Source organism: Equus quagga, chromosome 11 (assembly GCF_021613505.1).
Source record: "Equus quagga isolate Etosha38 chromosome 11, UCLA_HA_Equagga_1.0, whole genome shotgun sequence".
Classification (NCBI taxonomy): domain Eukaryota; kingdom Metazoa; phylum Chordata; class Mammalia; order Perissodactyla; family Equidae; genus Equus; species Equus quagga.
In genome coordinates this window covers 104,834,550-104,902,263 of record NC_060277.1, presented here as the reverse complement: position 1 = coordinate 104,902,263, position 67,714 = coordinate 104,834,550, and the positions used below count along the sequence as shown (strand labels likewise).

General features: G+C 35.9%; 1 protein-coding gene across 1 annotated transcript; it reads left to right on the top strand.

The window, feature by feature from the left end:
• The first annotated feature begins 6,980 nt into the window (after nucleotides 1-6,980).
• On the top strand, nucleotides 6,981-64,323 carry LOC124247260 (ATP-binding cassette sub-family A member 10-like). The gene is given in 37 exon segments (XM_046676335.1): nucleotides 6,981-7,076; nucleotides 8,867-9,071; nucleotides 10,902-11,066; nucleotides 11,409-11,512; nucleotides 13,531-13,757; nucleotides 18,500-18,641; nucleotides 18,866-19,051; nucleotides 19,996-20,143; nucleotides 25,086-25,254; nucleotides 29,392-29,450; nucleotides 30,522-30,632; nucleotides 30,993-31,168; nucleotides 31,374-31,493; nucleotides 31,737-31,875; nucleotides 33,184-33,274; nucleotides 34,160-34,299; nucleotides 35,021-35,140; nucleotides 36,381-36,579; nucleotides 40,022-40,116; nucleotides 40,992-41,080; nucleotides 44,095-44,199; nucleotides 44,988-45,158; nucleotides 45,354-45,467; nucleotides 50,431-50,550; nucleotides 51,412-51,498; nucleotides 55,146-55,237; nucleotides 56,181-56,301; nucleotides 57,234-57,351; nucleotides 57,962-58,053; nucleotides 58,312-58,490; nucleotides 58,777-58,852; nucleotides 58,925-59,019; nucleotides 59,564-59,683; nucleotides 59,875-60,015; nucleotides 62,246-62,325; nucleotides 63,211-63,266; nucleotides 63,387-64,323. Coding segments are annotated over 37 exon segments (4,647 nt in total). The 3' UTR covers nucleotides 63,486-64,323.
• The last annotated feature ends 3,391 nt before the right edge of the window (nucleotides 64,324-67,714 follow it).

Below are 67,714 nucleotides of genomic sequence, written 5' to 3'. Positions count from 1 at the left end.
GTGGTTGTGGAGATCTGCTCCTCTGGCAGACACCCGAGACAAACCTTGTAAGTAAGTTCCCTTGCTTCTTAAACCTGCCATCTACCAATGTCTCTCTTTCCGTGGCCTCTCCTTGGTCTCCATGTATGGGGCTAGTTTCTGATTTCACCTGGGGAACTCTGAAATTTGCAAACCAACAATTATTTCATCCAAAATTTTTAAAATTTTACTAATTCTTATAGTGGAAAGTGTTTGCAAGGAGTTAGAGAAATGGGAACTTTCATACAGTGTTGGTTAAAAAATCTACATTTAAAAAGTTTTGGACAACAGGTTGACAACATTAATAAAGCTTAAACTGTGCATACCTCATGGCAAAGAAGTCTCACTTCCAGAGCAGTGTCACTACGTTTAAAAATTTTACACTCTGTTAGTAAAATAATTTTGATCATGAACTCCTGATATATATGTGTAAATTTAATTTTTTGAACTATCTACATTATGTACATATATTACTGAGTTAATATAAGGCATTCACAACACCAAACTGGAAAGGATAAGCTAAAGACGAAAGACTTCTTGTCAATTATGAATATTTTTTCATAATTTTTACCTTGTAATATGGTTTAAAAGAAGCTCTTACTTGGACTGCCATTTTCTTGTTTTTTACTTGCATGTGCATTATTACAGTGATTTTCGATACACAGTCCCTTTCCAGAAATCCTATTATGTCATGTTGAGGGTAAACTGAGATAGTATAATGTGTAAATCTGTATAACCACCCAGCTGTATATGGTTAAATGCTGCAAAATGAATAGATAAGTGTGCCGTCATCAATGCCTCAGCATTGTAGGGTTCCCACTCATATTTCAAATATTTTGTGTAGTCTCCATGAGGCATTCCCAATTTATAGGTGTTCTGACCATTGAAAAGCACCATTTTCAATTCATGTACTAAATATTAATATTTTTGGTGAAAAATAAATGTACACAGAAGTTCTAATGTTTTCTTACTTCACGTAAAAGCGCTTTCCGGGGTGTGCTGTCTGCACTGTGCTAAGCATCACCCTAAAGAAATTCTTACATATATGCAGAAGGAGGTAGGTGCCAGGATGTCAGGACAGCCTGTTTGTACGAATTAAAGACTGTCCAAAGCCTCAATGACTAGCAATAGGCAAGTTCTACATAAATTGTATTTTATTCACTTTTTAAAAACTTAAAACAAATTAACTGGATCTACAAGTATCAACATGGATATATAAAATATAAATAAAACAGTAAGTGAAAAAGGCAGGTTGCAGGATGATATATACAGTATTATACCACTTTTGCAATTTAAAAACACCTAAGATAATGGTATAGTTTATTTAAGAATTCATATATAACTAATAAAGCAAAAATGAGTGGGAAGAGATGCCCTGGGCTGGAGGAACAGGTGTAAGGTTGGGGAGGGGTTACAAAGGACACTTTAAATATACATGTAATTTTTTTCCTTAAAGTAACTAAAGAAAATGTAGCAAAATGTCAACCTTTTTTGAAGTTTGAGGAGCTATACGTGATATTTTGTTACACTCCCATGTGTTTTTCTGTGTTTGAGATATTTCATAATATAAAGGACAGTAGAGGAGATAATAATGATCAAAGTAAAAATCATGGTGTAGAAAGTAAAATAATAGATTCAATCATTACAACTAAAGTGCTGTTTTTTGAAAAGATGAATAATAACACAAATCATATAATCTATATTAGGGAATAAGAGAGAAAGAAAATGAATTTTTAAAAATATAATTACTTTTCTTTTCTAAAGAAATCTGAATTATTTTTCTTTGTGCAAAAAATAAACCTGGGGTGCAAAATGGTTTATTAAAGACCTTAAAATTGATCGACCTATAACAGAAGAAGATTCAAGAAGCTAGCTTTTTAGTGTAACCATAAAAGATGAATTTCAGAAGAGAACTAGTTCATTTATCCAGCCCTACAGTTCAGGAAAAGGACTAATCTAACAAGATAAATAAAAATAATGTCCTTTGAGATATACATGAACCTGTAAGTGCCAGTAGATTTGGTAATTAAGTCGATACTGATTGTGAAGGAGAGAGATAAAAAGATAATAATAACAAACAGTAAAATTTTGAACCAGGTATCTATTGAGAGAAAAGAAAAGATCAAGCGAACTAAGTATATTAGGAAGATAAGTTATAAACTTGAGTTTAGATCTGTTGAAATTGAATAGGTGGATTCAATAGAAAGATGTAATAAGGTCATGGATAGAAATACAAATCTTGAATGAAATGAGACTGCAGATATATTTATTAAAGGGAAGGCTAAAACTTAAAAAGTGCCCAGGGACATAAACCAATTGAGGCTTTTTAGAAGCAGAGAAGTCAGGGGAGAAAACAGCAAATTATATCACAGAGTTCCTAGCAATGGGTCTCAACAGTGCCAAATGCTGGAGAGGTTAAAAAAATGAGAGAAAGGTACTGAAGATGTTGATGTCAAGATGTCAGAACTCATCAACAAGCTTTGAGAGCATTGTTTCATTGCAATGGATACAAGGATAAGGAAAACTGTAGGACACCCTTTGGAGTAAAACTTGAGGTGTAGACTATGAACTATACAGTTGTTATGGGTTAAATTGTACCCCTCAAAAAGATATGTTGACGTCCCAACTCCTGGTACTTGTGAATGTGACTTTATTTGGAAATAAGGTCTTTACAGATATAATGACTATGTAAGTGAAGACGAGGTCCTATTGGAGTAGGGTGGGCCCTTAATTCAACATGACTGGAATCCCGTAACAAGAAGGGAAGAAACACACGCACAGGGAAAGCACCACGTGAAGACACACGCAGAGGGAAGAGGACCCTGTGATGATGGAGGCAGGGAAGGAGTTATAAAGCAAGCCAAGGAATGCGAAGTTTTGCTGGTAACCACCAGAAGCTAGGAGAGAGCACAGCCCTGCTGACACCTTGATTTTAGACTTCTAGAATCTGGAGCTGTGAGAGAATAAATTTCTGTTGTTTTAATGCACCCAGTTTGTGGTACCTTGTTACGGCAACCCTGAGAAACTATGTCGTGGGGATTCAGGCAGTGACTGTGAGAAGATGAGCTCGTTTCTTAGGCAGTTTATATGATTAGGTAGTGTAAGAAAGGTGGCAGCACTCAGTGACAAATATTTCTCCGTATTTAATTACTAGGCATGTCTGAAAAAAGGGGGAGGAGAGAAAACCTTATATTAGAAGTGAACAATAAAATAAAGAGGGAGCCAGATTTTAGAGTGGATCATGAGACTGGATCGAGAGACTGTACAGAGGAATTGAGTTAGGAAAGAATTGTCCTAGTGTCCTCTGAGAGGCGAGCAGAAAGTAGGGACATTTGGAGGGAAGGTGCCCACCAGGTGGTCTCTGACTTTTTGGTAAAACAGTAAACTTATCTACTGAAAGCAAAAGTGAAGAAATAGGTTTAAGGAGCCAAGGAGAATACGGAAGATTTAAAAGAGATCTGTGAAAAGTGTGACGTGGAGGGCTGGGTTGACATTGTGCAGCTTGGGCACCCATAAATCCAAGTTTGGAGAGTTTCAGCCTTGTTACTCTGTCCCAGGCACACAGCCAATGAGTGACAGCTTTGGAATGTAGAGCTCACACTCCGAACCCTGTGACCACTTCACTGCACCGTATTGGAGATTAAAATCCCCAAAATGAGGCAAATAAACAAATATTCCTTTAAATTCAGTTACTGACAAAGTGTATGTGTGTGTTATAATATGATGGTAGTTGTTTTTTCCACCCACTAAAATAAATATTATCATTAAAGTCTGGGATTGCAACTGGATTAAATATTTGGTGTTTTTCAGTTCATGGACTTTTACTTCTAGTAATGACTGAGAAAACAAGAAGAGAAATATGACTAATGACAAGGGAGGGAATGCAATTAAAGTCGAAGAAAATGTTTATTTCTGTATTCTTAATGAAACTGGCAATCGTTTGAATAGTCTCAGTGCTTGACCCTTTCTCTGTCCTTTTCTTTCACGAATGGTTATTGAGTATACATCCCAAGAAATGTGTTGATTACATTAAAAAGTGTGTAATGAGATTTTCAGGGTTGATAAATGGTTATTTACAATTATGAGAATGTCGAATTTATTTGTAACTGAACAAACAGCAACACAATCATTGCGGTTCTGCCTATCTAGTCTAAACTATTAAAGTGGGTATTAGATATCATTGTTTTGATTGGCGTAATTTTCAGAGTGATACTTAAGAGTGATAGGGCTTAGAGGCCAGCATAGTGGTTAATTTCAGTGCACTCTGCTTCGGCGGCCTGGGTTGGTGGGTTCAGATTCCAGGCATGGACCTACCCCACTCATCAAGCCATTGTGGCGGTGACCGACAAGCAAAATAGAGGAAGATTGGCAGAGATATTGGCTCAGGGCCGCTCTTCCTCAAGCAAAAAGAGGAAGAATGGCAACATAGTTCGCTCAGGGCCAATATTCCTCACCGAACAAAAAAAGTGAGGAGGCTTGAGGTGCAAATATTGTTCTGGACTCGTGTGTTGGTTCTGCCTTTATTTTAGCATCTGCAAAAATTTCACCTTTAAGTCTCAATTTTCAAATCTGTAAAATGGTTGTAAATATAGTATGACCTTCATAAGTTTGCTTTAGTATTAAATGAGATCTTCATTTTAATTCCTTAGCATACATTCTAGCTCATGGGAAGCAGCCAGTACAAGGAGCCATTTAACTGAAGTGCGGTGCAGTGAAGTCTCAGGTGAAGCTTTCTCGTATGAATTGTTCTGATTTCTAAGATGGTTGAGCCTCATTTTCCCTCTCTGTTCAACTTCTTTTCTTTTTAATCTGCTCTTTCTTGTCTTGGCTCTCAAATTTTTAGTCATTAAAAACTAGTATAGACTTATTCAAAACCATGGGTTTTTTCTTCCTTTTTGAATCTGATCCCCTCTTGCGTATGCCAGAAAAATGGAGCAATAAACAAACACCTCGTGATGTGCTGGGCCAACCATCCATGACTGCACACTCCCTGCAGAATAATCGGACGTGAAGAGAAACCTGGAAAAAATCTCAATTTATCAAGTAAAGAATGTTTGGCAGGCTTTTTACACGTAGACCATGGCCTGTTTTCAGAAGCCAAACTAAATAAAAATAGTTGTTTTTTTTTTAAGATTGGCCCTGAGCTAACAGCTGTTGCCAATCTTCCTCTTTTTTTTATTATTCCTCCCAAAGCCTCAGTACATAGTCGTATATCCTGGTTGTAGGTCATTCTAGTTCCTCTATGTGGGATACCACCACAACATGGCTTGAAGAGAAGTGTGTAGGTCCGTGCCCAGGATCTGAATCACTGAACCCCGGGCTACCGAAGTGGAGCCTGTGAACCTAACCACTACACCACTGGGCTGGCCCCTAACAATATTAAAGGACGCAAACGTTTGTGGAAGAGTCCTTGAAGGGTTCTTCACTGTTCTCCTGGACAAAAAGAGACCTGCAAATCAAAGCTGCTTCTAAATTCCTCGCTCTTATTTTGCTGACAGTGAGTCAAATTTGTTTCTACCTCTTGCTTTGCAGAAGGTAATTAAGGCAAGAAGTATGCAACCAATGCCGGGCATCTTGATTGACGTTAAAATAGTTATATTGTTCTATTTCTAAATTATTGTATGTTTTATATTGTAGACCTAATGAGTGATTTAATTTTCTAAACTGTTGTATAATATTTTCATGTGATTGTTAAGCAGATTACGTCCACCAGTATTGAGCCAGGAGTCGAGGTAGAAGTCACCATTGCAGATGCTTAAATCAGCCTTTCTAATAAATTGATTACCAGTTGTTAAAAAATACAATAATATTTTCATACGGTGGTAAAATGAAAGACTCAGAAGTGTATATAAACATTATTAATTTTTTTTCTCAGCCTGACACTTCTCTGGATAGTCTTTCGAGAATTTGCAGGGTTTTACTTCTTGGGGACGTGGAGGCACTAGGACAGGTTGCTTTTCCCTGTGGTTTCTTGTTTCTTGTAAGATGTCTCTGTGGGTTGCTTACTGATCTGCTCAAACAGACCTCTACATCCATGAAGTGAAGACTGGTGTTTTAACTCAGAGACTTTCCCCAGTTAGAATTTAGACATTATTTTGGTATTTGGCAGCTTTTATCACAAACGGACCTATAGCAAGTTGTCTGAACGTTGTAATTTGTAAACGACATGACAGGTATTTGAATGAACTTAAGTAAGCAGGGCTGTGACACCAAGTGATCGTCTCTGGAGTTTCAAACTGAAAACACAGAAGGATCCCTGTTACATATGCTGACCTAAAATCAATTACTCCAGTCATATTAGCTGGCTAATGTTTTTGGTTTTCATCTGTATGTATCTTACATACTGACTTCATAAGAGGGCCCCATGAATTTAGAGAGGAGGAATTAGCTCTTTGGGTTCTGAGAATGACTGTAATGTGATTCAACTTTCCTTTACTCAGAAGTTACCTAGATATTAAGTAAGTGTGCAAAAGCGTGCCGTTCAAATTCAGACTGCTTGTGGGCAAATCTCTGAAAAGAAACTGGAGATAATTTTATTCTTGTTATACTTTTTTTTTAAACTATGTAAAGGGCAAAGCGTTTTTGGATTCTAAACATTACTAGCATCTTATTCACTGATTTACTTTAGATTGCTGTAATGTTAAGACTTGGCAGAAAAAAGTGAATTTTGAGACAAGAGGGGAGAGACTTCCCACACCATCGTCCTCACCTCTCTCCTAGCCATAGGAGCCTGGAGAGAAATACCAGCTGACAGGTACTTTACATTCATTAATACTTCCTGCTGCTAAAAAACTCCTATGGAATGTGTTACTGCAATGTCAAAGAAGGAATTAAATTAGTGTATCTGAACCTGTGTTTTCAAAGTGTTCACAAGCTTTTTTGTAATTGGACTTGTTTTGGTCTTTTTTTCTTCTAGTTATTGCTGTACAATATTTACCTTCTCTCTCAATGAACAGGACAAAATGATTAAAAAGGAGATAAGCGTGTGTCAACAAACGCAGGCCCTTCTGTACAAGAATTTTCTTAAAAAATGGAGAATGAAAAAAGAGAGCTTATTGGTATGGTTTACAATATATATTTTTCCATATTTAGTTAATGCAAATCCATCATGTAGTATTATCTTATCTTTATTATTTGTTTTGTGTTCACAAATTCTTGATGCTAGTTGATTTGGAATTCTAAATACAATATTTTGCAAATATTGCAGAATAAGATATAGTGCAGAATAGGATAATATTCATAACCAAAGGACTCATATGACAGCTCCTGAAAAATAAAGTAATAGTTTATTGAATAGCACTAGCCATTCTCCAAATAATTAATCCCCTTGAATTTTGCGGAGATGTTCTAATTTACTCTGAGCCAACTTTGGTGGTAGGGGGAAAAAAAGGAAATAAGCTAGACAAAATGAGATAGATTTTTAAATGAGCAGCCCACAGCGCTATACTGGGGGCATTTTGATTAAGACTTTGTTAATTTGTAGGTCTGGGGGAAAAACATCTATGAGCAAAAATTAGGAAACTTTTTTTGGATCTCTTTTCAACACTGTGCTTTTTGTAAACATAGAGTGGTTTCAGGGGGCCAGATCACTGACTGTCAGTGTTTTTGCATTCTGTTGAGTTTCTAGAATAAGGATGTGGACACTAGGGTGAAGAGATTTGCTATATGTTCCCATGAGATATATCTGGGACTGCCTTGGCCACATAGAGGCTGCATTCGGTTTTTAAAATAGCAAGTAGCATTTCGGTGTATGCTAGCAGAGTTCACATAATTCTTTTCATTCTCTGCAATAGCTTTTGAAGCAATTAAATTCTAATATTTCAGTTGTTATATTGACAAAGAGTAAATTTATAATGATCCCCTGCTAGAGTTTTTTTAAAAAACTTATTAAAAATGTTTAAAATCTCAAAATATAGAAATATTTGTCCAATGAACTCACTTCCTATCCTATTCACCCACAACAGATGACAACTATTAACATCTTGCTGTCTTTGCTTCATTTCTCTCTACCCTCCCCCTCTTTCAAGATATATGACACTTCACTGCTAAATACTTCAGCTAGCATCTACAAAAATCAAGGACATACTCTTCTACATAACCCCTAATACACTTCACAAAGGTAGTAATAATGTTATATAATCATTTAATTGCATGTACAAATTCAATTTTCTAAATTTTCTGCAAAATGCCTTTAATTTATTTTACTTAATTTTTTTATTTTGATTTTTTTGAGGTAACATTGGTTTATAATATGATATAAACTTCAGGTGTACATCATTATATTTCGACTTTTGTATAGACTACATCGTGTTTACTACCAAAGTCTAGTTGCCCAAAAACATCTTTTAAAGTTGGTTTGTTTAAATCAGGAACCAATGAGACTAAAGCAGTTATCTTGTTGAATATCTGTGTTCTGTCTTATCTGATTGCTTCTTCATGCTTTCATTTAACTCATTTCTTTACCATCCATATGTCCTGTAAACAGGAAGTTAGATCTAAAAATATGATTAACTTCAGGTTAAATAATTTGGCAAGAACATCTCATATGTGATGCTATATACTTATATTACATCACATATGAGGGCATATAATCAATAGTGGTCTTACTATTAGGGTGCCCTGTTACTAGGTTAAGATCAATGGACATATTTGATAGTATCTCAAAGTCATATGTTTTTGAAATGATGTTTTCTTTAAAGGCTAGATAGTATTCCAGAAAGGAAAAAATTGGAGAGTGAAACGAAGCCGTGCTCAATGACAATACTTTCTGTCCTAAAATATGTTTGAATGTTTCTCACTGTTCTGGACCACATTATAAGTTGGTTCATTTTTCTTTCATTCACTGAAGGAATGGACAATATCGTTGCTTCTTGGGCTATATTTGTGCCTCTCTTCGGAATTCTTCAGAGCTACCCATTTTCCTGAACAGCCTCCTCATGTTCTGGGACGTATGGATCAATTTAATGACTCCGATCTAGTGGTGGCATATACCGCAGTAACCAACATGACGCGGAAGATAATGGATAAGATGGCTTTGGCTTCTTTTGTGAAAGGTGTGTTGTCCAGTGGCCAATGTTTCATTATTAGGCAACCTACACATGTTTAATTTGAAATTTGTTTTGCAAACTGAGTTTTTCAACCCCACCTATGGGTCAGTGGTTCTCAACCAGGGCAAAGATCCTGATTCCACATGTAGCACAGGGGTTAGTGTGGGGCTAAGGGTAGGTGGGTGAGAAGTGAAATAGTTTTAATTGGGGGCTTTTGAATTAGCACATATACCCTTCATCTCTCTCATCTTTGAAATCCATGATGTTGTGAGTCGTTGTGAGTATGATGTATACTCCATAAAGTAAGGCTGGAGTAAGAAACGAAGGTTGGACCCTATCCTAGATAATTTCGCTTTTCATCTCTGGCCACTTTCCCCTGTTTTGTGATTCTTCATTGAAGCTTCTGGAGCTCTGACTTCTGCCTGCCTCCCTTACCCACGTTGCTCATGTACTCTGCCTGACTAGTGTTGATTCAACCCTGATCTCACTCTCTATGCTTCCTCCATTTGATCATTTACCTCATCTCTTTTTAACTCAGGAAGCGTTTACAAAAACCTCAGAGACTAGCCTTCCTGTGGGCCCAGTGCAAGCTGTGTGCTGCTTTCAGCCTTACAGTCTCATGGCTCATTGGAGTCTACACCCGTAAACACCCAATTCCAGCTACCACGCCAGCCTGTCCCAATTACAGCCCTCTCACTCTGTCTCATTCTACGTTTACCTAACTCTTGCTCTTGGGCACAAGTATTCATGTCTGACCTTGACAGTATTTGTATACCTTTAGAGAAAATCAGTGAAATTAGCATTGTCCTCATAAAAGTTTCACAGCCTTATTCTATGTTTGGAAGGATGAGCAGTTTTGAAAGATATAGCCAGTGTACAAATGAATAGCTTTTCTTTTCCATGTAGACATCACCCTGAGTGAGATTTAAACACTGTTAAAATTAATACAAATTTTAGAACATAATACATGAAAGTATAAGAAAGTATTAAAAAAGGAAAGCATAAATTGGATTTCAGAGGTTTCAAAAGCCTGCATTAGTAACAGATTTATTAACCATCTGTTGGGTGGATTTCTTCTGCAGATTGTAAATTCATCCATTACGAATGTTATAAGCTTAATTCTTAGAGAGTGTTCTTGACTCCAAAGAATCTATAGGCGGATTGTAACTGTACTTGTGATTTTTGTACTCTGATTCTTTGCATGCAATTTATTTCTACTGGCATACTATTTTCATGGGGTAGAAATCAGTTTATAATCTTGGCAGGGAAAAACCCCACCAAATTCTCAAGTATTTCTGTTGATTATTTAAAATATTTTTTCTTTTTAATTTTTAATTATTTTAATCACCAAAGTAATAGATAACCTAAAAGCAAGCCAAGCAATATAAACTTGCGTGAAGCAAAAAAATGAGAAGTTTTGCTTTCATTCTAGCCTAGCCACCACTTCCTCCCCTTCTATACCTCTCATTTAGATTTGTGTGTGTCTTTTTAGGATAATATGTATGCACACATACACATGGTCATATATATATATATATGTTTCTATATGCATATAGGCACACAAATTCAGTTTTTCCTTACCAAAATGGAAGCGCACTAAAAAAATATGCTGCAAATTGGTTTTTAAAAAAACAATACATCATTCACATTTCTTTTCACATATCTACACTGAACTTAGATCAATAGAAAAGACTTTCAGCCCTTAACTTAGAGGCACCTATTTAGGGATAGTGTTTAACACCCATAATTTTATGGAAAACCTAAACAATTGCAACTTGGTTTTGTGTCTTCTAGTAATAAGTTTGTATGATTATTTATGTTTTTCATACATGTCAGGAAGAACAGTCATTGGGACTCCTGATGAAGAAACCATCGATATAGTACTCGCAAAAAAACACCCCGAAATGGTGGGAGTTGTGTTTAATGATTCTTTTTCATATCGGCTGAAGTTTCCTTGGGGGTACGGAATCCCAATTATAAAAGAACACTTGGAATACTCAGGTAACTATGTGAGAATTGATTCCAATCTTTTTTGCTACTTCGTCAGATCCCCAGTTGGGCATGACTGATAGAAACGTTAGTAAAATGAAGAAAAGTAGCAATATACTTTTTATTTCTGAACTTGATCGGTCTTCACTACAGGAAGAATCTCATTATTTTGGCAACCACCCAGTAATATTCTCCTTTCTTCCAGTTTTGCAGAGTGCTTTAAAAATGCTCTAGATTGTGTAATCATAGGCTCTGAGCAGACATTTATTTTACTTTAGAGCCTAAGTTAAAATATTAACTCCAATAATTGACTCCAGCTCCTAATGATGGGAATATTTTTCTTTTTCCTTGAAGAACACTGTTGGGCTGATCGAGATGAACCTTTTTGTTCCTTGACAACATTCTGGCAAAGAGGGTTTGTGGCTTTTCAAACTGCAATTAATGCTGCAATTATAGAAGTAAGTGCCTACCTTCAAAGACCTATTTTAAATCTTCTGTGTTTTTTCCCTCCCTTCCAATTTCTGTCTCATGCTCTACCTTGCCCCTACACTCTTGGTAGATGATACTTTGCCTTTCACTCTTAGAGAAAATAGAAGCTGTCAGATGAGAGTACCTCTCAACTTCCCAACACAAACTCTGTAAAACTGTAGAACTACTACTCACTACACCCATCCTGTTCATCTGCCCATCCCTAGTGTCCGTCCTCAATTCTTGGGATTTCATCCCTTCCAACATTATTGGGAAAGCCGTGCAATGGGTTTTCCCTTCTGTCTGCTCTTTCTTCAACTTCCCCTTTTAAACTAGATTCTTCTCTTTGAGGTTTAAAACTATTGATTTCTTCACTTATTATCAAGGCCTTCCCTCATTTTCTCCTCAAGCAAGTATTCTAGCTCCTTTCCCTTAACGGCTAAGCTTCATGAAAGGATTGTCTTCACTTAGGCTCAACTCAACTCACTGTGGTTTCTATGCCCACCACACCACCAAATGGCTTTTTCTAAGGTCAGCAACAACTCCCACGTCAATTAACAACTGCCATTTTTCATTCCTTTCCTTAATTGATCGTTTAACTAAATAACATAAGCATTTGCCTTGTTTTCCTTCACTTTTCTCTCCCTTCTTTCTCAGTCTTCTTGCCAGCTTATCCAATTGACACTCCCACTTTGAATCTGTAGCTCTACAGGGTTCTATCCTAGACATTGTTTTCCATCCTATATACTTTCTCTAGACAAAGTCATTCATTTCCATAACTTCGGTTACAATTTATATGCTGATAACTCCAAGAGCCCTATGTCAACTTATACATAAACTTTTTCTGTAAAGGGCCAGATAGCAAATATTTTAGGCTTTGGGGGCCAAACTGTCTCTACCGCAGCTATTCACCTCTGCTGTTGTAACATGAAAGCAGCCACAGACAATACATAAACAAATGAGTGTGACTGTGTTCCAATAAAACTTTACTTACAAAAACAGGTGGTGGGCCAGATTTGGTCTGTGGACCGTAGTTTGTTGAGCTCTGCTCCAGCTCCACATATCTAACTGTTTACTGGAGATACCTACTTTGATGCCTCATAAACAATTCAAACTAATATGTTCAAAACTGAATGTGGGTGTTTTTCTCTAAATGTGACTGAGTCTTTTAAAATTTTCCCTATCTCAGTGAACGCCAAAACCACCCATGTAGTCGACCAAATAGACCTCACCCATTACATCCAATCTCTTGTCTAGCCCTGTTAATTCTAAGCTCAAATCTACGTACTTCTCTTCAACTTTGCCACCAGCACCAGTCCAAGCCATTATCATCTCCTGCTTGAACTATGGGAGTAGTTTATTTCTCCCTCCTCATCCGCACTCTCCATCCCTCTCTCTCTCTCTCTTTCTGTCTCTCTCTCTCTATCTCTTTATCTGTCTATTTTTACTGCAGGGACCTCTTTTCTGTGCCTGTAATGTACTGTGCTCCTTCTTTCCTTTGCGCATGCCATTTCCCCTGCCCAGAATTTTCTTCTCCGTCTTCAACTCTCCCACACAATCTTTGTTCGGGTAAGATCACAGCCTTCAGCTCTTGGTCTAAATGTCATTTCTTGGGGAAGCCTTCCCTGTTTTTGCTCTCCCAGCACTCTCTGGTTCTCTTTAAATGCAGCTGCTCGATTGTAACTAACAAGTAATTGTGAAACGAGTTGTTTAATGTAAAGCTCCATGAGAGTGAGGAGTATTTCTGTCTGGATTGCTGCTAACTCTCCATCACCTATCACAGTATATTGTGCATGATAGAACCCCCAGGAATTTCTCAAATGACTTTTATAATTACTATCAATTAATACCAAAAGTCAAGATCATTTTGATGATATTAATAGTTCACCATATCTTAAAACGATGGAAATACGCAAATACTGAAAATGAAAAGAAACAAAGGTGTATGGTTTTCTAATATATTTTCTATAATTTACATAATAAATTTGTTTCTTAAATCCCAGTTTAGGTCACAACAAATCATTCTGTGATGGAGGAGCTGACATCAGTTATTGCGATAAATATGAGGACTTTACCTTTCATTTTTAACAGAGGATCTATAAGTGAATGGTTTATCTTTATTTGTGTAGTTTATTTCTCCCCTTTTGTATACTTTGCATCATTAAATGTTACAAGAGAAAGAAAAAAATTTAAGAAACTGATGACAGTAATGGGTCTCAGAGAGTCAGCATTCTGGTAAGTTAAGATGCTTCCTTACCTGTGTATCACACATTAATAAATAGAGAACCTCTTTAGGTTATAAAAGAAATTAGATGCAGTCACAAGTTTGTCTTGCATGCATTCAATTTAATTAGCTTACCTGGATTAGATTTTAAGACGCTGGCAGTAGATAATAAGTAAGCTTTGTGCTTATGCTTCCCTGAGATGAAGAAAAAAATATGTTTGTATTAGTTAACTCTTGCCAGAAAAATGCTGCATAAAAAATCACCCCAAAACCCAGTGACCTCAGACGACAATCACTTATTCTTCTTGTTTGTCTGTGGTGTAGCTGGATTTTGGTGGATCTAGTCAGGGCTTGGCTGGGCTTGGATCCAAGGTGCAGGTTGCATCCAGATCTGTTCCGTGTGTCTCTCCTTCTCTTCGGGTCAGTAGGCTGGCTGAACGGGTTCTTCTCATTCAATCACAGAAGTGCAAGAGGGCAAGTCTCACTATGCAAGCACGTTTCAAGCTCCTGCTCATGTCATATCCGATACAATCCCTTTGTTTAATGCAAGTCATGCAGACAAACCCAAACTCAAAGAAGTATATTCTGCCCACCACGAAGCCAAAGCAAGTCAAATAGCCAAGCCCAAGATCAGTCATATGGGGAATTATGCTCTCTTCATGGAAGTGAAGAGGGGGAGAAGGAAGTGAAAAATTTGAAAAGTAAACTAATTTGCCACAATATTATTGAAGCCAATTCATGTAGCTACTCAATAAAGATATTCTTTGGGTGGCATTGAGAACTAAATGAGGCAATGTGTTTAAGCTACCTGGCACAGACTGTGCCTGGTGCTTGTAAGGTGCATAGTAAAATGAATCTGTCTGTCTGTCTCTTTCCCTGAAATATCTCTATCCATTTATCTATTGCCCTTTTCCTGTAGACTTTGACATAACGTATAATAATAATGGTAATAATAGTGAACATTGAGCTTATTGTATGCCAGGGATCACTCACAGCTCATGGTGCTGTTATCTCCAATTTATAGGTAAGAAAACCAAGGCACAGAAAAGTTAAGATATTGCCTAAGAACCCCATTCTTTTACCTACTCTGCTGCATAACTCGAAAATATTAATAAAATAAAATAAGTGACTAGGGGATATTTTTCCCTCAGTAGAAACAGCTGTTGGTGGAATGAGCCAACAGAAATGCAAACCCTATTGTCTTTAGTGTTTTTGAGATAAGTATTACATTTGGATCCAATTTTCTAAGTGCCCCAAATTGAAGTAAAACACAGAAGACGGTTTTCAAGAGATAGAACTGTGCAAGGTAGCAGGGTTTGCACTGGCTAGAGATTTTTAAAAATTAGTTAGTGTTGCATCAGTTATTGGGGAGAGTGTTTGTGTAAATATGCTCGTTACCCCTCTTTCTCTTCAAAGACAAGGAAAAGAGATTTTAAAAATGAAACAATATGCATAAAAAAGTATGGTTTTGGCAATTTAACCACCAAGACAGCCCCAGTAGCAGATGCAGGCATCCCAGGTATTGAGGTAAACTGCTATATTTCTTATAAAGCCCCCACTCCTCTTGTTTATTTTGCTGTCTTCCACTTTCTCCTTGATCGGGTATAAATTTTGCTATAATCTCCTTAACTCGAAAAAAACTCAAGAATGCAGAATTCCCAAAGAATCTTAAGGGTAATTTCTCATATAAAACATTGTGAACAGATCATGAAAATTATTCATAGTAATCCATTTCCAACTGTAGATTTCTCTCATATGAAATTCTAGTAATTTCAGTTCTGTGAACCATAATTATCTTAAAAATTAAGAGAATTTGGTTTAAATACACATGAATTAAGATTAGCTCTTATTGGGGCTAATTTTTTTAAATGGTGGAATAGAAGAAAAAGAGATAAAACATGATTAAAACCAGAATTTTTTGCTTAACTTTTTCCTTTATTAGTTTTCAACATAATTAACTGTTTCCCTAACAACCTCCAAAGATGACTAGTTTTTTAAATACCGTTATAAATTGATGTACGTAAGTCTAGTATGTTTCAATCCATTGTAATTTCTATTCTTATTGAAACTCAAATTGTCCTATCTTTGATCAAATGGAGCCACATCAGGCTGATTTCTTATTCTTTTTGAGAAAATTCTAAGTAAGATTTTTTATAGGTTCCTTTCTATTTTGCATGATGCGATACTCCTGTTTCTTTTAGTTGGAAAAAGTGTTTCAAGAACATTGTATGCTAGAAATATTCTTTACTATTGGATTGATTATTTTTTCTAGGCTTCTCCAGCAGACAGAGATAGAAGAATTATGTATATTCTACATTTTATATATAGAATAACGTACACACATTAAAGATAAATGTCTTATGAGTGCATACGGATACTTACAATTCAAATGTAGCACTATAGGGCTTTTACTTAACCTCTCTCACAGTACAAGTGTATTTCCTTTCTTACGCATTGAGAATTCTGGTTCTCCAGGAGAGAGATAGAGAATATTAGAATTAGAATATCCCTAATTATTCATTTGTTTTATCCAGAAGTACCTATACTACACTCTAACAATACCAATAGTACTATTTCAATATATTAACTGAAAACAGTTAAAATAGTTTTTTTCCATATGCTCTCCCCAAGTCCCCCAATTTTTTGGAGTTGTCCTATATCTCCGTCGACAGAGTATATACCGTACTTTCTCCTTTTTAAACATCGTTTAGTCTTGGTTCTACAGGTAACTACAGTTTTATTTAATTAAACATTTTATTTTGAGTAGATTCATACTCAGTTGTAAAAAATAATTGGAGAGATTCCAAGGAGCCTTTACTCAATTTCCCCCAGTGATAACATCTTGCAAAACTATCATACGATATAACAAGCACATTATTGATATTGATACAGTTAAGATGCAGAGCAGTTCCATCCCACAGCGATCTCTCCTGTTACATGATTATCGCCACATTCAACTCTGTCTTCCCTATCCCCCATCTCTAACCCCTGGTAAGCACTAATCTGGTCTCCTTTTCTATAATTTTGACATTTCAAGAATGCTGTATACATGGAATCATATACTATGTAAGCTTTGGAGTTTATTTTTTTCACTCAGCACAGTTCCTTGGCATTTCATTCAAGTTGTTGCGTGCATCAACAATTCATTCCTTTTTATTGCTGAGTACTATTCCACAGTATGGATATCTCTCAGATTGTTTAACCCTTCAACCTTTGAATAAGATATGAGTTGCTTCCAGTTTTGGAAGTATTACAAACACTTTTTGGGATATTACAAATAAAGCCGCTATGAGCATTCACGTCCAGGTATTTATATGAAGATGTTTTTATTTCTCTGGGATAAAGGCCCAGTGGTATGATTGCTGGGCTGTATGGCGGTTTAGTTTTATAAGAAACTGCCGAATTGTTTTCTAGAGTGGGTATACCATTTTATGTTCCCATCAGCAAAGTATAAATGACAAAAGCCTGGATTATAGCAAATAATTGTATTTGACTTGGTGTATGCTTTTAAGCTTATATTGGAATTTATATAGTCTCATGTTCTTATTAATTCATTGAACATAAAAGTTGTCCATTTTTTTCTCATTTGTTTTCTTCTTCTTCACTAATCGTTATATTCCATGCTTTTTTTTACCTCAATCTATGACCAGCTCTTTCAAAAAATACTTTTAATTATTAGAGTAGATATTTTCATAGATGAAAGATTTACCCTACCTTCAAAAATGAACTGAATAAGATTGTTGGGTATTTAGATTTATAAAACATTTTTAAAATTTCAAATTAAGTAAGGAAAGCATGAGAAAGTTAGGAAAACCATAATCAGTTACATTTAGTGTTCATATACATGAAAATGCTATTTATTTGTGTGTTAACAACTTATATATATGTACTACAAAAGAGTATATGAAAGGTTTTCAAATGCATTATCAGTGCAAAGTTTCACACTTAAGCTGAAGGCCCTATGTAAATCCAGAGAGTACTTGGCAGTTTATTAGTGTTTTCATGAAAGGTTAATTTTTAAAAGTGAGAGTCCTTTTCCTTTGTAAAACACATCTTTCTGTCTATTTCCACAGATTACAGAAGCAACCATGTTTTGAGTACTGTGCTATTGGGCCACTGCTGTATAGCTTGAACCCCCATGACCCCTTTCGCTTTGTTTTAGTTTTGTATTTCCTAGCAGACTGTTGTGTTCTGATTCTTAAAAACAATTCATTGAGTGGCTAATGTCAATAGCCATATAAGAATAAAAAACGAAATGAGCTTTACTTAAACCACAGAGATTTCAGTCAAACATTCAGAAAAATTGTATACCTTAAGGAGGTTTGGTATAAGAGAGTTTAAAGGTGAGATGATTAGTTTTCCATTGACATTTATGTAGTCACTTGACTACATAATTAAGTCACTTGACTAGATAATTAAGATTATCTAATTATATTAATTTTAAAATTCATTCTACAATTGTAAAGATAATTATGGTAATGGTTAAGCTAAAGTCTTCATGTGCATTATCTCATTTATCCTTAGAACAACCATGTGAGATAGCTACCATATTAACCCCATTTTGCAGATGAGGGTGAGAAACCATAAATAAGTTGCCATGATCACACAGCTGGAATGTACATAGCCACAATTTTATAGTAAATTTGACCCTGGTATGTTTGCTTTCAGAACTTATATTAACCGTTTTGCATATTGCTTCTCCAAATATTTGTGAGCATGTGACATTTGGAATTGACACTTATTTCTATCCTAGGCTCTCCTGGGGATTGATGTATGCTGGCTTCATTTTTATTATGTCCATTTTTATGGCTCTGGTCATAACATCTATCCAAATTATAGTAATGACTGGCTTCATGGTGATATTCACACTCTTTATCCTATATGGCCTGTCTTTGGTGAGTTGGCACACCATATAGCTCTTAATCTGTTTCAGGTCTCAGATATATGAGCAAATAATGTTTCTTCAGGATATTACGATGGTATAGTCACTAATTTTGTAAACTGTTTTCTCTATGTTTTGAGAAAGCTTTTTTGGCAATGTGAGAAATTGATGACTATTGCTTTTCCTGATTCTCAAAGGAAAAAATATACCAGCTACCAATCTTCTTTCTTCCTTCAGATAACGTTGGCTTTCCTCCTAAGCGTGTTGATAAAGAAACCTATCCTCACCGGTTTGGCTGGGTTTCTCTTCACTGTATTTTGGGGATGCCTGGGATTCACGGCACTGTTTAGACAACTTCCTTCGTCGTTGGAATGGGTTTTAGGTCTTTTCAGCCCTTTCGCCTTCACTGCTGGGATGGCCCAGGTAAGAACATGATGATTTCATCATCTTATTTATAAGATTTTCAAAATTATCAAAGAGTTTATTGCTTCATGAAACTTGTCGATCAATCACCCTGTAGTTTAAGAAATTTTGCTGTTAGAAAGCTAAATAAACAAAAGAATTTTTTAATCAAAGTAATAAACAAAGCAGATAGATCATTTGTAAAATCCTAGAAAATTTAAAGAAGAAAAGGAATTGCCCATTATCTGACCGCTCAGATTTATATCCCTATTTAAAGAGGCAGTAAAGTGTGGAGGTTATAAGGAATGAGTGAGGCCAGATGGCATGAATGAGTTTCAGCTCTACTACTCAACAGCTGGATGACCTTCGGCAAGTCACTTGACTTCTGTGGCCTCACTTTCTTCTTCTGCAGAATGGGGATGCCAGCAGAACTGACCTCATGGGGGTCATTGGGAGGACTCCCGTGCTATTATAAGTGTATAACACTAGAACAGTGCCTGATACATGCTATGTGAACGTTACCTATTATTTTTATCTTTAAAAATAATTTCTTTGAGCCTTCAGCACATTTAATATTTTAACGTTCTGCAATATCTTATACTTAGCATTTTTATGTTCCCTTTAAATGGCTTCTAGTTTCACTGCCTACTCTGAGTTTCTCTTCCCAGAATCTGTTATTTTTGGTGGCTCATCCACTTCTCCAAATCCTCTCCTTTAAAACTTCTGTGATAATCAGTCAAATTTCTATTTTTCAGTTGTTCTACTTTCTCATATAGCATTTCCCACTTTTGTGACCATAATTTTATTTGTAAAAAGTAACCCTACTGCTAACAACTTTACTGTGCATTTTTGAAGAAAGGGATATTAAAACATGAATTATATTGATCTAGGGAGCACCATTTTTTAAAACTCTAGTTTTACAGGTTCATCTAACTTTTATTTTATTTTATTCTTTCTAATCTCAGATTTTGCATCTGGATTATCACATGGTTGGTGCCATTTTTCCTGATCCCTCTGGAGAGGCGTACACAATGATAGTTACTTTCTTCATTTTGGCACTTGATACTCTGCTCTGTTTGATATTGACCTTATATTTTGAGCGAGTTTTGCCTGGTAAGTAATGGTGTGGTTAAAGTTGAATTTAAAGCAATTCTGTTTCTTCTAAGGTGATGTCTAAATATTTGTTTACTTTGGTTTAACAAGCATTTCTGATTGCAGAAGAAAGGAAGAAGTTTCAAAACAATAGAATTTCTTCCTGTTCGTCTCACTGTTTTTTGGTCTGAACGTAACTATTTTGTAAAAACATTTTAATTAAAAATAACTTGCATTTATTCTGATTTTTATCTTTTATGAAAGTACGGGGTGTGTGTGTGTTTTAGCTGGGGAGAGGAAAGGAAATAACTAAAACAGTGATTGGCTAATGCTGCTTTTTAGTGCTTGAATTGAACTCTCTGATGTAAGATACTTCATTCAATAGTTCTTGCCAATACTTGGCTCTAGCAAACTTTTTCTTTTGAATCTCAAGAACATAAAGAGGAAACACCATATAAAGTTGACGAATGGCCTCTTCTTTTCTTCCTTCTTGTGGGAAGATCAGCCTAACAAGAATCCTTTCTATAGTGTTTTAAAAATTAATAAAATAAACTCCATAAATGACTTTTAAATAATTATTATGAAATTCCTATAAAGTATTCATATATAATCCCAGAAACTAATATACTTATATTCTCTTTTGTCTATAGAAAAACTGGAAATTTTACTCATACATAATTCCTTCTTACTTGTCAGAATCTGAATATTTCTACCCTTTTCACACCATATTAATTTTGGTATCTTCCTTTATCTGTTTTCTAATTCAGGTATCTATTTAAAAAATATTTACAGTTTTCTTCTCAACTTTTGTTTGTTTCATGTTCTTTATCTCTATTATACTATTATTTTAGGGTTTTATCACCTATACCTCTTATTGGTTCCATTAATAGGTAAATGATTTCTTAAAATTAAATGAAATTTCTTCTTTGAACCAAAAAGTAACATATAATGTGTGTAACTCATATAAAACCAAGTTAACATGCATCCTTGCCTTGGCACAGGTCACAATCAAAGAATCAGTACTCTAGTGTCCAAATAATTGAAAAAGTTTACTGCCATTTTGAAAACCCACAAAATGGAAATTAAAATCCCGTATCTTATCTCCCCATGTATGCACTCACTTTCGTTCACACACATTGCAAGGGCCTTAAAAACTTCCTTTTCTCTAAACCCTTAAAAGTGTCCCCAAATAAACTGAGGCTTGGATCTTTATTTTCTCATCGTCTTCATCCTTTTGGAATTCTTATTATCTCTTTTACCCATCGTTCATTACCTTTTGCAACATAAATCAAATCAATTTGTTTCTACTCTCTAGGGCCAGGAACCTAGTAAGTAAAATCAGAATTCTTTCCAGTGAGAGAGGAAGGCATAAGCTTATAATACTCCAAAGTTGGATTTTCCCTCTCACAACTCTGTGCCATATCACATATTTGTCCTATCCTAATGTCTTGAAACTGACTTAACACTCTCCTTTAACTTTTTTACATAGAATTAAATGTCTATTATATTCATTATTTATTTCTTGTCTTTTATCTGTAAGTCAGAGAAAAGTCTATAAGAGTGGAAGTCCCACGAGGGAAGAGATATTTGCTTTTTATTTCACTGGTATCTCCAGGCATCTAGAACCGTGTTCAGCACATAGTAGTTACTCTATAGATTCCTGGTGCATTAAATAAATGCAGATATTTGTCTTCCTATTTCAACTTTCTTCAAGACAAGCAATGTGTGTTTTTCCATCTGGAGACTACATGGTGCACAAGAGACTCTCAATAAATATTTAATGAAGGAATGCAAGAATGAGCCCTTTCTTTCCCTCAGGTTCAAATTAAACAACTATTTGCTCTTCTCCTCTTCCTCCTTCTCCTCTTCCTCCTTCTCCTTCTCTTTCTCCTTCTTGTTTGTACGTAAGTCTGATTCAACCTCACTTTCCTTTGCTTGGTACAATAAGTATTCTTCAATCCAATTCTTTATAAACATCTTTCAAATCTACATTTTTAGAGTAGGTCATATATAAATATTTTTACATTTATAATTCTTTTTCTGAACCAAAGCAAACCAAGAATTTCCCATGAAATTGATACTAATTTGATATCAGTTTTCATCTACCTATTTAACACATAACTACTTATTAAAGCCTATGTGAGTGAGCAGTTTGTACCTTCAAGGCTTTCATAGTTAGCACTGGAAATACTTATGTAAATTAATAATTAAATGCAGTGTAGGAAGTGTGATAAGAGAGGATACCACAAGTTTCTCTGATAGGGTAAGTCAAATATTGATGGGTCAGGAAAAGCTTGGAAGAAAGAACTTCAACTGCATTTAAAGGATAAGTAAGTTTACCTGGTGGACAACAACGCAAAAAAGATTTTGTAGTTGAAAGAAACAGCATGCGTGCCCAGCAATGGGAAATGAGGTAGTGTAAAAGAAATTAAAAGTTGTTAGGTAAAACTGGTACATAGTTTGCATGTGAGATGTGGTTGTAGTGTAGGAATTATTAACCAGCTAACAAGAGTTACAAGAGATTTTTTTCTTTTGAAATACACATGACTGTGCATGCTACGCACAGGGTGGTATAGCATGTAAAGATCCCAATGATTCTGAGGCTTACCTCCAATTAAGTCCCTCTGTACGTGCCTGCTCATAGGTCACTTGATAGGTCAAGCACAGAATTTGGGATTCTGTCCTCTAGGGCAGTTCAAGTATTGGTGATGATCCTTGACAAAGTTTTCACTTGTTTTTGTTGAAATGAGAAAAGAGATGTGAAATTTGCTTATATACCTTAATTCCTTAGTTTGAAGTTATCTTTTGTATTATGAGATTATAGCCTTTCTCTATCTATATATTTTTTTTTGCTGAGGAAGATTAGACTGAAGCTAACGTCTGTTGCCAGTCTTCTTTTTTTGGTGAGGAAGAGTAGGCCTGAGTTAACAACTGTGCCAATCTTCCTCCACTTACTATGTGGGTCACCACCACAGCATGGCTGATGGGTAGTATAGATCTGAGCTCGGGACCCAAACCCGAGAACCCAGGCCACTGAAGGGGAGCGTGCCAAACTTAACCACTGTGCTAATGGGCCAGTCCCTATATCTATATTTTTGTAGTGAAAATATTTTTTCTTTTTTTTGCAGTGATGGTCAGCACAGATAGTAAGTTTTTTAATTGTCCTTAATTAGCACAATATGTTTATTTTCAAAAATATTATTTGTTGAAGAAATCGCAGAGCCTTACAACCACAGGAAATAGAGACAGACTGAAATAGTTCACATACGATTTTTCACTGCTGAGATTTGTGTTTTAGGAGGATCATTCTGGCTGCTGTTTGGAGGATGGGCTCAAAGCAGTTGGACACTGTTGTAATAATCCATGTCAGAGAGAGAAAGAGACCCAATTAAGGTGTCAGTGTAATACAGAGGGAGGACAGACCCAAGAGATACTTAGGTTATAGGAACAATCTGATTTGGTGGTTAATTACACTGAGATGGAGGAAGTGAGAGACGGGGAGGAGATCAGGATGGCTCTCATTTCTGGCTTTGGCTACTGGGCATAAATAAAATGCCACTTAACCAGGAAATAACTGCTTGGCAGCAAAACAGGAGTATAAAAAATTTGTTCAATCTTAGACATATTTTAAAAAATGCTATGATTTCTATAAATAAAACGAATTTATTTCTCAGTTTTAATTTTTCCCTCTTAAAATTTTTCCTTTGCTTTTTCACAGTGTTATTTCTCTTTCTGGCTAGTTCAGCTCTAGGTGTTTTCACATATTTCATCTTTGAGCATTTCTGCTCTCTCACATTATATCTCTAAAAGCCACAACACACTGTTCTTTTCATTTTTCTTTTCAAAGACACTCAATTTCTAGCTCTACCTTTCCCATATATTTATCTACATGTCTCCAACACTTTTGTTTTCATAGTTCCAGAAGTCGCATGTTGTTGGATCTCTTCCTTTCAGCTCTTCTTTTGAAGTGGTACCTGCTCAGGTTTATCCCTTTATATTACAGCAGCTTTAAGTAACAGCTTGTTATGTAATATTACTTGTGAAAACTACGTGTTCTTTTAATTATCCTATAGACTCTGAAAAATCTATTAAATTCCTTACTCTATGACAAATAAATTCTTGTTTTATGGACATATCGATAAAATACCATCTCATTTTATTTCCTTTGATTCTTTAGATCCACAGATGAACTTTCTAGTAATTCTCCTTTCTTACCATTAAAACATAAGTCCATTTAAATGTCAAGCAATTTTTAATTGATTATACTTGCAATTCCTTCTGCCTTGGAATGAGATGAACTATCTCTTGTTGAAAATCGCTGTATAATTTCATGAAGTCATAAAAAGTTAAAGGATTATCTGTATATCTAGTTGAAAAAAATACATAAAATAAAACATGTAAAGATGTGGCAGAAACAGTTTGATTTGTGTTTCTTTCATTTTTCTAATGCATTTTTAATTTTCCCCATGCTTCCCACTTCTGATCCCTTAATTTTAATTTTTTTCTTTTCCATACTCTCTTCCTAGAAGTCAACAGTTAACCAGCCTTATATCTACCTTTCTTTTCTTAATAACTTAATTTTTCTGCTTTGTTTTATTCTTAGAGCTCTGAAAAAGGTTGACTTTTGATTTATAGGGACTGATATACTCATTATTTTCAATGTTCATTTTTCTATATTATCAAAATAATATTTCTTCATATACTATGGTAGGAATAAATTACAACTTTATCTTCTTTGATAAGCTCTTCTATTTTTATGAACCAGAGCTGAGAATTTATCAAAGACTAAAACACTGTCTTAACTTTAATATCCCTGTAAAGCTTTACTTTTAACATTAAAAACATAAATTCCCAACATAATAACTTAAATTCAAAGATGATATTAAGTTACACTAGGACAGAAGTCATTCTTTACTGATGTGGTATGAGTGATTCAATATGCAATTGTGTCTTGATTGATTAGATGAAGACGGCCGCCGGCATTCACCGTTGTTTTTCCTAAAGACTTCATATTGGTCCCAACATCAAAATACTTATCATGAAGTCTTTGAGAATGAAATAAGTCCTGAGTATCTCTCTGATGGCTCTTTTGAACCAGTGTCTCCAGAGTTCCACGGAAAAGAAGCCATAAGGTAACTAACAAATTGTGTGACTACGTACACATAGGTAAAAGCTTGATAAACTACGCTGCAAAGGGCCAAGCACAGATCAAATGTTGTTATAGATGATGTGTGTTTGAAAGTTCCTTTCTTTTAGGTATTTCTACCATCACCTTAAATTTCTCTCATTCATCATTTTAAAAGTAAATACTCTCAGCAGCAAAATTCAGTAGCCCTATTCATTTCTTGTACTTCACCTTCTATTTTCTTTCCCAGCCATTTATACTGTCCTCTCTGCATTGTCTTCTACTACATACATACACACGTATATGTTGTGTATGTGTACGTATGTACATATATGGCATTTTGGATGTATAATACACACACATTTTTCAAACTTAGACTATCTGCCTTTAGAGAACGTATGGATTGAAATTTTGAGATCAAAAGACTTCATAACTTACTAGCTTTGTGACTTTTTGCTAAACTATATGAGCTCTCTAAGCTTCATTTTCTTCATTTCTAAGAAATGTGTAATGTAATTCCATAGTATAATGCCTTCTTGGGTAATTCAAAGAATGATTGAGATAATTAAGCAAATATGCTTGTTACGTAATGAGAACTGGATAAATGTTGGTTCTTTATCTTTATCCATATGGGTTTGGTTGATTGAAAGGACATAGAAGTAAGAAATAATATAGCAAGAAGTGTCAGTAAAAGATTTTAAGGGAAACCATGAAGATACATAGACAATGACTGCCTAATTCTTAACTCCATCATAATTTAGCACATATTTTCCTAGGTGTTTGCTTATTTTTTTGAAGGAGATTATTGAGAAATACTCTTAAGTGACATTCCATTTATGTGAGGTTATCTTTTGAAAAGTGCATTCTGAGGAGAAGATAAAGCATAGTGATTACATTGTGGCCTATGGATATAAACCACCTGGTTTGAATCCCTGCTTTGCCACTTGTTGATTGTGTGATCCTAGCTAAGTTACTTAACTTGCTCGTGCCTCAGTTTCTTCATCTTAAAAATGGGCATCACAATGGTACTAAGTTTGTTACGAGATTAAATGAGCTACCCTATGTAAAGCTTTTAGAGTAGTCCCCAGCCCATAATAGACATTCAAACAATGTTTGCTGTTAGGAATATCCTAAATATATGCAATCAGATATACCAATTCACATACTTTGAAACAGTTAGGTAGAGGTGATCAGCAAAAGTCTCTGAGAAAAGTGGAAAATGAGCAGGGAGACAAGACAGGAAGGAGAAAACTATAACCTGACACTTCAGAGAGAAAGTACTCTATTCCCTGGAGTTGAGGGAACGCCTCAATTCTACCATGTTAGTAGTCTTTCAAGCTCTATCTTCTACGTGAAGACTTCGATAGCTATTCCAGTTTATCATGTTCCTTACTACTAACTTTCATAGTAATTATGTTGACACCAGAAAATTTAGCTAACTTAACAAGCTAAATTAGGACTAAAAAAACACATTAGTTCCTCCTTTTCGGGCCAAAAGTTCACCTTTTAGTAACAGAATTCAATAAATGCCCAGAACCTTGACTCTGACTCATATTCATCCAGTGGGCGATGGAGATGGGTACGGTTGTGTGGTATGAAGAGAGGTCATTTAGGTCTCCCAACTAAGTGGTTGCCACCAGTCATCCTATTCACTGGCCTTAGATTCAATTTGTCCTTAATGCTTTAAGATAAACTGAGTATACTCTCAGATAAATATAACAGCTGTAACCTGTCTAAACCTGAACACCGTGTCATCTACCTTGGCGTTCCCTCCATCTATACTTAAGGACCCGACATCCTTCAAACCAGGTCCTCTTTGATCATTCTGGAGCAGACTGTTTCTCTTGGCAAATTAGTTACTTTATTCATTTATTCACCATTCTTTAAGCCCTCTGCTAGAACTAGGATTCAATGATTAGTGGCAGTCTTTAACCTCAGGAAGTGCAGAGTCTAGAGGAAAACAGGCACTTAAATAGATAATTAGTTAAAGGAGCGGTAGAGATGGACACAGAGAATTAAAGGAACATAGAGAAGGATCATCCAGCCGAGCCTGTGTGGTGGAAAAAGGTCAGAAGGAGATGACTCTTGGGGTGAGTCTTACAGAAAGAAAATGTTTTGGTCACATAAAGTGTGGTGGGGCATGTGAAGCTTCTTCCAAGCAGGGGATATGGCATGAGCAACATAGGCCAGCAAGAAACAATGTATGTGTCTAGGGAATGACAAGAAACTGACTTTTCTGAGCTCAAAGTACAAGGCTCAAAGAGGGTGAAGTAAATCTTAAGAGGTAGGGACTAAATCAGATCACATAGAATTTTGTTTGCCAAATTAAGAAGAACAGACTGTCTTGTATAGTGTGGAGAATCACTGAGAGATTTTAAGGAGGCGAATTAGACAACCAGACCTTTGATAAGTCACTTTCATAGCTTTATGGAGAATGGCTTTGAGGGTGACACAATGGGAGAAATGGAAACATTTAGGAGGTTGTGTCAGTCTTGGTTAGGTCAGGAAAAGTGAGTTGCTGGAAATATTGTGAGAGTAAAGGAATTTGATATAAGAACTAGGAATTCATAAATGTACAAGGGATAGAAGAGAGAGGGTCAAGAAAGTTGTAGCCAGAAAGTCAGGGAAACAGCCAGTGATGACCTTAGGCTGATGTGGGGAAATGGGTGGTTCTCCTGAGGTTTGCTGGCAAACTTCTGCAAGTATCAGGATTCTCTGGGAAAGCTCCCACCAATTTTCTTAACCTGCAGCTGCAAAGCAGTACTTGTTTAAAAGTCTGAGAAGCTGCTACAAACCTCAAGTCTGCCCATGTGTCTGGCCTCCAAGACTTTTGGAGAATAATGACCTTTATTCACTTCTGCCCTCCCAAGCTTGCCCAAATTCTTTTCAATGGCAAAGTCCAATTCAGAGAAGGGGATTCTGGGAAATGTAGTCCCTGGTGTATCCTCTGCACTGCACAAGAGAAAGGGCTAGGACTGATGCAAAGGGGATAACTGACAATCAAGTACACAGGTCGTAGCCCTGGTTGAGGTGAGAGATGATAAAGAGTCTGGACCAGAAGGTCATAGGCAAGTGATAAAGGGATAAATTCAAATATATCATATAGATAAATTCACGAGGTTAAATTATAATAATCTTGTAGCTCACAGGATGTGGTGACAGAGGGAGGGAGAGAAAGAATCAAGGATGCTTCTTAGGCATTTAGTCTGAGTTCCTGGGTGGATGGTGGAAACACCAACTGAGATAGAGAACGGAAGTGAGACCGGTTTAGAGGGAAAAATAATACACTCAGTTTGATATCCATGTTCAGCTATATAGCGAAAAGCTGAATATATAAATCTGAACCTTTACAGAAAGGCCTAAAGATGCAAATTTGGGAATCATTAGGATCTAGGTAAGAGTTGAAGCAGTGAGAGTGGGCAATATTGTATGGCAAAGATTTGAGAATAAGAAAAATAGTTGGTCAAGTATAGAATCCAATTTAAGGACTCCGTAAAGTGTGCTGAGAAAAAAGGTTGAGAGAATGATGTGGAAACCAAAAGGGTAAAAGCCAAGGAAATAGAGCCTCGCGAGAAGAGTGAGTAATTGTTAAGTCAGTAATGAGATCTATTAAACAAGGACTGAAAAGTGTCTGTTGGATTCCGTAGTTAGAATGTCATTGACGACTTTGCTGAGAATAGTTTCAGTGGAGTGGTAGGGTCAGAAGCTATGTTGTCTTAGGTTAGGAATAAATGTGAGGTAAAGAAATGCAAACCAAGAGTAGAGACTGTTATTTTGATAAATTTGCCTGTAAAAGGAAAGAAGACTGAATAATAGCTAGAGAGGGTGCAGGACTGAAGGAAAGCCTCTCGCTCTTTCCCTTTCTTCCTTCCTTTCTTTCAACTGTAGCTTTCTCTTCCTTTGATAGCTTAGAGAAATAGCTGGAATATATGAAATGCCCAGTTTGATGAGAATGAGCAGGTCTGTGTACATCTTTTTTGGGGGCAGTGTGGCCTTTGCGTATTGCCCTCCTTGGATCCCATTAAGATAGTGATGTCTCACATTGTGAAGTTTAGGTTCAATTATGAACTGTAGTTTTGGCAGTTAACATAATTTATGTTATTCAAAAATGTATTTACCTCAATGTTGCTTAATCTCCTTTCAGAATCAGAAATGTTAAAAAAAAATTTAACGGAAAGCCTGAAAAAATAGAAACATTGCAAGGTAACGAGAACAACTTCATTGTTTTGATGATGTTTTTAATTAAAATTTTTTTCCCTGAAAATAAAATAGTTGTAGCAGAAAATTAGAGAATGAATATAGATAAAAAGAAAATTTTTTAAAAAATTTCTACTCTGAGGGATAGTCACCAATAATATATTATCACTTTCTATGTATATATGTATATAAAAAATATTTTTTAAAAAGTAGGATTGTACTACTTATGATGGTTTATAATGTTTGCCCTGAATTTATCAAACTGAGCTTGGAGTATCACTGGAATTGTTTTTACTTTCATAGAACTTTTCATTATCTGTTTTGGGCTGTGCTTTGCCTTATTTTTGAGTCTCTCACAATATAATTCCATATGTTTTCTGTCTTGAGAGAATCCCTCAAAATTTCTGGGAGGCTAATGGAACTCTCTGTTGTTTTCCAATGGAGGTAGATAATTTTTCAAATATTAAAGAAAAAATTGTCAAGTGCTAAGCACACATATATAAAAATGCCTATGACATATCCTGGATCCCAACAGACCTCTCTAGAGACCATGCCCACACTTTTGTTATACAAAACAGAGCAATGACCAGCGTCAGGGCAGACTTGACCATCCTCTCTTTAACCCGTCCTCCCTCCCTTCTAATATGGAATAAACTCCCCCTTTGCTTCTAAACCTGGCCCTTCGGTATCCAGCTCTGGGAGCCTCTGCGAGACTATTTCTTAAGTCACATTGCTTTCCTTTGTCCAGCAAGCAGACACTCTGTTTACTCTGGTTTTATTCTTGGTAGCTTCTGCCCTATTCTTTAATATTAAATGTGTATATCCTTTGATATTCAAAGAATTTGGGGTAGGGGGGTAGGTAGAAACTTACATTCCCAGTCTTGATCCAATTTCTCTGGAGAAATTGATGCTTTGTCTTCATAAATGAACATAATTAAATATATAATTTTATAGGGAACATATTAGAGTACCAGTGAGATGAAGTGCTGAGATACATTTTACTCTTCCAATGTTTTTAAGGTCCATTCTATCTGAAAATAGTCCAAAGTCTAATTTTGACATTTTATTCTAAAACAGGCATATTTCTTGACATATACGAAGGACAGATCACCGCAATACTTGGACACAGTGGAGCTGGTAAATCAACACTGCTTAACATTCTTAGTGGGTTGTCTGTTTCTACAGAAGGTGAGAAAGCAATTTTACAAAGCAAGTTGGCTGATAAAGCAGGTTCCTCAACCTGATCATGTAAAGGAAAATCTTTCTCTAAAGCAATCCTTTTACACAGTTGAGTAATTTAGAACAGGAAATATTTATTTCATGTTTACATAAATTCATGAGAAAGCCTGTATTCCACTATTATTTGTCATTCCATGTATACTTTGCATTGCTGTGCACACTCATGTTTATATTAAGAATAATCTGAATTTCTCAATGTATTAATTATGCAACTATAAAATGTGATGTTTCTTCAACTAATATCCTATATTATCACTCTGCATAGGGTTACTATCCTGGTGTTAAATACTTTAAAATTTCTATTTATAGGATCAGCCACTATTTATAATACTCAACTCTCTGAAATAACTAACATGGAAGAAATCAGAAAAAACACTGGATTTTGCCCACAGTTTAATATTCAATTTGAATTTCTTACTGTGAGAGAAAACCTGACGCTATTTGCTAAAATAAAAGGGATTCAGCCAAAGGAAGTGGAACAAGAGGTAGGTGAACATATTAGAATATCTGATGGCTTTGGAAATAATTTACTTAATTTGCTCCTGATCGTGTTTTTGTTTAACTATTACTTCATTCTTTCATAATTAAAATTTAATCAATGAAGTTCTAGAATAAGTTTCTTCTCATTATTAAAGAGTAAGAGTGCTTAAAGTAAAATATTTTGTGTTTATGTAGGTTTTTTTTTGATAGGTGAAAAGAGTTATGATGGAATTAGACATACAAAACATTCAAGATGTCATTGCTGAAAAATTAAGTGGTGGACAGAAGAGAAAACTAACCTTTGGGATCGCCATTTTAGGAGACCCTCAGGTGAGAAAATAAAATGTTTTTGAGATTGATTTGAATTGAAGGATATAAAACCATCATTAAAGTCCACACTCTGCTTTAATTACCAAATGTGAGAGAAAGTTTATAATAAAGGATCATGCAAGCCTGATAGGGATTCAGTTGAGGACTATATTTGAATCTAAAAATTACTTTGGTTTCCATGTTACTTTCAGAAGATCCTCACTCTGAAGTGAAAGATGCTTTCATACATTTCCTCCTCTGTAGGTTTTGCTACTGGATGAACCAACTGCTGGATTGGATCCTTTTTTAAGGCACCAAGTTTGGAACCTTCTGAAGGAGCGGAAAACAGATCGTGTGATCCTTTTTAGTACCCAGTACATGGATGAAGCTGACATCTTGGCTGGTGATTCTTGGTTTCTTTATTCTAGCTAGTTATTTATGGATTTAATATGAGATAATATTTTAATACAAGGATTTGATAACCTGTTTGTAAAAAAAGAAAATCTGGTTTGCAGTCCATTTGAGTGTCTTCGTTCCAAAGATCAGAAGAATTCTGACCTCCTAATGAGTTCTTAAGCCCATGCTTTATGTATCTAGTTGTCTGTAATTTTCTTGACTGTCTATATTAATCATAAGTATATTTTTAAAAATTTGAAATGCCAATATTACTTTTCATATTTAGCTTTGTGTTGGTCAAAAAAAACTTATAACTGGGAAAAATTCTTTTTAAATTTATAACTCTGCTGCCTTCTTAGGAGGATCCTTTCTTCCCTGAGTGTGGTATTGGGTATAAAGATGCAACCTGGAGAATGAGATAGAACAAATGTTTTTGCCTAGGAAATAGTGGCAGATGGGGAACACCAGTTTTAGTGATCCAGGAGAGTGTGTGGAGGAAGAATCTGGAAAAGATGAAGTCAGAAAGGGACTCAGTGAAGGAAGAGAAACTTTTTGCTGTCTGGTGTGCAGTGTAACACTATGTTACGTTTCCTCCGTGATACCTGAGGTAAAACGTACTTTATTTCTTGGATCAGTCATCTCCTACCTCAATAATACTGTGTAATAAACCATCCCCAAACTCAGTGTCTTAAATCAATACGCATTTGTTTAGTCCATGAATTGGAGAGTTGGCAGTTTAGCATGGGCTCACCTAGAGAGATTTTCAGGTCTTGACTGAGTTGGCTCACGTGTGTGGTGGTCAAGTGGCCATTGGCTAGGGTGACTTAGGTGACTCATCCCCACTCCAGGTGTGTTTCGTCTTCCAGCAGGCTAGCCCAGGCATGTTCTCAGGGCGATGACTGAGCCTCAGGACAGCAAGCCCCAGTGCGTAAACCCATTTCATGTCTGCTTTCCAATGTCTGCTAACCCACCACTGGCCAAAGTAAGTCACGTGGTGGAGACTGGTGTTAAAGGATGGAGCAGGTCACTTTGCCTATGGTGAGAAACCACTGTAAAGATACATAGCAAATTATGTGGTTAAAGAGAGACTTGAAGAATTGGGCCATCCTTGCAATATTTGTTCCATTGGGTTGGCTGTGAGGGATGCAGTGCATTTATGAGTCTTTCTTCAAGGTAGGCATTGGGGTGGGAGGTGATGCTGCATCCAAGAACTCAATTATATCGTGATTGTATTCATAGTGTTTTTGCCTCCAGAATAGAGAATATATCCATATAAGGAATTCACATAATTTATTCTTTCTTACTTTCTACTCAGATAGGAAAGTGTTTCTGTCTAATGGGAAGTTGAAATGTGCAGGGTCATCTTTGTTTCTGAAGTGAAAGTGGGGTATTGGATATCTTTTAAGGTAATGTATTCTGAGTGTAGTTGTTTTTCATTTGGGTGTATCAATATGAGGGGTGACATTTCACATAATCCTTTAGAGATATAAGAAAGTTAACCTAATTTTTGGTACAAATTGGTTTACAGTAAGTAGTACAAAATATCTCCCTCATTAACATTTCCTTGTTGGAAAATCTCTTGGTTTTAATTAAGCATGCAAATTTCTGAAAGTGTATATATCTTTCAATATAAAATTTTTTAGCCAATATTGATATAGGAAAAATTTCCATTTGTGTCCCAAAAAGAAAGTGATGATTTTTAACAAAACAATTTGGCTGAAAGTCTGAAATTGTATTCCAAATTTACTTCATAAAATGTCAGAATATCACATGGGGCATTTTAGAAAGCACAACATATCAGCAAATGAGATCTGTAAATGGGAGTCATTGGCATTAAGGGAGGCCATTTGCTACACAGAAAGAAACCATTTATTAAAAACCTTATTAATTTTTCATTGATCTAGAAGTGATGTTTCATGCGTTTTACATTCTATCATGATTTTTTAATATATATATGTATTTTTACATGCTAAGCTGCTCTCTATCTATACATACTGTGTGTGTGTATATATATATATATACTGAAATTCTAACTTGCTTTGGTTACATTTTAGGAAATTGATTAGGGGTTTGGGGTTGACCTATGATGTTCTCTATTTTTTCCCTTTAAGATAATGCAAAATAGGCTGCCAATTAGTACTTTGAAGTGGCACATCAAATTTGTGGGAACTCATTACTGAATTTAGCAGGATTGCCTAGAATATGTACAAATTTTTAAATCAAAAACTGTTTTTTCATGAGCAGTGGTGTTGGAGAAGAATTCAAAAGACTTATCTCTTTTGAAACATTAGTTTACACAGGAATGAAACGTACAATCCAGAGAGAATCACATCCCTCATTAGACAACATGTCCCTGACGCCAAGTTAACAGCAGAAAGTGAAGAAAAACTTGTGTATAGTTTGCCCTTGGAAAGAACAAATAAATTTCCAGGTAATTTACTGTACGATCACATAAAAGACAGCTGAGTGTCTGTGACTGTGCTGATTGCATTTTCTGTTTCCCTCGGTTGGGTGTTAAAGCTTATACCATGAAAATATTTACCTTGCCTCCCGTTTCCAACATGATGAAGTGTGTTGCCAGATACATGGTTTTAGTGTGAGAGCAACTAAAATTTCCATGAATGTAGCTCACTGAGAAACCCAGATTTGCTCTTTGTCAGCATTAAATGAAACTTTGAAATATCTCTTCTGAAACAGCAGAAAATTTTAATTTCTGCTAGAGACACATTAAATAAGACTGTTTTTTACAACATTGAAGCAGTTCAATAGAGTCTTTGTAAATTATAATTTTGATTATAAATACAATATGCTCAGTATAGAAAAAAAGTTGGAAAATACAGAGAATAAACTATAATTTACCCCATGCCTAGTGAATTTTTAAATAGACATACAGATACTTATACAAACACACATGGCCATAGTGGCACAAGAAATTTTAAAGCTTATGAAACACAATAAAGATGTAAAATAATAAAATCAATTTGAAAGACAAGAGATTGTCTTATGAGAATGTTTTCCTTGGATTGTTGTGGCAGCTCTAGTATGAAAATATTTTTTAGATTCATCTCTTCTGAGTAATCCTTAGAAATTAGTATTTTACTGTACTCATTACCAATTTTATTTGCATCATTTTGTTACTATTTGCTTTTTAGATCTTTACAGTGACCTTGATAAGTGTTCTGACCAGGGCATAATGAATTATGGTGTTTCCATGACGACTCTAAATGAAGTATTCTTGAACCTAGAGGGCAAATCAGCAAGTGATGAGCCAGGTATAAAAATGTGTGTCGAACAGAAAATTAAGAAAAAAGAAAATGACCATGTATTAATTCATATTCGTAGATTTTTATGTGGAATTCTGCCTAGGATGTGTAGTGGATATAAAATAGAGTTGTCAATTTTTTTAAATATCATAATTATTTTGTATCTAACATAATCAGGCTTGGTGCCAGGAAATTACTTTAGGATATTTGTCCACCTCCTATGTCAGTTATGGTCACATCCTTTTGGAATGCTCGCCTCCCCCTTATCATCAATAGCTCTCTGCTACTGTCATGAATTCTGGCTTTGTCTCTTACTTGCCATTCCCTATAAAAATGTGCTCTTGGTGCTGGCCCGGTGGCATAGTGGTTAAGTTTGTGTGCTGTGCTTCAGTGGCCTGGGGTTCGTAGGTTTGGATCCCAGGTGCAGACCTATGAACAGCTCATCAAGCTATGCTGTGGTGGCATCCCACATACAAAATAGAGAAGAACTGGCACAGATGTTAGCTTAGGGCCAATCTTCCTCACCAAAAAATAAAAATACAAAAAGTATTCTTACTTAGCTAATAAACTAATTCTAATTAATATATTAATAACAGATAACTAAATAAGGTATTATCTTCCCTTAGTTTACTTTGTAATAATAATAATTAGAAGAATTTAGGAGCCTACTGTGTGCCAGCCATTGTGCTCAGATGTTGGATTATATTGTTCTTAATTCTCATAGTAACTTCATGATGCAGGTGAGAAAACTGAGATTTAGAGAAGTTGAGTGATTAGCCAAATGTGGGATGCGAACAGGAGATCGTTCCCGGACTTTCTGTTACTTAAAACCACGGTATCTTGAAAGACTTGCTGAGATGTCAATCATCAGTGGTGAACTAATCTTGTGGCAGAGATTGCAGATGACACAGGAGAGAGCTTTTAGAACCCCGGCTATATAACTTTATGCCTGTGCTTTTGCCTAAGACTCGCTCTGCAAAAATCCCTCAGTGAAGAGCTGCTGCTATTGGTATGAAAGAAGAAATGCTTCCCAAGAAGCCCAGACTGTCTTCAACAGTTAATTTACTCGCTCGTTGAAACTGGGTCTATTATATTTGTTTGAAGGAAACATTTTGAATATAGGTTATGGATATCAGTCGCTTAACTTGTTAGAAGAGTTGTTTCAAATATTCTAACATAATTTTCAAAGTTTCTAAAGAGAAAGTGCAAATAACATAGCCTATTATAATTGCTTATTATGTGGTTATAGATTTTGGCACTCAGAAACAGGAGAAAATCAAAGTGACGAGAGATACTGGAATTGAGTCTGAAACGCAACAGGCTCTTTGTTCTCTCCCTGAAATGAGAAAGGCCGTCAGTACCGGAACTCTCTGGAGACAACAGGTCCTCGCAATGGCAAGGCTACGCTTCTTAAAGTTAAGGCATGAGAGGAAAGTTCTTTTGTCCTTGTAAGTATCAGACAACTTTAAATCTTACTAGTCAATATACACAAAAAGAGTTTAAATGTAAAGAAAATAAGTCTATTAATTTCTTCATTCATGTAACAAATTTTTTTGAGTGCTTGTAGTACTATTGTCCAGTAGTGAACATGGCTGACAAGGCCTTTAAACTTACTACCTTGTGATGGAGAAAAGTACCAATTAAATAATTGTCCATTAAAAATATGTTATTTGTTCATTATATCACAAATCTTTATTGAAGCCTGTTATGTAGGCATTGTTCTAGGTGCTTTGGTTATGTTAATGAGCAAAAAAAGCACAGATCCATGCCCTCGTGGTGTTTATACAAAATAGAGGTTTTACAAAATAGGTGTTTATACAAAATAGAGGTTACACAAAATAGAGTAGAATAAAGGTGTAGGGGGTACTGTGTTCCAGGTTTGCAAGCACTTCTACTCATGCATTGATTTCAGCAAATACATACGATTTCATCCAGCAAGTGTGAAGGACTGTTCTGGACAGTGAACCAAAGCCCCAACTATGATTCTTTAAAAGTTCTATGATTTTTCTCTATCATTTAAAATTTTTCAGCGTCCTTTTGGATCTTGGCTCTTTCAATGTTCTATGTCTTGGGGAGGTGGGTACAATTTTTGATCAGACAAGATTTTAGACTAGAGGGGTGAGGCCAGTGATAAAACATAACTCAATAGTATATCAAGGGGTAATAAATGTAATGGAAAAAAGATCAGAATAAGGGGTAAGATGATAGGTTTTATTATATATTTAAATTTTTCCATTAAAACTTTTAATTGAAAAAATTTAATGAGACTAAAGATAAAATTACTTGAAAAATTCTTGATCTTTTGGAATATGTAATAGCAAACATGTATTGAACGCTTACTCTCCCCCTTACAAGAATGTAAGTTCCACAGAATGGGATTTTTGTCTATTCTGTTTATACTGTATCCCCGGCATCTGGAAGACACCTAAGAAGTATTTGTAGAATGAATGAAAAATATACATGTCAGGCTCTGTCCTAGGCACTTAGTAATCTCACTTAATGCTCACAATAATCAAAGAAAGCAGGTACTATTACAGCCCTCATTTTACAGATAAAGATAGTAAGGCAAAGAGTGGCTAAGAAACTTCCTAATATGTAGCAGAAGCAGGATTCAAACTCAGGTGGTGGCCTCTAGAATCCTTGCCCTTTATCCCTCTGCTATATTGCCCCTTATGTAAGTCAATGCTATACTCACAACAGGAAATGTGCTTCTCTCCATTTTAATAAGCTCTGTGAAGTTAAACATCCCAAGAAGGGCATTGCTAACAATCCCCATAAGAACAGGAAAACAATTCATTCTCTTGGTGTTACAAGCAACTGAAAATCTGTAATCCTTAAAAAAAAAAAAAAAAGCACACAAATATAAATCCTAAATTCTTAAAGTAAATATATTTATTGTATAGTTAACATATTACCAGGGTGGAATATGGGTGAAAAGGAAACTACTAATTTTTCTTTGACACTTCTGCCGTTTTGAATTGGTACAAGAATGCATTATTTTTGTAATTGAAGTGACTTATCCCATAAATGAAATAGATGAACATTTGCTAACGTGGAAAGATGTCAAAGATTTAGATTTTATGTGACAAAGAAAGTTGCAGGATTCCTCTAACACAATTCCAATTTAGAAAATATATTTTCAAATATGAGATCATACATAGTGAGTTTGTGTTCTTATAAATGAAAAGAGTGCAGAAGATATTTACCAAACTCTTGATAGAAATATAATATGGAAAAATAAAGGAATGAAATCATAGAGAAAATTTTACCTTCTATGATATATACTTTAGTAATATTTGAATATCTCTACCAAACATGCATTGCTTTTTGTCAGCTTTATTGAGGTAAAATTGACAAATAAAATTGTAAGATAGTTATAGTGTACATTGTGATGATTTGATTTGATATACATATAGTACATTGTGAGTTTCTCCCATCTAGTTAACTAACACATCCATCACCTCACATATATATATATATATATATATATATATGAACATTTAAGTTCAATGCTCTGAGAAAATTTCAATTATACAATACAGCATTACCAACTACATGTAGTCACCATATTTGACATTAAATCCCCTCAGACCTTATTCATTTTACAGCTGAAATTTTGTACCCTTTTTTTATCTTTCCCTGTTTCTCCTACCCCCCAGTCTCTGGAAACCACTTTTCTACTCCGTTTCTATAAGTTTGGCTTATTCTTTTTAGAATTCACACATAAGTGATACCATGCAGTATTTGCCTTCTCTGTCTGGTTTATTTCACTTGGTATAACGCCCTCAAGGTCCATCTATGTTGTTACATAACATTGCATTGCTTGTATAACAAATCACATCACTAATAAAAAACGATCCCTTTAAGAAATTACTGAGGATGGAAAACATGCTTTTAAAGGGACTAAAATTTCATACCTTACTCAAAAAGGGCCAAGGTGCTGTGCTGAGCTATGCTGATACAGAATGGTTGAGTTGTTTTCTATAGTTCCAAAGTTTTAGAATGTGGCAAAAACCCATTCATGGTAAAACAGTTCCTGGTGGCAAACATACCTTTGAGTCACCAGACACTATGATGGCTCCATTATAGGAAGGATCATCTGAGCCATTTCTGTTTCTAAAGTCATCTATTTCCAAAACTATATCCTGACGCTTCAGTGACCGCACGAGGTCTTCAATATTTGATCCTAATGTAGACCACGAAGGAAGGTAGCATAAAAGCAAGAAAATCAAATCAAAGCTTTAAAATAAGAATGATTTCCTCTCATGTTAAGGAATATCTAGAATAACATGGTAAGACCCTCACTCTTTAAAAATATGATGAAATTAATTCTGATGCTGGGACATTGAAATTCAGTCTACTATTTTCAGTGTAACAACTTCTTTGAGAAATATGTTAACTTATCTTGTAATTCTTATAAAGGAAAAAGAGTTTATTCCTAAGAGTTAGATTTGCAATTCTCACAGAAACAAAACTTTTTATTAGTGATTTTTATAAACTTTGCCAGAACCCTGTAATGTTTGTAATTACAAATAATACATGCTTCAGGACCCAGGCTTCTTCTAGCGATACAAACCAGTCCTACTCATCATGCAACCTGCTAAATCTCACTAACCCTTTGCAATGACGTTCACAACATTAGTGACCCATTCAAAATATTTTCATGAAATTAAGTGAACTTGATATTTTCCATTATATTTATTATTTTTCTTGATTTGAAAATTTGGAGGACATTTTCAAATTAATCTCACTGTTAGTTTCATTTTATGTAACTAAACACCATATTTGTATGTTCAATTTTCATAGGTTGCCATTTATATAACATGTTTGTGACTTAACTAATCAGAGGGAAAATGTTCTAGACTCATGTTTTAATTTTCTTTTACTTAGGTTACTGGTACTTGGAATTGCTTTTATCCCCACCATTTGTGAGAAGATAATGTCTATGGCATTTTTTTACCCTCATCGTTGGGAGCTTTCATCCAGTATGTATTTCCTCTCTCTGGAACACAGAGAAGCCTCAAACCCAAATCCTTAATCTTATGTTAGATTTCCCTGGGGGAATTTGCTAAGTATGTCCTATGTACCGATTAGAGCAAATGTGGAAGATATATATATATATATATATATATGCACCTTAGTGAGATTTATGAGAATGTATTGCCCAACTCTAAAATTATGATTATTCAACAGTTCTGTAGTGTTTTCTCTATTATTTTAAGAAAAGCAGCGTCCTTTTGGGTCACTTTTTATGTTTTATATCTTGTGGAATGCAGTGCAATTTTTGACCATAATTGATTTTAATAACCCTTTCTCAGCCTTCAAACAATTCCTAATGGGTGTGTTTGATTATGGTAGATTTAAAAAAGGGAAAAGTTGTGGAAATTGGGTGGACGTTTGGAAGTATATGCATAGTGGTTATGGAGAATGAAATTTTGCTGGAAAATTTCACAATAAGAAATTAACATAATGCCAACTCTAGTTTTTTTGCCTATGAAGTAGGGCAATTTAAATCTGAAGGGAAAGTAGGTCTGGCTGAGCATAATAAGTCTTTAGAGGGAGAAAGACAGTGTTTGGGGGTTTCCTCTCAATGGTAGCAGGGCTTTCCACAGTACTAATGATGGCTACCTCTGTTCACTAGATAAAATAGCCTAGGGGCTCTGGGTACTGCCAGAGGGAATTCCCTAGAGCGTATATCAAGATGAAGAACATTCTGCTCATGCAGAAAGTACCACCAATGGAGCTCTTTGTCACCTGCAGTCTCATAGAGGGTACCTTTCCTCTTGACTCTCTGTTCAGCTTCCTCCTTCTTCCCTTCTTTTCCCCCAGCATTGTTCAAAATGCTTTGTTCAATCTTTAGACAGAGTAAATAGAACTCGAACTGAAGGGAGAAGTTACTGTGGCGGCTTTTGCTTCAGGTGCAATATGACACAAATTTATCTTTTCCAGGTAGCCTCTCGCCCTGAGTGAGTCCCATGTGGCCAGTGGGCCCCAAAGGGATGGGTTAGTTACATTAGTTTAGTTTTTTAATCTGCTTACAAAGATTATTACTCATGAACTTGCAGAATATTTGTCTTAGCATATTACCTCCAGACATCAAATATGATCTTTGTTGATTCCCCCAGTTTATTAGCTGGGTCCCTTACATGGATTCTATTCTTTCTTTCTGACACAGCCCTGACAGAGCTCCTTGATTTGCCCTTTTGTTAAACAAAATCAGAAAATGGGAGATGATGCCTGCCTGCATGGCCTTCTTCCCTTACCATCTATGTAAACCCAGATAAAATCCGTGTGTGTGTAGGGGAAGGGAGCTTATCAAGGAAGCAATTTGGGATATTAATTTTGTCTCCTGTGGATCCAGGGCAGCTGAGTTCTCCCTTAGTCCCTCATGAATAACTTTTAAAATATTCAATTGGAAATTTTGTTTGTTTAGGAAAGTTAAAATTTTCAGGTTTTTTTTTCTAGTTTTTAGATTTTCACCTGAAACAGGTATTTTCTTTTAAAGAAAGCAATAATTATTATTTGTTTTTTTTACATAGGCATAGCCTAACAAGATAACCATTATATTTAGAGTAGGGATTAGTATAATATTGTTTACTGCCCACTGGTTGAGGGACATGATTTCTTTTTATTTTCAGCCACAATCACCCCTTTAGTCAGGTGTAACAACTTCCTGTCTCAGCAAGACCTCAAATCTTCGGGCTGGTTTGTATCCCAGCAGAAAGCATAGGTCAGTGGTTGTCCTATTTTAACATGCATCAAAATCATCTGCAGGACTTTTTAAAGCAGATTGCTAGGTACACTCTTCAACATTGGTCTTAGCGGTATTTTTTCAAATACTACGCCTACTCAGACAAGGGAAACAAAAGAAAAGATAAACAAATAGGACTACATCAGACTAAACAGCTTCTGCAAGGCAAAGGAAACCATCAACAAAACTAAAAGACAACCCACTAACTGGGAGAAAATATTTGCAAATCATATATCTGACAAGGGGTTAATTTCCAAAATAATAAAAACTCATACAACTCACCAACAGAAAAACAAACAACCCAATCAAAAAATGGGCAGAGGATATGAACAGACATTTTCCAAAGAAGATATACACATGGCCAATAGGCATATGAAAAGATGTTCATTACTAATCATTAGAGAAATGCAAATCAAAACTACAAGGAGATGTCACCTTACACCTGTCTGTATGGCTATAATTAACAAAACAAGAAATAAGAAGTGTTGGAGAGGATGTAGAGAAAAAGGAACTCTCATACACCGCTGGTGGGAATGTAAATTCATGCAGCCACTATGGAAAACAGTATGGAGATTTCTCAAAAAATTAAAAATAGGGGCCGGCCCAGTGGGGTAGTGGTTAAGTTTGTGTGCTCTGCTGTGGCAGCCCAGGATTTGCTGGTTCAGATCCCGGGCATGGACCTATGCACAGCTTATCAAGCCATGCTGTGGCAGGTGTCCCACATATAAAATAGAGGAAGATGGGCACAGATGTCAGCTCAGGGCCAATCTTCCTCAGCAAAAATAGGAGGACTGGTGGTGGATGTTAGCTCAGGGCTAATCTTCCTCAAAGGAAAAAATTAAAAATAAAAATACCATATGATCCAGGTATCCCACTACTGAGTATTTACCCAAAGAACATGAAATCAACAATTCAAAGAGGTTTATGCATCCTTATGTTCATCGCAGCATTATTCACACTAGCCAAGACGTGGAAGCAATCCAAGTATTCATCAACAGATGAAAGAAGATGTCATATATATATCCAACGGAATACTACTCAGTCATTAAAAAATACAAAATCGTTTGCAAGGACATGGATGGCTCTTGAGGGTATTATGCTATGTGAAAGAAACCAGACAGGGAAAGACAAATACTATATGATTTCACTCATATGTGTAAGATAAACAAACACATGGACAAGGAGAACAGATTAGTGGCTACCAGAGGGGAAGGGGGTAGGGGGAGGCCAAAAGTGGTAGAGGGGCACATATGTCTGCTGACAGATTTAAACCAGACTATTGGTGGTGAGCACGATGCAGTCTATATGGACACTGAAATATAATATTGTGCACCTGAAATTTACACAATATTATAAGCCAATATGACCTCAGTAAAATAATTAGGCCTGATTGGCACTAGGCACTGCACAGGATGGGGGAGGATTCTGTGCTGCATTAAATTCTTTCTGGGTACGCATCTTCTCAGAGCCTTTCAATGTGCATTTTGACTCTTTAAGAGGGAGTAAAAACTCTTAGTGTTTCTCAAATATACTTCTTTATGGAACCCTTGGGAAAAAAAACCAACACACTGTTGGGTCCCATTTCTAGAGATTCTGAATCAGTCTTAGTCTATTGTTATAACAGTAATAAATTACCCTGTCTGGAAAACAACTTAGATTTATAGTAAGATCCCTCCATTTCTCCAAGATTGTTTAATTTAAACTTTTCTGGAAATCAAGAAATATTTATGCAGGAAAGATTTGCTCCCTTCTAATTATATCTTGTATATAGGACCAGGAACACAAGAACAATGGCAAGACAATTACTTTCAGAGTTTTAGAAGCTATTTTATTTATAATTCATTGGAAACAGGGAACTGGTGCAAATGACAACTTAGCTCAGTACTTCAAAGGCGATAAATGTAGCTCCAGAGTATCTGTCTTCATTTAACAATTACTAGATGCAAATATGAAAGAGAAACTGCTCAAGCCCTCTAAATATGCACATATAAAATTAAAAATTTAAACTTCTTTTGATATCGCATTGTTCCTGAGACTGGAACCTTCCATTAAGGGTAACAACACATGTTTACTTCTCTCTTTGTTTGCTTCTTAAATCCGACGTATGCTTTCGTTTTGAGTTTTTCTCAGTTTCCCCAAAACATATCTTATAATTGTGATTGTATGATTTGTAACAATTTCAATAGCTTACAGATGTGTTTTGAACTTCTAGGATGACACAATGCTGGGAATTGGGTTTTTGGACTGGTCCTTACTTTTGTTGCTTGCAAGCTGCGTTTCTCCTTACATCGGCATGAGCAGCATCAAGGATTACAAGGTAAGAGGCAGAGGGGGAGGGAGAAGGAAAGGGAGGAAAGAGAACGATTTTATCTGACTTTAGTAATTAGAATTTCATTGTTTTATGTACACAGGATTGCCCTTCAAGAAAATTGTGTTTCTGTATAAATTACGTTATCCTAATCTCATTATAGATTCTGGTAAATGGTTGTTCATGTCAGAGAGGTCAGGAAGTTCATTACTCAACAGAATAAGATTGCCTCAGCTTTAAACGGAGTCATACTAAATCAACTTCAGAGACGAAAATGTGGTCCTTTGTGATTGCGTGTAGTTGCTTCACAATTCCAAAGAGAATTTGTATTTTTAACTATAGCATGAAATATAAGATATATCACATTTCCAAACTTTTAATTACATGTTTGTAAGTTGGACTTTTAAAATTTATAGTATAGTCATTTCTGCTTGTCTACGCCAAAGGGTTAATCAGCTTTACCAATAGGTCATACTTTTCCTATTGAGTCAATGGCTCTGCATTCCCAGATGGGTTGTCAGATACTTAGGAAGATGCCATTTTCTGATCACAGAGACGCTATTTTCTTTGGGAGAGTATTAGCGTCTTAGTTGTCCTGAGGCTTACTTCCCTAAACCTGGGCTAGAAAGTTACTGAAGCTCAGATTCACTGTATAAAACAACATAGACTAAAAAAACTAGCTGCTGCTACATCATAATATTTCTAAAATTTATTAAAAAGTACTATTTCATGTAAACCAAGTCTCTTTTCTACCTAAGATTTCAACCCCTCCTGTATCCCTTCTGTTTCTTTGTCAGCAAAAAGCTCAGTCTCAGTTATGGATTTCAGGCCTCTTCCCTTCAGCATACTGGTGTGGACAGGCTCTGGTGGATATTCCATTATATGGTCTGATTCTTCTTTCAATACGTTTAACTCACCACTTCATGTTTTCGATTTCCATACTTTCATGGGGACTCGTGTTTGCTCTGGTAAGCGATAATTCTTTTCCCCAGGCCAAATATAATAATAGAATTGAAACAAAAATTCATTTGTTTTAACATCATTAACAAAAGGTATATGCCAGAAAATTGCCTTAGACAACTTTATGACCTGATTCTCTCCCTGCTCCCATCCCATACATGATCTGCCATCTCTAATCTCACTATTACTTCTGTTGTTTGCAGGTGGTTTGCATGATTGGTTGTGCAGCTTCTCTTATATTCCTCACATATGTGATTTTGTTCATTTTTCGCAAAGGGAGAAAAAATAGTAGCTTTTGGTGTCTTGGCTTTCTTATTGTAAGTATCTCTCTCTATGCACATTTATATTGTTTTCTTAAAGTTTATTTTTAAAAATGCAAAGTTAAGAGCCAGCCCTGATGGCCTGGCAGTTAAAGTTCAGTGTGCTCTGCTTTGGCAGCCCAGGTTTGGTTCCCAGGCACAGAACATCACCGTCTGCCAGTAGCCAGGCTGTGGTGGTGGCTCACATAGAAGAATTAGAAGAACTTACAACTGTGCATCACTATGTACTGGGGCTGGTGGGGAGAAAAAGGGGAGGAAGACTGGAAGTAAGATGTTAGCAAAGGGCAAATCTTTCCCTGCAAAAAAATTTAGAAAAAATGAAAATGCGAAGTTAAATATAAATACTTAGAAGAGGATAGAGTCACTTCTTTTGTACTCCAATTATTGTTGGACCATGTTCATAGTTTCACCTATTTTTTGCTCATTTTTTTTCTCCTATTTTCCATCTTTTCTTTGAGGTTACTCTTTTACACCTGTTCCTTTGGAAAGAAACAAAGTATCTGTAGAAATCCTGGTACATATGTCATAAGAAGTAATGTCCTATTAACTGTTGGAATTAGTCCTTGACCTATTTGTTTTTTCCCTTATGCATCCCAATATAAAGGGAGATTTGTCAGTTTCATCCTTTAATCAATTTTTGCTTTATATATTTTGACATTATTTTATTGGGTACATTCAAGTTTGAAATTGTGTAGTGATCCAACTTATTCTAATACTGGCTTTTGGTTATAAAGTCAGATGTGTCAAATATTAATGTGGGCACACAAGATTTTTTTTATTTAGTATTTGCCTGATAAATGTTTTTTGTCATGTCTTTACTTTTAAACTTCCAGTGTCTTCATGCTTTAATGTGTGTCTCTTGTAAAGCAAATATAGTTGAATTTTATTTGTGGTTGTTTTTTAATTCAATCTGACAATCTCCGTCTTCAATTTGAGTTTATTGTGATTGCTAATATACTTGAACTTGTTTATTTCATTTCACTTTGTGCTTTGTATTTGCGATGTACATTATACGATTTCTTCTTTTTTTGCCCTGGTTTTTTTGTTCAGTTGAATTTGTTTTCTTTTATTCCATGTTTTACTCCCTTCTGGTTTGGAGGTCAGAAATCTTATTTTATTACTTTGGTGGTTACTCTTTGCATTTGCTAGGGCTGCCATAATAAACTACCACAAATTGGGTGGCTTAACCAACAGAAACCTATTTTCTACAGTTCTGGAGGTAAAAGTTCGAGATCAAGGTGCCCACAGAGTTGTTTTTTCTGAGGCCACTCTCCTTGGCTTTCAGATGGCCATCATCTCCCAGTGTCTTCACATGGTCTTTTGTGTGTGTCTGTATCTCAATTTCCTCTTCTTATAAGGTCAATAGTCATATTGGGTTGGGGCCCACCTCAATGACCTCCTTTAATCTTAGTTACCACTTTAAAGATCCTGTCTCCAAATACAGTCGCACTCGGAGCTACCGGGGTTAGGATTTCGACATATGAATTTTGGGATGACTTCGTTCAGCCCATAACATCCTTGATTGTTTTTTTTTACGTGCTAAACTTAACAAAGCCTAAAGTTAGTCAATATCCTATTTACTTCCAACACTATAATTTGGCGACTTTATTATCAGTAATTGCTTGCCCTACTTCCATGCTGTTTTCTAATGTTTTGGTTCTTTCCTTTTTTAATTCCACAAATAAACCTAATTATTATTATTAAGAACTTAAGATTTGTAAACTTCTTTTTAGATCAGTTTCTTTGTTCACCATTTACACTTGGAGCTTAGTCTTCTCTTTCTCTCTGTCATTTTAATTTTTGCCGTCTAAAGTGCATTATTTATATGTTCTTTTATGAAGGTCAATCAGCTATAAACTCTTGCAATTTTTATCACCTTTTCCCCCTCTCATTCTTAAAAGATAATTTTGCTGCATATACATTTCTTGGTTGACAATTACTTTCTGTCATCACTAAAAAACTTCTATATTCTTGCTTACATTTTTATCATTGAGATGTCTGCTGTCGGTTAATTGCAATTCCTTTGTAGAGGATCTGTCTTTGACTACTTTTAAGATCTTTGAGTTTAACATCCTTAATTTCACTGCCATGTTTCTAGGTGTGGATTTGTTTTTATTTATCGTTTTTCATATGAATTGTAGTGCTTGGATCTATGAATTAATTTCTTTTATTAGTTCAGGAAAATTCTTAGTCAGGATCTCTTCAAGTGTTGCCTCTTTTACTAAAATAAGAATAAAATATTTATTCTTTCCTCCTGAGACTCTACTGAAATAGTCTTACTGTCTTACTGGTAGTTATTCTCAGTCTGTTCTCCACATCTCTTAACATTTTGTTAAAATTTTTCATGTTCTTGTCTTTGCTGCATTCTGGGAAATGCTTCAGACTTTTCTTCCAATTCACTTATTTTTTTTGTTCAGCTGTGTCTATCTTTAATCTTTGACTGATTTAAAAAATTTCAATTTTTTTTTCCAAAACTCTATTTGGTTCTATTTCAAATATCTCCAGTTGTTCCTTGCAGTCTTTTGTTACTTGATTGTGTTTTTTTATTCCATATTTTATTTCTTTATATATTTAATTAAAATAATATTTGTATTTGTTATTTGACAATTCTAATACCTAAAGTCTTCAAATGGTTTTAATCTATTGTTTTTCACCCTCCTGACTCACACTTATTGTGACTTGTTGCCTTGTATGTTTGATATTTTTTTTTTATTGGGAGCTCATATTTGGTTGACCTTTAAGTATGGAACTCCCAAGATCCTAAATTGGAAATATTTTCATCCCAAAAGAATTCTCAATTACTTTTGCAAGAAGTAAAGTGCAGAACCCAACTAGGATGGCATAAGCCATCTTAGTGTCATGCATGAATATGGTATTTGCAAGGAACACCCATAAAGAGGGTTTCATTTTGTTCCCCTGAAAGTATTTGCAGGGAAGGACCTTAAGTAGGGCCAAAGTCCTAGCCTCTCGATCCCTGCACTGAAAGGGGCATTTATTCCCAGGTCTCTCAGATTTGCTGTTTACACAATGGTCCAAGTCAGGTTGCAGGCTTTGTTTTTGCCCTTGAAGAATTCCCTCACTTTTTTTTCTGAGGCTAGTAGTGCATTTAAAGGACATTTGATAACTTTCCCAAATTTAATTGTTTGGTTTGGGTAAGGTCCTTAGGTTATCTAGTCCTCCCTATTTCTACATACAGGAGTCCATACCTAACTTTTAAAACTATAGTTTTATAAAGCAGTGAATGTAGAATCTAGTTTATAGCATATGGAAGAGTAAATATAGAATGGGGAAGTAGAAACAGGAAGTGTTTTACTACTCCTTAGAAAAACTGTTGTTGCTTGCCAGAAGGAAGAGTTAATGGAAGGATTCTTTTTATTTTTCTGATGGATGAGACAAGATAGATGGGCTAATTTGTGCAGGAAGATAATAAAAGAAAAAAGGAAATAAGAAGCCAGTAGGATTGTCAAAGATAAGTTCTTTCATTGCCTTGTTAGATGTAGAAAGTTTAACTTCAGTTTTCTGTAAAACTTAAGATATATTGCTACATATTTTGTTAAAGCAAATCCTTTGATAATTATAAATGCTATGGCCAGTAAATCTTCGAGGAGATTCTGATACAAAGTTATAAAATAAGCTGATGAGCCCTCATATTATTTCAATTTATATAGTTTTCTCCAGAAAAATGTTTCTTGTGCTTGTGGAAGAAACAGTATTTATATCCTTTTTGTACTATTATCTATTTCATATGTGTAAGTTCTTGGTACCCAACACATTACACATTGGCTTGATGTATGGAGAGCTGACTCATACAATAGCTTCTTATAAAAGTATGATGGTTAAGAACTTGGCTGCTGGAGTCAGACAACCCCAGGTGTGAATCCTTGATCTGGGTTAGGATTGAGTTTGTTAAAGAGTGTTGATTATCACAGCACTGGTAAATTTCTCATCAAAGTACTTGGTAAATAGTAAATGCTCAACAGGAGTTTCTATCCTCTTCTTTCTCTTTCTCTTCCTCTTGTTATTCCTGTAACTACAGGGACTACAATTCCATTTAACGAAATATTTTGCATAAATTGGACTTTCAAATGCATCTTTTTAAATTATTTGAGGAATAAAAGCATAAAAATAGAAATTCTTATTCTTTACCTTCTCCAATATTAATTAATTAATTAATATTTATGGTACTCCGCTGGCACATACCTGACACCTGGCTTGAACAAGACAAAGTCTCTGCAATTGAGAGGCTTACATTCAGTGAAATATATAAAATAAAGTGATTCCTATTCAAATCAAAATATATACTGTTTGGAATGTCATGTGGATTTGTAATGGAAGGAGAACTGGAGGTGGGGAATCCACTTAGGAAACTACTGACACAGTCTGAGCGGGGATACTCGCTGCCCTGTACAGTGCTAGATCCATATTATTTTCCTCTGGGGATGTTTTAAACCTTTCAATAGTCCTACCTCAGATATCAAAATGGGTAATTCTCATATTTCTCCTATTTCTTAAATATGGCAATAAATACCCAGCTCAAAATTTATTTTGTCTTTTTACCTTTTAAGTTAATCAGTTAATGTCAGTTAACTGATATTATCATATCATCAAGTCATATCATCTGTTAATTCTTAGCTGTATCCTGGTGCTGAAATCATCTGAGGACTTATGGTAGTAAACAAAGTAAATAATGTTACATCTCCTTCTTTTATTGTTGCTTCTATCCATACTAGGTAGTACAATTCTCTCAGATATGCACGTCAGACCTTATTGTATTCCTATGTTTCAGCTGTAAAGATAGTTTGATGCTTCCTAAAGAGGAAACCCTAACAATATTGGTGTATATGAGGTGAAAATTGAAAATGAGAATATTTCCCAGGACAACAGATTATTCATAGAGAATATCTTAAAATGTTAAATATAACCGAGAAAATTATAATACCTCTGGATTTTTTTCTTTTAGATCTCAATATTTGTATTCATCATCCTGGTATCAACTCACTTTGAACGTTTCAAGTTAATTTTATGCATGATTTTAATACCTTTGTACACTTTAAGTGGATTTTTCACGTTTTTGATAGAGGTAAGCAATATTTCCTACTGTGTCACTGGCCTTGATCATGTAGCCCATTAATAACATCTTTACCCAATGTTGGAACAGGTACATTTTGTAAAATTCAGAAATTATTCAATGCTGATAAGTCATGAAAATAAGATTTTAAAACTGTATAAAGTTGAAAGTTGTCAAATTCATTGAAACTAGTATTCATACCCATAGGAAAGTGGGTAAATCTATTTAGAAATGCAGTAGGAAGCACAAGCTTGGTTTATGAGTTCCAAGAGGGGGTTATGAGAGAGGACCTGAACTTTTCCATTGTTACAAAACACACTCTCTTGGGGAGAATCAGTCTTACCATAAGGTAAAAGTTTTCCATTTCAATTTTGATAAATATCTGAAGTTCTTATTGTGCTTAAGTCTATCTTTTCCTAAAATATAGGACTGCATGGAAGATGTGACATATTGTGCTCTTTGCGTACCACTTAGGGTCAATAAATTGCTTTTGGAGTGTGTGGTTGGTAAGGAAAGGAGAGCGTGATGCTACTAAGTGCTTCTGGGAGAAACCAGGCACTACTGAGAGTTTGGGGGAACTGTTGATAAACCTCACCTACGAAGCAGTTCCGTACTTTGTCACTCCCACTAAAAGGAAACTTGTAAGTCCCTACTACATAGAATTGGAAAACAAAAAGTGTTGGAGATTATCACCAAGGAAGCATGTCAGCTCCTCCACAGACTTTGGTATCAGAGAACAAGTCTTATCCCAATTCATGGCATATTCCCTGGTGCCCCATGGAACATCAAGTACAATGTATGCATATTTAATGTATAACTTTTATATTCACAAAGGAGAGCAACTTTCATTTAACTCTTGTTTATCTTCAACAGCTGTCCTTTATAAATACGAGAAGCTCTGAAAGTCTGGACATTGGAATAGATGATGTTAATGAAACCATTCTCTTAACAATCTTAATAGTAAGAAAAATTTTCTGAACATATGTTGCATAGGATTCATAGCTGTGTGATATACTTGATCTTATTCAAAGACCGGGAAATTTAAATATCCTAAAAATACCCACTCTTACTATATTCTGCTTTCAAATATAATGGCAGTAAAGCCTAAAGATATTTTTCTATATAGAGTCATCGATAGTCTAATATACACTGGAAATTCTAAAGACTTGATTGCAATTATTATGATATACCTGCTTGAAGTGATATATGTATCTAAAGACAGTTTGAGGTGGTTTATAAGAAATATCACAGATGTGTGACTAAAAATAATTTGAATGTGGATAAAAAATAAGTTAATTTGAATAATGAAGAAGAGAGGGGAAAATTATGTGGAGTTTTATACTGGGAAAAGATACTGACACAAAGTACAAATGTTATTTCTGTGCATTATGGTGACTGAGGCAGAAAGGGGAAACACAATGGCTTACAGGCTCCTTTTTTCTCTTAATGGCAGAACAGCAGATTATCAAAGGAGAAAAATTTGCTAAATTTTTATAAATTTATAAAATTATATACATTTTCACATAGATCTTTGTATATTGAATATATATTCTTCTTATTTTGTCAATAAATGCGGAGATGCTCCATATACACTAATTTTTAACTGACCATTAATAAATACTAAAATTATACAATTGTTTGGGGCATATATTCATTAAAATGTGCAACTCTGGCTAACACCACAAACAACGCCTGGAACCTCCAAGCCTTAAGACAATGAAGATTTATTTTTCACTCACATAAAGTCCAGTGCGGGTTATGTGGCCCTCTTCCATTTTGTAGCTATGTCATCTGAAACTCTTAATCTCCACAGTTGTCTCTGAAGGGGAAGAGGTTAAACCATTGCACAGGATATTAAAGGTCAGGCCTAGAAGTGGCTTGCGTGACTTCCTACCATACGCTTCATGGCTCTTTGTCTACCTGTTTTTAGTTAGTTATGTGTGGTTGTAAAAACTGCAGGTTTGCTTCAGATGTAAGTTTCATTTCAGATTTTTAAAATTGTGATTAAAAAATACATAACATAAAATTTACCATCATAACCATTTTTAAGTGCATAGTTCAATAGCGTTAAGTAATTTTTCTAAGAGTTTTATAATTTTGGATCTTATGTTTAGAACTTTAATCCATTTTGAGTTAATTTTTGTACATAGTGTAAGATAAAGGTCGAACTTCATTCTTTTGCTTGTGGATATCCAGTTTTCCCAACTCCAATAGTTGAAGAGACTGTCCATTCCCTGTTGAGTGGTCTTGGCACCCTTGTTGAAGGTTGTCTGATAACGTATGTGAGGGTTTATTTCTGGGGTCTCTATTCTATCCATTGTTCTATTTGCAGATATAAGTTTTGTACATGGTATATTTCTTTATTCTCTTTCTCTCTCACAGTATAATGATGGCCACCTAAGTCAATTTGGAACAATACAGTCTGAGGATGCTTTTATTTCACTTTTAACATTGAAGGATAGTTTTACTGGATATAGAATGCTTAGATTTTTTCCAGCTTTTGAAAGCTCTTTGAATATGTCATTCTGGTTTCTTCTGGATTCCATTGTTTCTGGAGAGAAGCCAGCCATTAATTGTGTTCATACTCTTTTCTAAGTGATGAGTTCTTTTTTCTCTTACTGCTTTCAAGATTGTCTCTTTGTCTTTCAACAGTTTGACTATAATCTGTCTAGGTGTGGATGTTTTTGTATTTCTCCTACTTAAGGTTTGTTGAGCTTCTCAGATGTGTAGATTGTTTTCCATCAAGTTTTAGAAGTATTTGGCCATTTATTTCTTCAAATATTTTTTCTGCCCTTTCTCTCTCTCCTGTTATTCTGGGACTCCTGTTACATGTGTATTGGTGTGTTTGATGTCCCCCAGTTCTTTAACGGTTTGCTGATTTATCTTTCATCTTTTTTCTCTGCTTTTCAGTTCAATTATGGAAAGTCTGTCTTTGATGAGTCATACTTTAATTTTTTAAACATTATTTTCTTTGGTTCAGTGGACCTACTTAGAATAATTTCTTTTTTGTCTTTAACTGCTAAATCCAAAATCTGCTAATATGTGGAGACAATTTCTATTGAGTGATTTTTTTCCCTAAGTGTGGTTCACTCTTTCCTGTTTCGTGATGTTTTGCTGTTTTTAAAATATACTTAAATATGTAATTCTCTGGATATTTTTATGGTTTGTTACATGCTAGAGACTAGCAATTTTAATATAATTTTTCCAAAAATGGGCATTCAGTTATCTCAATGCATTTTTGAATACTCCATTTTATGCTGTCTAAAATGAAATAACATCTTTATCAGTATTGTATTTACTTATGTGTATGGATCTAATTCTGTTTATATTCTCTTTACCCCACTGATCCATTTGTTTATATCAATGCCAGGACTACATTGTTTTAATTACTGTAGCTTTGTATATTTTGCTTAATTTGAAATGATAAGTACCCCCTCCTCATTCTTATTTGTCAAAAATTTTCTGTTTTCACATAGAACTGAGTAGTTAAGTGTCAGAAAGTGGCATGTAGATTTTTGCAGACATTGTTTTAAATGTCCAATTCATTACAGCAGAATTTATGAGTTCAAAATATTGATTTTTAAATATTTTTCTGCATTTAAGACATTTTATATGCTATAATACTTTTACTTTATATTTTTATTTTATTTCACTTTTATACATTTTCGGTTAAGTTTATTCTTGTGCACATTTATTTATTTATACCTTTAGCCATTAAAGTTTTTTCACTGTACATTCTAATTAGTTCTTATTGGAATATAGGATTTTTGTGTAGTCGTCTTGTGTTTGTTTACTGAATTTTCTTCTTATTTCCAATCTGTTTTCAGATACTGATCGTGTATTTTCTAGTTAAACAACATTATCTTTAAACAATTACATATATATTTGAAAACATATACTGCCTTATATATTCTTGCCTCGTGATACTGCCTTGAATCTCTAAAACAATATCAACTGATACTGTTGCTAGCAGGCATCCTTACATTGTTTATGATTTTACTGAGACGTTCTTAGTGTTTACCATTAGTATTATATTAACTGTTTAAAATATCAACTATTTATCTTAATTCTCTCAATTCCTAGTTTACTAGAGTTTTTAGTCTTCTGTTTTTTGCTTTTAGTATTTATTAAGAATGAATCTTGAATTTTATCAAAGGCTGTGTGCATTCAGAAGAGTCAAAGATTTTTTTACTACATTTATTAAGATAATTAATGAATTTTATTTCATATTTCATGTTTAAGAAAACTTTCCCTCCTTGAGGTCATGAAAATATTCTTTTATATTGTCTTCTGAAAGATTTATATTTTCCTTACATATTTATGTCTCTAATCATCTAAAATTGATTTTTTTTTCTGTGTTGTGAAGTAAGGGTCCTATTTATTTCTGTCTTTAAGGAGACCCAATTGTCCCAGTACTACTTATGGAAAAGTCTGTACTCTTCCCGTTGATATTCAGAGCTAAGTCTGTTCATATATAAAATGCCCATATATGCATTATATGCATATATATAAGAAAATGGTCAAATCATCTATGACAAAAGGCAAATATTACCCGCTGAGTTTGAATCCCATGATGATGCTAATTCTAATTCTTTCTTTGCTTTTAGCCATACCTTCAGAGTGTCATTTTCCTTTTTGTTATAAGGTGTCTGGAAATGAAGTATGGAAAAGAACCAATGAGGAAAGATCCAGTTTTCAGGTGGGGAGAACGTTAACTTCTGAATATAACTTAAATATTTAATGTTTATGGCAGTATAATTAACATCCATTTATTAGGACAGATTTCCTATCCAACTCTCGGTTAGGCCCATTAGACAGCGTTATTCTGAAACAAAACAAAACAGGATTAGGTTGAATGCAGGGAGACACAGTTCCTAAATCATCAGTCTTACTGATTTTACACGTGCTGAGTTTTGTCCTGTTCATCTCTATAAGCAGTGGTTAAGCACCAAACCTTGTTTTTCTCCTGCTTATGGCAAGGATAGGTCCCTGAGTATAAGACACAATAAAAAACTGGTGTTCAGGGCCTGCCCGGTGGCACAGTGGTTACGTGCGCATGTTCCACTTCGGCCGCCCAGGGTGCGCCGGTTTGGATCCTGGGTGCAGACATGGCACTGCTTGGCATGCCATACTGTGGTAGGTGTCCCACATATAAAGTAGAGGAAGATGAGCATGATGTTAGCTCAGGGCCAGTCTTCCTCAGCAAAAAGAGGAGGATTGGCAGCAGTTAGCTCAGGGCTAATCTTCCTAAAAAGAAAAACAACAACAACAACAAATTTTCAGTATAAGTGTGTGAAGTGTTTTGAAAAGGCAAAAGAAACCAGTTATGGTGATCATTTATGATGTAATGTGATAGTGATCTGGATGGCAACAGACTAAAAAGACTATATTTGAGAGAATGTAGAGAGCTAGATGACAGATGGGACAAAGCTTTTAAAGAGAAGAAATTGTCAAAGAAACTTTCAAGGGACTTGACTACTGGAGGGGTTATTACTGTTAAGAGGAATCTTGTAGGTAGTAAATTAATCATTTTATATTCTTTTAAAGCAGAGGATAATAATTTAATGATAGAGGCTTACATTCTCTTAACAGTTGTTGTACACCTAGAATTGCATTTTTCTGTTATTTTATTTTCTCTGCAGAATCTGTCCAAGAAGTAGGGAAAGTCATCCAAATCCAGAAGAGCCAGAAGAAGAAGATGAAGATGTTCAAATTGAAAGAGTGAGAACAGCAAAGGCCTTCACTACTCCAAACTTGGATGAGGTGAACACAAGTGACTAGACCTTTCACGAAATACCGAGATGGTTAGCTGGTCCTGTAGAGCTGTTGAGCTGTCAGTTTCCAGTTTGAAAACCGTCTTTTGTTTCTGTAGTACTTCTCTTTGAGGTCATATTCAAATCATTACCTTTTGACGTATTTATTCTGTCATCACTCTCTTCATTTTCTCTTCTTCAGTTTTTTGTGGGTCTTAATCTGCTAGTTCTTCATTCATCAGTGCAATTCAAGAAGTTCTCTGATATTTTTAGCTACTTTGACAAAATCCCACATCTTTTGCAAGAGTGTCAATTTCATTTTGCATTATATTGAAATTGTAATATTAATAACTGTAAATAGCATATGAAAAGGAGCAAGTGAGTTTAAATTATATGAAAATCAATAAAAAATGAAGAGAAATGAAATTAGTGGGGGCCGGCTCCGAGGCTGAGTGGTTAAGTTCACCCGCTCTTCTGTGGCCGCCCAGGGTTCAGATCCTGGGCGCGGACATGGCACCGCTCATCAGGCCACGTTGAGGCGGTGTCCCACATCCCAGAACTAGAAGGATCTGCAACTAAGATATGCAGCTGTGTACAGGGGGGGGTTTGGGGAGATAAAGCAGAAAAAAAAATATTGGCAACAGTTGTTAGCCCAGGTGCCAATCTTTAAAAAAAAAAAAAAGGAAATTAGTGCAAAGGACAAGGTGGATGTTCAGCATAATGCAAAGGAATATATTTGATTATGAATTAGTTTTACCAGTAGTTGATAAAGCAGTCTTCATAAATGAACATACGTTTTGGCATTTTATTTGAAAAAAGAGGCTGACTTACCAATGGCACAAAATCTGATCAGATTCGCAGACTAGGGAATGAAAGCTAAAACACAAGTGCATAAAATATCTGAAATTTAACAAGAAAATCTTGCTTCATTATGCTTTCCAGAAACCAGTCATAATGGCAAGTTGTTTACACAAGGAATATAAAGAGAAAAAGAAAAGTTGCTTTTCAAGAAGAAAGAAGAAAATAGCCATTAGGAATGTTTCCTTCTGTGTTAACAAAGGTTTGGCTAATGTTCCCTTTATTAGAGTGTTCCTTATTCTCTAGGTTTAGGACAATGAAGGCGATAATTCCATTCTTTGAGACTATTCATGTATCTTGGTTAACATGTAATTGAAAAAATCTTTGACCTGTCAGCAGAGAAAACTTTCTACTTCAAAATCCTGTCCCAATTCAAATGGCAAGAAACCTGATCTTGGATCAGGAAGACCAAATTATTCTACTGTAAATCCAGTCTTTCCGTTAACATTGTAATATAGAAAATTATGAATGTGCTGTTTGAAAATGTTATTTTGTTTCAAAATGTTTCTAAGCTAAGCAACTTTAGGTTAGCCAACATTTAAAGTACAAATATTCGCTGCTTGGCGGCCTGGGGTTCGCCGGTTCGGATCCTGGGTGCGGACATGGCAACACTTGGCCCGCATGCTGTGGTCGGCATCCCACATATAAAGTAGAGGAAGATGGGCATGGATGTTAGCTCAGGGCCAGTCTTCCTCAGCGAAAAGAGGAGGATTGGCAGCAGTTAGCACAGGGCTAATCTTCCTCAAAACAAACAAACAAACAAACAAATAAATAAATAAAGTACAAACATTGATGGTGACTCTTTCTTCCAGGTGAAGTTTTGGGATTACTGGGACACAATGGAGCTGGTAAAAGTACTTCTATTAAAATGATAACCGGGGACACAGAGCCCACTGCAGGAGTGGTATGTGACATGTGACGGAACCAAGCTCATTGCCAGGAGAAATCTCATTTTAAATATCAATGACATCCTTACATTATTCCTATCAGTAAATCCAATGATTTTTTTAGAAAATGAATAAATAGATGAAAGAATTTGTAAAAAATCTGTTTCGTGCTCAAAAAATATTGCATCTTAATGGCCACTTTTATCTCCTTTAGAAGTAGATGGAAGATAGGAGCAAAATCTGGCAGTGGATTTGAAATTCATTGTCCTATGTAGGTGGTTTTACAAGGCTGCAGAGCATCACCAAGCCCACAGGGAGATGACCTTGTCAAGTTTTTGGGGTACTGTCCTCAGGAGAACCCATTGTGGCCCAGTCTTACAGGGAAAGAACACCTGGAGTTGTATGCGGCAGTGAAAGGACTGGACAAAGAGGATGCCGCTCTAAGTATTTTAAGGTACAGAGAAAAGCCTCCCTCATACTTTGTAGCTGGAGGAAGGGAAGAATTTGTCATTTCTTCACGCAATATGGAAAGGAGATCCTAAACGACGTCTTTAAACTTTCATGCAAATAAAATGATTGAAAATCTGAGTAAGAACTAAATCATAGGATTTTGTGTTGGTTGGTGACAATGTTAATGGTCCCTAAGTGTGCTATTTTCAGATTGATAGGGCTGGGGTTTTCTATATCGTTTTAGGTAGGGACATGTGTGCCTCATGTATAATCGCAGTGTTTTTTGTCAGATTGGTGGACGCGCTCAAGCTGCAAGACCAGCTGAATCTCCTCGTGAAGGCCTTGTCGGAGGGAATAAAGAGGAAGGTAGGGGCGGGGCTCAGTGTTACTCTGCGCACCCCGCGATGGGTGCCACACGCGCTGTTCCTCTCGTTCCAGCTGTGCTTCGCGCTGAGCATCCTGGGAAACCCCTCGGTGGTGCTTCTGGACGAGCCGTCCACGGGGATGGACCCCGAGGGGCAGCAGCAAATGTGGTGAGGGGAGTCGTTTAAGTGTCTGAGTCAATAGTGTGATGCTACAGTTAATTGTTTTTCCTTTTTTTTTTTTTCACATTTGCTCCATTAACCTTTGAGGCTCACATCCTCTATTGTTCAGTTCTGTGAAACTCAAGAGTATTCAGAATTCCTCAAGGAAGGAAAAATAGACATCTTAAGAATCAAGTGGACTCTTGAATATATTTGATTGGATTTTTTTCTCTTCCCTTCCCCCTGCCTCCTTCTTCTATTTTATTTTTCAGTTATTGAAAATCTTGCTATGTGATATTTCTCTATATTTCAACTTTTTTAAAAAGAAACATTATTTTACTATTTCCCAGTCTTCTGCTTTTCACTCTGTGAAGACTATTAATGTGGTAATATAATTACATAATGTGGTACAATGTTTATATTTCTCTCTAGAGCAAAGATTTTTTCTTATAACCTCATGTAAAATTTTCTGTGTAGACTTCATACTTATTCCCATTCACCTATTTTTTCAAATTACTTTCTAAGTGCAAACAATTCCTTACTTTATCTTTAGGCAGGCAATTCGGACCATTGTTAAAAACACGGAGAGGGGCGCCCTCCTGACCACCCATTACATGGCAGAGGCTGAGGCGGTGTGTGACCGTGTGGCCATCATGGTTTCTGGAAAGCTGAGGTGGGAGCCTGTCGAGAGCCAGCACTTGACCCCCAAGTTCTTGAAGAGAGAATTTTGGTTCACTGTGAACAGCCGATGCTCTTCAGCTCCTTGATCTATGATCCAGCACCTTCCTCTGCATTTGCAATTGAGGAAGAAATTAAGAGACAAGTATTTGTTCTTTCAACTCTTCTTTCTCTTCCCTGGGCTAGGTGTATTGGTTCCATTCAACATCTGAAAAGCAAGTTTGGTAAAGATTATTTACTAGAAGTAAAAATGAAGGAACCCACTCAGGTGGAACCTCTCCACGCAGAGATTCTGAAGCTTTTTCCACAGGCCACTGGGCAGGAAAGGTAAAGGAGGTTGTTGGCTTGGGTGACAAGTATAAGGGTTTTCCAGCACACATCATTTAGTCTTGTATTAGTCTGGACAGGGAGAGAAAGGCTGAGCAGGCTTGTTTATTACAGAACAAGTTGTTTAGAGGTCACTAGGATGTGTAGGTAAAAAAGACAGCAATTAAAAAGTCATTTTCAGTGAGTGTTTCACACCTCAGAAAAGGTGAATGGAATGTGTGTGTGTGTGTAAACGGTGGAATAGCTTAGAGGGTAGGAACTAAGTACAGATGAACTAAACCATCAATTTAATGTTTTTTTAAATAGTGAAAATTCTGGCAACCAATAGCATTTTACCTAATATAAAATTGCATCATGAGCTCCATTAAAGAGTCACATGCTTCAGAAAGATTGACTGTATTCTAAATTAATTGCTATGGTTCTCTTAAAGTTGTATGTGGTCAGCTATAGTTTACAAGCAAGGTTAACCAAACCCATGTGAATAGTGGAATGAGGATGAATTTAACTGAAAGATGTACAGGGTTTTCTTTTTTTTTTGAGGAAGATTAGCCCTGCGCTAACTGCTGCCAATCCTCTTTTTGCTGAGGAAGACTGGCCCTGAGCTAACATCCATGCCCATCTTCCTCTACTTTATATGTGCGACACCTACCACAGCATGGCTTTTGCCAAGCGGTGCCATGTCCACACCCAGGATCTGAACCGGCGAACCCTGGGCTGCCGAGAAGCAGACTGTGTGAACTTAACTGCTGTGCCAGTGGGCCAGCCCCAGAGTTTTCTTATGTACTACTTCTATTCAGTTTTTAAAATAGTTTTTATTCAGCACCTACTATGTGCCAGAGACTACGTTGAGTAGTCAATAAGTAGACAGGGTTTATATAGTTCTTCCAATGTTTTGGGGGCAAGATATTAAGGAAATAAAGATATAAATAGAAGAGGACATGACATTAAGGTAGGACTTTAAGACTGAGCAGGGTTTCACCAGCTGAAGAATGCAATAAGAGCCACTCTTTTGAGGAAACAGCATGTATAAAGAACTTAAGTCAAGAATAAACTTTATACATGCGAAGGGTGGAAAGAAAGCTCATGGAGCTGATATGTAGAGAGATATCCAAGTGGAGTTGCCAAAATATAGAGATGTAGGCTGTGGCTCAGAAGAAAATGAAAGGTAACTGAGAGATCTGGTCTGGCAATAAACAAAGTGGGGCATTTTTACTATACAGAAGACCATTAAGCTAGGAGAATGGCTGAGGTCAACAAGGGGGACAGCAAGGGGAGGGGGTCTAGGATGGACCCCAGGAACTCTTGGTGTTGAGACTGGATTGAAGAGAAAAGCTGGTGGGAGAAACTACCACCCCCACAGCAACAGCCATAATGACAAATACTAAGGAGTGTCTAGAACTGCACTGTCCAATAGAATTTCTGTGATGATGGAAATGTCCCATATCTATGCTGTCCAATATGGCAGCCAATACCCCCATGTGGCTACTGAGCACTTCAAATGTGGCTAGTGTGACCAAGGAATTGAATTTTAAATTTTATTTATTTTAGTTAAAGTAAATTTAAATAGCCACATGTAGCTAGTAGCTAGCGTATTAAACAGAGTAGGTCTAGAGAGTTAGAAAGAAAATCATAAAAGTGTCTCAGAAGCTGAGAGAGAGAGAGAGTGTATGTGTGCGTGTATGTTTAAGGAGGGTTTACTTAATGCTTTTTAGAAGTCTAAAAAATAAGGACTAAAGGGTGTTCATTGAACTGTGCAACATGGAAGTCATGAATGAATTTATTTGGGGAGAAAGGACCTGGAAATCAAGAAAGAATTGTCTTTAATAGAAGAGAGTTCAACAGGTGTTAATTCTTATAGGAGAAATTGAAAAGTAAATGTAGAGGGGAAAATTTGACTAAAAGGTTCCAGGGAGCGTGATGAAGGATTGGCTTTTGAGAGCAAGAAATATAGCACAGTCAGAAAGACAGCATAGGCTGAGTATGAAAGATTATTACAGGTATTTTTCAGAATTTATCCTGAACATTAAATTAGGAGCAACCAGATTTTTCTTATCAAATTTCTATGACTAAAGATAAGTTATTTGGCTCAGATTCATGCTCTATCAAATTAAACTATTGACCTTTTTATTTAAAGAAAGCTTTGAAAAATTCTGTTGTTATTTTGCCTATCAATTCCTTATCAATACTATAACACTGAAACGCAGCACATCTCACTCTTTCCTCCTCCCAGGTATTCCTCCATGATGGCATATAAATTACCTGTGGAAAATGTGCACCCTCTATCCCAGGCCTTTTTCAAATTAGAGGCAGGTAAGTTTAGACATTTTTAAGACTGTATGTATTGTACATATTTTCATGTGGAATGCATGCTATATCATTTCAAGTAGAATTATTACATAATAATTAAAAACTTGGAAAATTTCTACTGGAAGAGTCTTAAAAATCCTGAAGAGAATGGAGTGGTGGCCCTAGACTTAGGCTTACTCCACTTGATTCTTCCGCTTCTAGCAAGGACACCCAGCTGCAAGTCAGTCAGAACATTCTGTCCTGGTTCCATTGCATGGCGTTGGAGGGTAATTATCAGCATGTTTTCCCAAAGAACACCAAGCCGAGCTTCTAGCATCTGCATATTTATCAAAGTCAGAGATATAAGGAGCAAGACTATGGAGCCAATGATTGGAGGCCCCAGTGAAGCTCAGAGAAGAAAAACACATAAGGGTGAGATGTGACAAGTCAGGATTGGGGAGGGGATCTGAGCTAGTTTCAGAGACACTGGCTAGAGCTCACACTGGGTATTTATGAGGCCTTGACCTGTGAAAATGCGGGATTCATTAAAAGGAAACCACCATGGAGTATACTCATCCATAGATTGACAAATACAGAATAAAGCAATATTTGACAGTTGATTTGGAGTCCACGACATACTTCAATAATAATCAAAAGATGAAATACTGAAATAAGTCACAAGGAGCTCTTTAAAGAAAAAGTTTCCTGGTAATTCATACATCCGTCCATTGCTGTCTTTTGATTAGCCATATCAGCACACTGCTTTAATTTATCCTTCAAGAAAATTCAATGACTTGGCCTGTATCTTAAAGTATCTCAGGATTTGAAGGGGCTGTTTGTGTTGCATACTTTGAAAGCAGTTTTGGTGAAAAACATGGAAGCCATTAATGTCAGTCCCTCTAAATGCAGTGAAACAGACCTTCGATCTGGAAGAATACAGCCTCTCTCAGGCTACCTTGGAACAGGTGAGTTTTCTTTAGACCAGAGAGCATCATCCAGATAAGCTTCGTGTGAATCTCCCTGTGCATCCTTCTCTCAGAAAGACCCTGACACTTTTGTTTCCTTATTTATTTTCTCCTACTTAGGTATTCTTAGAATTCTCTAAAGAGCAGGAGCTGGGAAATTTGGATGATGAAGTTGATGCAACAGTTAGATGGAAGCTCCTCCCACAGGAAGAGCCTTAAAACCCTGAACCTCTTAACGTTAGATTTTAGGCCTTACTACATTGTTCGTTTCCATAATTCTAGAAGGATCTTTCATATTGCTGCAGTTAACAAAACAAAATATTCAGTAGTTAAGCATTCAATGATGATTAAGGTTTTCAATGGCTTTTTAAATTTTAAAATGGAGGGGAGAGGTGAAGATAGGCAAAGTTACTAGACAAAATTAACATAATCAAATGTTAAATTAGTCACTAATATAGGTCTATTTTGGGCTTAATATTAATTCAAAAATCACATAATGTTAGACTAGCTTTTTATTATATCACTAAGGCTGAATGCTAAGCACATTTTACAGATAAAACATTTTAGGTTTTTTTAACCTCTACTTTAATGAAATCAGCTATTTTTAAGCATTATTAAGTATCAATTTGATGTGACATTGACTATAAGAAGATCTAACAAGCTGATGGGTGAAATTATATAGTATGGCTTTTAAACGATGATATATTCTTATTATAAAATAAATTTATGCTAATTTTAGGATGCATAGAAATTATGTGGATGAAGATAATAGGAATCTGTAATAAAGTACCACAGTAGATATTTTGGCTTACCTATATTCAATGTGCTTTTTATGAGTACTTTTTCAAATGTGATATCAGTGAGCATATTTTTGTACTTTTTCACTTCACAGTTCATGACCATTTCTCTTGTCAATATGGCACTTTTTTATTATGTAACCACTGCGTTGCATCCCTTTGATGTACTATCATGGTTTTTACTTAACCTTCTGACTATTGTCCGACATTTTGGCTATATGCAAGTTTAATTCTTATAAATAAAGCTGTGATGAACTTCTCTCAAGTCTTCTTTATTGTAGTCTTAGGGTAAGTAGTGTAGATATCAACTGATGGCTCTCTGCTCTATGAGATCTAGGTAACTTTGTTCCCTGACCTGTAAAAAAATTCAGTGCCCATCCTAAGCTTCTGAAAACCCCCACAGGACATTTCAATCTCAGGCTCATCCCTGACTCAGACTTCTCTCATCTGCTAAACTCTTATCTGGTCTGTGGTTTGTGTCAGTTCCCTTACCTCCACCTTGACATTGACTTATAGGTAGGGGTTGGCCTCTTACCCAGAAACAACTATTTCCACAAGTAACTTGTAAAAGGGCAAGTCCTCCTAACTTGTCGGAATCCTTAAAATATGTATAAAAATTTGACATATATTTCATGTGAAGTGAGGCTAAACATCATTTCATATACATTATTTGTTTTCTCATAAACAGAGGATGCCTTTGAAGATACAAACAACTGAGACATTCTCCTTAGTAGTGCTTGAAATACTGGACAAAGTTATGTAATAGGAATATTAATGAACATAAAAGAAATTAAAATATCTAACATTTACAATTAATTCCACATTAATAGAAATTAATTAATGCAAGTCGAGGCATAGGTGAGGTGGTGGGATATTAGGGGAAGGGCTCTATGAGGGAGGAAGAAAATCTACAGAAAACCCAAAGTTATGGTTAAGACAAAATTATGGTTAATACGCCATTATTCAGATTGGGATTATTTGATTTATGAACTTAAGAACTTTATATGTTCACCTCTCCATCTTGGGTCAGAAATTAGGTGCCAAGTGAATAGTGAGATTACTGAGCCCTTCCCATATCCTCAGGAAAGGACAGAGAAACTAAGTCTTGGGCTGATCTACCTCAGGAAAGGAGGTGGAGTAGAAAGAACTGCCCTGACTGAAACTGAGAGTGAGGGGCTTTGGAGCCTGGTGTCCTTGGACAGGTCTTGTTCCTTCTTCTCCTACCTAGCAGAGGGCCCACAACCAATGACAGCCAGTCACTGTTAAATCAACTCCTGTTGCCTGGATAATTATGTTCTTTGTCCCTGATGCACTTTTATTGTGTTTTTATCAGCCATTAGATAACCAAGAATTGCCCATTTACTAACCACATGGCATCTGTTAGTTTTTTTGGCTGCAAGGAATAGACATTCAAATCAGGCTAGCACAAGTATGGAGCTTTTAGAGTGAGGATGCCCATGGTTAGAAAAGAAACAAGGATCCAAAAACAGAGACCGCTTTAGGGTTTACTCAGTCATTATCTCCACTTGAAGGATGATCTGCAGCCATGCATTTCTAGGAATCTGAGCAGCAGAATATCTTGGATTGCTACCTTGATGCCCCTCTTTGGGTCTCTCCTTGTCTTTATGCACTTTGTGCTCTGCTACTGTTCCTACTATGGCTGACTTCTCCACTCTCTTCTCTGAAAGGCACTTTCTCTTCCGCTGGTCATATGCTTACTCACAGATTTTGCTCCCACACAAAGTTGGCTTCTTCAGGGCTCCAATGGCATCATGACCTGTCTCTATGCATTCTTTTCATGAAATCTTCATAACTGCTTCATCAGAAACTGCCCTCCTGAGGGATAAAAACCCAAGCTGTTCTTAATGTAAGTTTGACCATAATTTTTATCATAGGTACAAGACCATAATACATTCAGCCTATGTGTTGTTGGTTGTAGAAGATTTGGTTCAGATGGAAGAGATAAAACAAATCACAAGCTTTGGCCTTCTGGAAACTGAACTGGAAAATACAGAGGAAGCTAAAAAGATGCACAGAGGCAGGCAATGAGGCAGGAAGGACAATATAGGCCATGGGGAAAATTAAAGCTAGAAGTAAACAAAAGCTTTAAGAAGGCAGAAGGAGTAGGTTGTGAAAAGATGTATCAAGCAGTGGGCAGTGTAGCCAGTTAATTGGAGGAAGAAGCAAGACTATATATAATGATAAGCAAAGAAGAGCAGGAAGCTGAGTCTCTATCATTGGTGGATTACTCTATTGACATTTCATAATCTCTGGTTATGAAGATTCCTGTGGCTATCTCGAATCCGTAATGACCTTCAAGCTGTCTCTTTCAGTCCGGTTCTTATTCTTGGATATGCTTGGAATTACAAGCCCCTCATTACCTGAATTAGCACATGTGAGTCTATTTCTTGCAACTGGAGAAATTCAAGGAACAGAGAATTTACTACCAGGGATAGAGATTTGTGAAATAGGAAATGACCAAGACTGTGGAGATTTTGCAATTAGTTAATACATCTTGGCTGGAAAGTATTGAGAATGTTCCACTTATTCCAAAACTGTGTTTTCTTGGTGGTCATACCATGTGGCCAAAAATGAGGTTATGGGCAACAGTTGCAAAGCAACAATTTTAAGGGTGTAGGGAAGAAAACAGAGAAGAGCTGGATGATTTAATTTACAGAAGTAGGAAATTTACAGTTAAAGTCCAGAATGTCCTCCTCAAAGCAACAAAAGACTTGTGTTAGAGGAAGTGCTTCTATCTGACAGCTGACAGTGTCCATTGCCAAACAGTTGCATCAGAAGAAATCAGAGAACCTTGCTGCATTTTTTTTTGCTCAAAGCAATTCCCTGTTTGACAGGTATGGGAACATCTGTGGAAAGTGGAAGGCATTAGTTGTTTTTTGTTTGTTTGGTCAGGAAGACAGTCCCTGAGCTAATATCTATGCCAATCTTCCTCTCCTTTGTTCATGGGATGCCTCCAAAGCATGGCTTGATGAGCGATGTATAGGTCCATGCCTGGGATCTGAACCTGCGAACCCCAGGCTGCCGAAGTGGAGTGTGTGAACTTAACTACTGCACCACTGGGCCAGCCCCAGAAGGGATTAGTCTTTACTAAGCTCCTCTTTTTGACTGATTACGATAATCCGTCACAAATATGAAGCACGCCCTAAAACTATCACCTTTTTCTCTGATCAAGCCATTACGACCTAGAAGAAAGACTCATACAAAAAAAATCCCTGGGGGATCATAGTGTACAAGAAGGCTGTGAGATGATCTGAAATGCTGGACGTTGTGTAATCAAAGCTGCGAGGGTGTGCTCATATAGATAAACAAGATCAGAGTGTCTCACAACGGGCACTATTGACATTTTGAGCTGGATAATTCTTTGTTGTGGGGAGCTGTGCTGTGGATCATAGGATGTTTAGAGTATCCCTAGCTTCTACTCACTAAATGCCTGTAGCAACTCCTAATTGAGACAACAAAAAACATCTCTAGATAATGCCAGATGCCCCCTTGGGGAGGGAGGGCAACTCCTCAGGTGACAGCCATTAAACTAAAGCAGCAAAATAGGTATGGTGATCAGGGATAGGAAATGCTTCATAGACCAAAATCATTGGACATTATATTTAAAACTAAAGTTCCCTTTGATCACCT